The 72,089-nt window shown below is 37.3% G+C and overlaps 1 long non-coding RNA gene and 1 pseudogene across 1 annotated transcript; one reads left to right on the plus strand and one right to left on the minus strand.

Annotated features, from left to right (window-relative positions):
* Positions 1-768: 768 nt before the first annotated feature.
* On the minus strand, positions 769-922 carry LOC122214720 (annotated as a pseudogene).
* A 6,188-nt stretch (positions 923-7,110) lies between these two features.
* On the plus strand, positions 7,111-56,948 carry LOC122210191. Its single transcript, XR_006197959.1, has 3 exons — positions 7,111-7,527; positions 43,447-43,666; positions 56,693-56,948. It is a non-coding gene; the product is annotated as an uncharacterized LOC122210191 (long non-coding RNA).
* Positions 56,949-72,089: the final 15,141 nt, after the last annotated feature.

Genomic DNA, 72,089 nt, shown 5'->3' on the forward strand with positions numbered 1-72,089 from the left:
GTGCCATAACGCAAGAGGGAAATTCAGTCTGGTTATGCTGGATCAAAAATTGGCAAGGATATATCTTCCAAGGTATTCTCTTTTGAGACCCTTTGCCAAAGAGTTCAATGTCAAACCATGCCTTCCTTAAGGGTACTGCAAGTGAATTGGGAAAAATGGATCCTTCTCAGAGAAGGAAATTAGGGTAGGAAGCATTAAAGCAGATGAATCACATTCTATGCAAAAATCAGTGCCTAATAATAAGATGAAGGTGGCTTGACTTCCAGAGATGGTTAACGAATGTTCCAAGGTGATCCCAGAGGCACTTGGCAGGAAAGGCAGTGTTATTCCCTTAAGAACAAACAGTTGAACGAATGTACTTGAACCAGTTTAGCTTGGAATATCTCCTTCATTTCACTGATCATATTGAAGAACTCCAGAAACTACTTTCAAGGAATTCTCCAACTACTCAACCATATCCAATAGGTATAAAGCCTAAGGCAAACCTTGGCAACCACAAGGATACCATAAAGTGTACCCTGAAAGATCATCTCCATCTAGGGCCTGCAATAAGTAAGCTCCTTGCTATTCCAAAGGAAAATTTGTTTAAGTAAGTCTAAATTTACCAATGCCAATTTCAGCGTTACCACTGAAAAAACTAAAACAATTGTCATTCAGGTGGCACTCTGATTTGTCATCAATTCAGAATTTACTAAATCTTAAATTTTCCTAATTATATAATACTGCTTTCAAAGAATCCAGGGACAGGACTGCATTTTGAAGATGTATTGATGATGTGCTCAAAAAGCCTTGTGGAAATAACCATTGACTACCTCACTTGATGAAATTAGTTACAAGAATGAGGAAAAAATTTTTCATATAAAATCAGAAATGTTAATGTCTCCTTCTACACTTGATCTTAGCCAAAAGGCCGAGAAGCAATTTTAATGTCTCCTTCTAAAGTTACCTATGTTACTAGCATTCACCCCACCTAAGACAATATGAATGTAATTACAGTTACCCTTCTAAAAAGGCCAGGCATGAATTTTAAGCTACTTAATAGCTCTTGAATTTCTACCAGGTTTTCAGTTATGAGGCCAATCACTGTTTCAGCTATACAAGTACTGTTTCCCATGGCCCTGACCGCAGTAAGAGTTAAGTCTGACATCTGGAAAGCACAGCAGCCCCTGGTGTCTGGGCCATGTCCCCAGTTAGTGAAATCAGAATCTCTGGTGGTGGCAAGGGGGAGGATTCGATACTGAAATGCTCCTAAAAGTTTCCCAGGTGATTCTGTTGTGTAGCCAGGGTTGTGAATCACTGTGGCGGATAAACAGCATTGTGCTGAACACAGTGATGGACATAAGCAACATGTAATTTATTCCTTGCCCTTAAGGACTTTGCCTCGGGGAAATAATTCTGCAATTATTCTGCAAATAATGAATATCTTTTGGAGCACTTCACTACTTGTTTTCCCCTTCCCTGAAACTTTTCCACCTACAGGCTGCCACTGGAGTGGGCTTAGGCAGCTTTCTGTATCAAAAATCCCTGCCCCTGCCAACCACGCTGATCAAACGGAGGACTGGATATGCAGCACAAGATGAAATGATCGAATCTCTTGAAGTTTGGAAGTAAGATCCTAAAAGTCAAATTCAGTTATTTGAGGGCAGTTGAGCTGAAAGAAAACTGAAATGATAACATGGAAATTGGGGAGAGACAAAGGGAAGAATGTGAAAGCAAATATTCCTGGGAAAGCATCAGAGGAGTAGTGTATGATCTTGAGAGTTAGGAAGAGAGTCGCCTAGCTTTCTGATATGTTCCAGTTCATATCCTGCAAGGCCCATTTCTTGGACTCTGTGGGTCCACAATACACTGTCCTTATTTTGAGCTACTTGAGTGAGTCCCTACACCTTGCAATAAAAAATACTCCTGTCTGCTCTTCATATTCTGGGTCCCAGTTCGATACCAATCTGATCTGTGAGCCCTCCATATCCTTACCTAGTTTCATGAAAACAGTAAAAGCAGTAAGAGTTCAGATAAATGGGAAACCCAAGGGCACTAGAGAGTGGTCTCTGGGGCTTCAAAGATCAGATGGGAACTGAACTAGGATCTAGAAGGAGAGAGAATGGAGCTCACTCCAGGTAAGAGAAAGAGCAAGTCACAGATGCAGGAATGTACCAAAGGAGCTTGGAACCTACATGGAAAGATGGGAGACACTGGAAAATTCATTTTATTTGGTGGAGATGAACCAGATTGAAGGCCAGCAATACTAACTCAATGTTTTTCTACTCCTTGGTTTCTCCTGCAGGTTAAAAGTCCTGGTGCTCCATACTCTTAAATAAATACTTTCTAAAGTCTTAAATACCTCCCATTCTGCCTAACTATTCTAGGTGAAAATGCAGTAATAATAACAAATTAAAAGTAATAAAAGAAAAGCATTGATAGAAACAAACAGACAATTGCTTGCCAGTGTCTACCCAAAATAGTACACACCAGTGGAAGCTTATGGCCTGTTTTATTCCCTGCATCCTCTGGCAGAAATTGGTTACTGAGAATGTTTTACTCCTACTGTCAAAGTAATTATGTATCTTTAAAGTTTTTTTTTTAACTTACTTGCATTTTTTTTTAATTTTTTTTAACGTTTATTTATTTTTTGAGACAGAGAGAGACAGCGCATGAACGGGGGAGGGGCAGAGAGAGGGGGAGACACAGAATCGGAAGCAGGCTCCAGGCTCCGAGCCATCAGCCCAGAGCCTGATGCGGGGCTCGAACTCACGGAGCGTGAGATCGTGACCTGAGCTGAAGTCGTGACCTGAGCTGAAGTCGGACGCTTAACCGACTGAGCCACCCAGGCGCCCCAACTTACTTGCATTTTTACATGCATGGCTAGCATATTGGTCATAGTCCATGACCATTGTTGGTGACAGGAAAGAGTATATTTCAGTATTAACTATAATTAAAATGCATTTTTGGATAATATTCTATAAATATTGAATTTATCTGTGAAGTTTGCAATAGTATTAACCATCAACAGGAATAATGAGAACAAGGTTCTAAGTATTAGGAAAACTTTCAGTTCAAGCACTTTTCCATCAGTGATATAGACATAGAGTCAAGGTGTGCAGCCAGGGGCAATGCAGGCAATCAGCCTGCATCAGTGTATCAGTCCTAGACTGACATTTGCCGAGGGCCCTCAGAGTGACTCTCACCAGCTCACTTCCAGTAACCTTCTTGCTAGAGTATCTACATTCAGTATCTTCTATCTCAATTAAACCACGTCCTTTAAATTAGAGATTGCCCATGCTGGATGGGCTCTTAGAGATTATCTGACATTTTGCCAATGAGGAAACTAAGGTGGATAATTGTTGGGATTAAGGGAAATGCTGAATTTACTTTTTTTAAAAAATATATTTTTTCTTCCATCTAATATCTCCATCATTTAACTGGAATAACTTTTTAAAGTCTCTCATTCTCTTTCCTTAGAATGCAGGCAGGAGCAGCTTGTGCAAAACCAGCCTACTCCATACGTCAAGCAGTGTTTGTATATATTTCAGCGTATCCAAGCAAGGCCTTTTTAACTTTCCATCCTACGAACGGAGCTGTACTTTCCTGAATGGCAGCCAGGAAAAAACTTGGAGATTTGGCAGGAAGACTGTGGGAAGCCTGGTGCAACACCAGGCTGAGATCTGGAGCAGAGGCTTTCTACAAAGGCAGAGGAGTGCAACACCTCCCTTTGTTTAGTGCTACATACGAGTACAAATGGAGCCCCCAGATTGCAATCAGGCCTATTGTATAAACTTGGGGTTTCCATGCCATACAGCATTTTTGGCACAAGTACCTTATTATTTTTCAGCTGGAAAACCAATTAGCATTCTTTTTATATCTGGGTGTTAATACTTGGGACTTAGAGCGATATTTTGGCCACCAGCCCACATGGCTGTAGTCTCTTGGGCAATGCCTGACAAATTAAGATAAAACCGTTACTTCATGTTTTCCTACAAAGAGAAAACAAAAACTGTTTCCTGCTCTTATTAATTGGATGAAGTCAATTTCCACATATAACAAATAAAAAGGTAGGCATAATCAGGGTGTCAACCCAGAGCTCTTATCTCTCCCCAAGCTGGTTCCTCTGTAGGAATGTGAGGGAGCAAGAACTGTCAGGTTCTGACTAAGCTTTCCTTCTCTTAGAAAATCTCCTCACAGTCAACAGAGGATGGGCTTCAAGCACCACGAGGTCACCCTTTGGCCTCTGGCGTTTTTGCTTCCCAAGTTCGAGCAGTGTGATCTACCTGTTAGCAGATTCCAGTCTTGACAAGTGCATTAGTCATAACAGTCAAGAGGGCACTGCCCAGTTTGAAAGAAATAAAGAGAGCCAAATATTTCTCTGTCTTAAGAGCAGAGCAAAGTAAAGTTCACACTCTAGGAATGCGGTTTGTGATTTGAGAAAGCCATATCTGGGCTGCTGTCTCAGAATCTGAGCATATGAAGTGGAGGAAAGGAGGTTGAAATTGTTTTCAGAGGTGCCCATCTTGTGAAATACTCCCTTATGATAAACAAGCCTTGCCATGGTGACACAACTTAATGCCATAATCAGAGGAATGTGGCCCTCCAGCAAGCAGACCACAACTTGGGAAAATCTCCAGGATGATGAAAAATATTTAGAAGGCAAGTGGTAAAACAAACAGAAAGGAAACAGCAAACCAATTGCAGTCTGAAGACGAAAATATGTTGGACACAAGAAATAGTTTGGGTGTAGTTACAACAACGTTTCTGTGTTGTTGGTACTGAATGTACATTTCTTTGCTAGAAGTGGCCTGAGGGGCCTGCTTCTCCCCTTCAAGACTTTCTTTGTAAATAGTGGGTGTGGCATCCTAAAAAAAAAAAAACAAAACACAAACATTTGAAAGGCTTCTTTAAAGGATTTTTACAGAACATATTCTTTGCAACAAAATCTATTCTGGAGCTATATAATTTAACAAGGGGGCTGTATTCTGAGTCATACGGAAATTTATTATCCTTTTTTTTTTTTCTTATTGCTGTGTTTGCTATCAAACACAGAAAATGATTGCCTGTAATAACCTCGAGGAGTGACTAGAAAATGTCCAGTCTTGCACAGGAAAAGAAGCATGAAAATTGATGTCTTAGGCACCCATTCCCCTACGTACAAGGTGACCACAATCCCGATTTGCCAGCAGTCACAGTTTACTCCAGTTGTCCAGGTCTCATTACTAATAGTGCCCCTTTCACTCACAAAAACGGTTTGGGTAATAAATAATTTAATGACCCTACTCCTGCACAGAGACGAACAGTCAACTGTCTATTCCTACGTCCTCAGAGGACACCAGTGTGATGCTTGCCAAGCTCAGAACCTGAAAGCAATAGAAAAAAGGGAGGGGGAAGGGAGCTGCTGTCATCTTGCCCAGAAGAATCTTCAACAGTTTGACTAAAAGAAGCATAGAAAAACCATGCTTCCGCTTCTGCTGGGGAAAGGAGAGAAACTGTCCAATTGCAGAGATCCCCTGAGGCAGCCTTCAGGAGTACCTGGGTGCTTCCCACGAGATTCTGAAGTGAGGTCTACACAAGTGTTTCTTTGTCAGCTCCTGAAAGGCAGGAGTCATTTCAAAAGCAGATATGCATGTTTTTTGTGCCTCGCAGTTTCAAATGTACAGATAGCCCCCACACCAATGATTTGACTTGTGACTTTTTGACTTTACCATGATGCACAAGTAATACACGTTCAGTAGAAATCATACTTCAAATTTTCTATTTTGATCTTTTCCAGGGCTAGCAATATGTGCTATGGTCCTTTCTTGGAATGCTGGGCAGTGACAGTGAGCCACAGCTCCCAGTCAGCTGCATGACTATGGGGGTAAACAACCCATCCACTTACAACCATTATGTTCCCAGGGGCACCTGGGTGGCTCAGTCAGTTAAGCATCCAACTTCTGCTCAGGTTATGATCTCGTTTTGTGACTTCGAGCCCTGCATTGAGCTCTGTGCTGATAGCTCTGAGCTTGGAGCCTGCTTCGGATTCTGTGTCTCCCTCTCTCTCTGCCCCTCCCCCCTCGCGTTCTGTCTGTCTGTCTCTCTCTCAAAAATAAACATTTTTTTTAAAAATTAAGAAAGCAACCATTCTGTTCCCATACAACCATTCTGGTTTTCACTTTAAGTGAAATTACATGATCTATTCAACACGTTATTATAAAATAGGCTCTGTGTTACGTGATTTTGCACAACTGTAGGCTAAAGTAAGTGTTCTGAGCATGTTTAAGGCAGGCTAGGCTAAGCTATGATGTCCAGTAGGTTAAGTGTATTAAATGCACTTTCAACTTCTGATATTTTCAACTTATTATGGGGAATAGGGATGTAACCCAGTCATAAATCGAGGAAGATCTATCTATACTGCTTAGATGTTCCAAAGCAGAAAGTATTTAGCCATTTCATATTGCCACCAGCACACTGCTGGGCTGAAGCTATTTGGATCAAAATGGAAATTCTTTGATCTCTTTTACATCTAAGTTTAACTGTGGCCTGGGCCCAAAAGGTGGACTAATTTTGGCAACTTCCCTTGTACACTTTTATCTAAAGATAAAAGGAACACTTGGAAGCATAAACAGAAGGTGCATTTCTGTGAGTCCAGTAGCCATCACATCAAACAAACAAGAATATAGAAGCTTCTGCTGAACAGTAGCTCTAATTTCTTCAGCTCTGTTTTCCTCCCTCATTCACTGGCAGCTAGTAGGATTATTTCCTTCCATTGTAAACATATAAAGATAAAAGAACATTAAATAATTTAAAAAGCAAAGAACATTTCCAGTACAGTGGCTTTCAGTTTTACATGAAATTTTAAAAAATTAAAACACCATATTTTTTAAGTTATGAAATTATTACACTGGCCTTGGGTCCAGGAGTTCAAGCATGCTCTGAAAATGTGTGGATGATGGGAGATGTTAGAAGAGTCACTCTCCTAACCTCCTCTGTCTCAAGGGTCTGAGCTTTAATTGGAATTTACAGTATGGGAAGCTTGGCTCAGTTAGAATGGAACATAGGCCCCCATAGGAAGTCAGCCTAGAGCTCCAGGAAGGAATCATGACTTCACAATTTGTGAATTCTTCAGTCAAGGACCAAATGAAAGCAACTCAAGAGTCCAGTGGAATTTATTGTAGCCTATTTGATCTCATAGAGCTACAGTCCATGCCAACATAAGCCAAGGGATAAAAAAGTGGAGAGGTGGTCTCTTTATAGGGACATACATCTGAGAACACAGTTTAGCTGAATGAAAATCAGATAAGCTCTGAGCAAAGGTACTGGGCACATTATTGCCAAAGCAGTGCACTCAATAAGGACAAAAATTACCAAACTGGAAGGAGAGGTTTCTGGCCTTTGCTTGCCAATCTTTAAAGAGACAAGTTGAGTTTCTTGAAAGACTCTTAGGATACACAGGACCTGGCTAAAAGAGTATGACATGGCTTAAACATACCAACTTTGCTGACTACCTCCATACCAACCAGATAAACGAACCAGACCAGTGCTGGGAAGAGCTGATAGAAGGTAATACAGCAGAATTTATGGATTAAAAGTTCCTAATATAGAGAATTGAAATAACACCGAAAGACACTTTTTGTGGGTCATCAAAGGGCATCACAGCATTAATTTATCTGCTGAAATGTACTTTTTGATTTTTATCCCTTTGAATGAAATTGCTTTTTTTGGTCTTGTTACATTGTTGGCTTAACATTAGAGGAATAGAACCACCTTTATTGAGTTTTCAGTGGTAAACTTTTCCCAGGTTTCTGGATAAGGGGATGTGACTCAAGCATGAGAAATATGAAATTCCCATTAATGTTTCCTGGCCATCTCAAAAATCAGAATTCCTCATAAAGCTTGGGAGTTGCATTAGATCATATCTAAAACCCCTTCCAACAATGCAACTTTTGCATAACAAGAATCTCAACAGTCTTAAAGAACTTCCTTTTTGTCCATTTCAACACCCCCAAGAAAAGAAAAATTGGCAGCACAGCCAGAGGTCAAGAGAAAATGTAAGTAGAGAGAGGCTCAAACCACGTTATTGACAGACATGTGATTCCCACACCCTCCTTGAAGCAGTTCTGTGTCATGAGAGGAGGAGCCTGAGCCACCATGGCTGACCTTCTCTGAATACTCCTCTCTTTGATTAAAAAAAAAAAAAAAAAAAAAAAAAAAAAAAAATATATATATATATATATATATATATACACACACACACATATATATATATACACACACATATATATATGTATATGTATTTGCTTAAACAAAAAACACACGCATATGTTCTCACAGTCAATCCACACAAAAGTATGTGTAATGAAAAATATATAGATACAATGTATTTATACATATGTGGGTCATATATATTTACATATGATTCTATTATGCTATAGCAACTTCTTTTCATGTGGGGCTTAAAGAACTTTCTAATTTAATTTTAATAGATATAGATCTGGCTCTTTCTGTATAATAATTGAATGGTCTGAATTATATTTATTCTCTCTTTTGTTAATAGTATTCATTTTGTTTCTACTACTTGCTATTGTAAAAGAGAATACCCTTTTAAATATATTTTACTGACTATGAGTGAATATTTCTGTGAGGCAGATTCCTAGAAGTAGATTGTAAGGCCACAGATTAAGCTTACTTTAAATTTTGGTAAATATTGCCTAATTTATATATGCTTTGGTCATATGTATTTCTTCTGTAAATGATCCTTTGTTTCTTTTTTCCACCTTCTATTTGGTTCTTTGTGTTTTGCATATTCATACGTAGTCACTCTTTGCATATTGCAAATCTTTTATGTATGTTGTAAATATTTACCCAGTCTGCAGCTTATCATTTAACTTTTCGTATCGTTGTCTCACAGAAGGATTTTTGTTTTTATGTGGTTGAAGTTAGAAATACATTCTTATATGATTTATGATTTTTGTGTATTATTTAGGAAAGCTTTCCCAGTACCAAGAGTTATATAAAATTTGTCTACATTTTCTTCAAATACTTTTATAATTTGTTTTTAACATTCATTCTCAATAATCTCCCCAGAATTTATTTTTGCTTATGATGTGAGCTATGAGTTCAATTTTTAGCCCAAAAGGATAGCCAACTGTTATAACACAATTCAGTGAGAAGTCTTGAATATTTTTACTGATAAGAGATGACATTTTTACTATAAATTATATTCCTGTATATTCCTGGGTTCCCATTCTATTTTTTTCTATTAATGTGTTTGTCTATTCCTGTGCCAAAATACACTGTTTAAATTGCCTTATACTGGGATGCCTGGTTGGCTCAATCATTGAGCAACTTGATTCCAGCTCAGGTCATGATTCCAGGGTTGTGGGATCGAGCCCTGCCATGTCAGGCTCCACACTGAGCATGGAGTTTGCTTAAGATTCTCTTTCTCTCTCTCTCTCTCTCTCTCTCTCTCTCTCTCTCTTTTCCTCCCCCTTTGCCCCTGTCACCCGTTCACACACTCTTGCTCTCAAATAAAAAATAAAATAAAATTTTAAAAATTGCCTTATACTATGTTCTGCTTATTAGTAGGTCAAATTCCACTATTTTCTTTTTTAAAAATTTAACATACTAAGCATTGCTGGTCTTTCTTGCTTATATATGTGAGAGACACCTGTCAGCATCTTTACATTGTTGAGGCTTCCCACTGAGAAATATGGACTTGCACTTTATATTTATAGATTTTTAAGTACTCTGTTCATAAAAGTATGGCATATTTCTTAGTTATTCTAAATATAAAAAGAGTTTCATTGCTATTATGAATGAAATTCTGTTTATCATTATGTTTTCAAACTGGTTATTGCTAACATCAAGAAAGCCAATGATTTTTGTATATTGACTTTTATATCTGATCACCTAACTATATTCTGAAAGTACCCTCTTAAATTCTAAATTTTCTCATCAGCCTCTGATTTTCTTAGTAGAAAACCTTATATATTTCTCAAGTTACTTATTGGGATTTTATAAAAACTTAAAACTCAAGATTTTTAAGATCAACCAATCAACAGTTATGCTTTGAGAATGTTATAGACTGAATGTCTATATTTCCCCAAAATTCATATGTTGAATCCCTAATCAGCAGTGAGACGGTTTTTGGGGATGGGGTCTTAGGAAGGTAATTAGGGTTAAATGAGGTGGTGAGAGTGGGGCTCTCATAATAGGATTAGTGGTTTTATAAGAAGAGGAAGAAAGACAGATCTCCTGCTTTTTCCTAGTTCACATACCAAGGAATGGCCACGTGAGAACACAGCAAGATAGTAGCTATATGCAAGCTGGGAAAAGAGCTGTCATTAGAACCCAACAACACTGACACCCTGGTTCCAGACTTCCAGCCTTCAGAACTATGAGAAAACAGACTTCTGTTATTTAAGCCACTGACTCCATGGTATTTTTTTATGGCAGCCCACACTGACCAAGAGAGCTTACATTGTTTCAGGCATGGTGGGGATATTCTTGGGATCCCAATGAAACAACATTTTAACTCTTGTTTGCGAAACTTACAGGTTCAATACTTTGACATTATGGTTTGCTTGTTTTGGATTTTTTGGTATAGATCAAGTACCATATTCTTTTCCTAGTAGGTTTATCCTACTCCTCCCACACATACACAAAAACAGTCTCAGATTTAATAGCTGCTTTCAATGTCTAATGCTTGTCAGTAGGCTACCAGTGAAACTTAAAAATCAAGAATATATAAACTACAAAGGGAAGTCATCCCTAAAACTGAATAAATAAGGACAAGAGGAAATCATTTTCAGCTTCACTAGCACACAGGCTATTTCTATTCTTAGCTAACCAGGGTCTTCCACAGAAGAACACCCTCTGGGGTCAGGGTTTGCCTACAAATGGAAACACTGCAGCAGATTTCCTCTGAGTAGCCCAGCCCCTCAGTTTGCAAGGCCACATTTCCTGCAGGAAGGAATTCCTGCGGCCAGAATCCTTGCTAACTTCCCTTCCCAAAACAGATGCTTCATATAAGGACACACTTTCTCTGGTTCTGTAGGTCCAAAAGAATATGGAAAAATTAAGATAAATAACTTCTGTGTGATCTTATCCCTCCATCTTCTTTCTTACAAGCTATGAGCTTATTTCCTTCAACTTACTTTGTATGTAGTAGATCCATTTGGTTTATAGATACAGATAGGGGAGACTCATGGATGAGAAGATGTCATGTTCTAACTTTATTTATCTGGCTTTGCTCCCTGAGCCATCCCTGACTGACTGGTTTTCCAGAGCACTGTTTTGAGGAAAGGCCTCAGGCTGCCTCTGGCCATGACCAATGAATACCATTGGTCTGCCATTAGCATGGGAGAAAAAGTAGTGGGATGTCTGCCAAGCACTTCCCATCTTTTAACATAATTGGTTTTTTGTTTCTGAGCGTAGGTTATATAACCTTGGAAGTTATATTCATTTGTAGCTATTGTACACATAAAAGGAAAAATATTGGGTTTTTTCTATCTTAAATCAACAAAAAGTCTTAAACAGTTAAGTGCTCTTAAATCTAAGAAGGCTTAATGCTAAACATTGAGTCTATTGATGTATAACCAAAGCAAGGCTTAAGTCAAAATAGTACATTGCACAAACATGATTACTTAGTTGTGATTTTCCTTATTACAATTAGTAGTAGTAGTATAGTAGTATTACTAAAAACTTTCAAAATCCAACTTGGTATAATATTGCGTGGCATATAAGATTATCAATAAAGTATCAGCCAGATATTTTCAGATAAAAAGAGAGTACTTAATTTTCACAACTGAAACATGTCATGAGGCTAAGGCTAAGGAAAGAATATGAATATGGTTGGTTTTTACCAAAGATGAGCTTTATGTTTTGTGCAATTGAGTAGCACATCCCCCAAAATTAGACTTTGTAAAATATTTGAGAAACATTCAAGAAAATAGTGATGCATTGTTCTAGGCATTGGAGGTTCACAAATCTGTTCTTTAAGGTGGGATTATCTGTAAAGTCTGATAGTGACAACACTTTATAAAAAAAGAAAAAAAGATTTAGCTATGCTTTGGGATATTATATCATAAGAACTCAAATCATTATTTTCCCACATCTACATATTTTAAGATTTTATTTTTTTTTACACACAAGAAGTAATTCTTTCTAACCACCCACTACTGTGACTCAACTTGTCTATTACATTGGAAACACTGTATAAGCAAAGAGAAAAGGGGGAATCCACTTGGAAAATTAGCTAACAATCATCATATGAATCCATTTCCACAAACCATTATGACACATCTTAAGATATGCCCCACAGATTCACACAGAAATTTGGGCTACAAAACAAATATTTATATTGATACCATATTTTTTACTAATCTTCCAGTGTTTTAAACTATTTTAAACAGCCATCTGTAATGTGTTTCCATGAAATTTAATGGTACTTCCTTCTAGTGATGATATGCCTATCACTGTTTCCCACTAAATACTTAACAACATGTCCTTTGTCAACAAGCTTGGGTAAGAAATGAGTTTTTAGACTATGTGCTTACCGTTAGCCAATAACTAGTTGATGTTCACACCTCTAAGGACCTAACCCATTGGCCCTTAAGGGAGATTTCTCTTCAAAATAACAAATGGATTTTTTAAATTATGAAAAGTCATTTTCCCCACAATCTAGTTAAACAACATTTATAAAAGGTTGAAAGCTTTGTCATATCTCATTAGAATGGTAAGATGCTTAGTCATACCTACTTTTTTTACTATGTCCCTGAAATGTAACAATATTCAGAAATGTTAAAAAAAATGTGTTCCAGTTCCTGTAGTGATAGGATACTATGAATGTACAATTTTGGTATTTATCCGTTGAAAACGATGTCTTTGGAGTGACCAGAAGACCAGTGCTTCTTTTAACTCATGCGGCATTTGATCCCTAACACTAACAAACCACATCATAACACTTAAACACTTTAGATGTAAAGAAATTCCTTGTTTCTATTTTGTTACAAATTTTATTTTAAAAACTCCCACTCCAAAATAATCTGCTGCAAAAGACAGGCTCTGTATAGGAAAGCTATGACACTTCTATATTTATAGATGAGACCTAAAACCAAACAGACATATATCCGAGCAGCTCTTCATCACTGTGGTCTAGCATGCTGTTGTTTATGGCATTTCCCTGCAGGCACTAGCCTTGAATCCCAGCTTGACAACTTTCTAACAGTGTGACCCAGTACATGTTACTTAAACACCTGTGTTCTGAGTTTCCCCATACATAAAATGAATGCCCATTCAGAAGGTGGTGCAATCATTAAATTAATAAACACACGTAAATACATGTAAAACACTTAAAATTGTTTTAAGCACAAAATAAGTATAATTTAAGAATTAAAAAATGATGTCAGAAGTTTTCAGGAAAAGGCAGTTGTATTGAGGAGCAAGAATTAACAATAAAGCAATAGAATGTATTTTCTAAAACTGGAAAAGATATAATCAGGGTATAGTGATGACAATACCCAGTCTGGTTCACCTGGTCTTTGTGTAGTAAGGTCTTACATGTGTGTCAGACTCTGTCACAGGTTTCAATGCCTCTTCATTTTTCACAGGATTGATCTCATGAGAGTTTACTAAGGGGCATAGGCAGAATGACAAATGGACTGTTAACTAAAGTTCATTGTCTTTGTTTTGTTTTGTTTTGTCTTGTTTTGTTTCACAACCATAATGTTTCCTAAATGAAGTATAAAATGTATGGGCTTCACAATTTTTTATCAGATGAATGGTTTTGTTTCATAGTCAAAGTATTCTGTAATTATCTTTAGGTAATACAGTGAGTCTGGCATAAAGCTAGGTACTCACTCTGCAAAAATTGTGAACAATTGGGAAGTTAACTAAATTAAATGGCATCATTTATTAAAGCTTAGCTATTATTACTTTATTAACATTTGTATAAAGAATGAAGCCATGAGGCAAAATGATCTAGCTTAAAAGCAAAGTATCAACACTATTAGATCCCTACATGATCACAACCTACAATACAAGATAGTATCACAAAATTTAAAGTGGAAAGAGATATAATCTAACCTCCTATATTTTACATTTGAGTACACTGGAATTCCCAGTAATGAGTATACATTAACTATGGGAATTATGAAGTTATAGAATCCCAACAAGAAACCAGGCCCCTAAACACTTGGTTTGTTTTTTTTTTTCTTTTAATCTATTCCAAACCACCTCCTTGTTGCAAGGTTCAACTTTTTTTTTTCTCTGAATTAACATTGTTTGGTGATTAAACTGAATACGTTTCATTTTATAGATAGGAGGTGAAATATACTAGGTTCCCTCTGATTAAATGCTAAATATATTTCTTGGCTCATTGCCTGTATGTAGTTTATAAATGATTTATTGTACAGAGATTCTCAATGATTTGTGTCAGCCACAATGCAAGGTGAAAAGGGGCTCAATTTCAAAATTAGGGAAACCATTAATAACAGCGTTAAAATTTTCAACCATAATAATTTAGGAAAATAGAAATGGAATTGGGGGATTTTTAAAATTTATTTTATTAGAGTTTTGCCTGTAACCTTTTCCTTTAACATCATTGCTTCAGCCACATTGTCATCTTTCTCCCTTGAAAGAGACCAACAGATCAAACCTTTGCTTTTGGCACTTATTGAAGTTGAGCATTTGAGAATAACTAGGTTGAACTTCAGCACTGTCAATTCTAACCTGAGTTTTAAATATCACATCAATTCAGGCAAATGGCATACAGTTATGAGGAAGAAAGTGGTTCCTATATTTATCTTACTAACGTGATTTTTTTGGATGAGTAAATGTACTCAATGTCTCGCAGTCATTCTGTCCAAGGAACAGCCTGGTGGGACAGGCATATTTGGTGTTGGACTGAGGGTGGCTCCTTGAAAATAATACAAACTGCATTGACATTTTATTGAATCCTGCAAATAGCATCATATTCTGCTTCAAAGCAGAGACATATCAGAAGCCAGGATGCTTTTCTCTAGGAATTTCTATTGATGCTGAAAAGTTTAAAAATGTCTTTCACTGTGACAGAGCAATACTAATGAGAAGAGTTTGAGCATTGGCAAGATTATAGTATGTCAAGTTATTCAAGGGATTACATTAATATTTCCCTTTTGTTTTGAGATCAGTAGCACTGGTATTGAGTAGCCTTTTCCCATTTCATTACCTGGTGAACTGCCTTTCCTTCCTTGCCCTCTCAAAAATCCCCTCTTCCTTACAGTCTTCCCAAACTCCCTCAGACAGTTAGTAGCTCCCTTCCCTCTGAACCAAAAGCACACTGAACACCACTTTAACAGCATTTTTTGCACTGTGCCACTATTATTTATTTCACATCGGGCCTGACTGGAGTATAGTAACTGGGTCTAGTCATCTTTGTATCTGCAGTACCCCCCACATGGGGCAGTATCAAGATCTGTCTTAAACTGTTGGTCCAGTAACTTTACTATATTTCTTCAGGTTAATTAAGAAAACTTAATGCAGGAGTCATGATAATGAATACAATTATGTGTTAAATAAAGGAGGAGTAACAGTCTGTGCTCATACAACTGATACGTGTAAGCACTATGAACACACGTACACACTGAATTAGGTCCACAATCCCTCACCTGAAACTCTTGGGGATAGCTGTATTTCAAAATTCAGAGCTTTTAAATGAATTATAGAATACGACAGTCTATAAAAGGCATATTATTTAATATTTCCATCATAGTCTGGGTCAGGATCCCCCCCATACCACATTAATATTTCTGTAGCATAAGTATGAATATTCGCCTTTAGAAGAATAAAGACACAAGTGACCTCATCCAGTCAGGTTAGGTTTTGCCACCAACGAGTTTGACACATACTTATGAACACCTTTTTGGATTTTGGAATTGTGAATAAGGGATTATGAACATGCATAACAAAATTGATTTGGTGCTTCATCCAGGCTGCCTCTTTGAATGAACTCCAAACTGAATTTGGAACAAGATATTATTCTTTCCTACAAAAACACAGTAACAGAATAAAATACTCTTCATGTATATCATTTGAATTTTAGTATGTTTCCAAAATCTTTATTATCCTATAAAAGTGTAAATCAATCTGCATTGGTTTATCTCATCAGTAAATTATATCATTGGAAGGATAAAAACAGGCAAAACAATCAAATTATTGAAAAACTGGTATTTAATGTTCTTATTAAATGAAATGAAATAATAAGAGGGTTTTCTCACTGTAATCACTTAGAAAACTTCAATTCACTCATAAGGCAAAAATATAAATTACCAGATGTTACATATATATTATACATTATATGATTATTGTTTCTCTTTTAATAATTATACTTAAAAAACTTTTTATGGTGTATCTATTTTTAAAATGTAGGTTTTATTATTATTCAGGTAATTCAGGCTATCAGATCAGGAGACAATTGTCACTGAAAAGAAAGACAGTTTGCTATACTCACAGTTCCCAAGAGGAGGAGGCAGGCCACACCATGTGTGGCCATACAGAGAAGCATCAGGCTCAGTCAGGCAGAGGCAGTGAAGAGGAAACATGGACAAGAGGCTTTATTTTGGTTTCTGGGGGAAAGAAAAGGCAAGGCAGGATAAGTGGGCTTGAGATTGGCTACTTTGAATAATGTCAGCAGGCTCAGGGACATAGGGGCTATCCCTAGTTGTCTGGAATCTGATCCTGAGGTGATTAGAGCTGGTGGATAGTGATCCAGAGTGTGAGAGGCCAACAAAGGAGGTGGTTGGTATATGGGCTCTGGATTGGTTGGTTTGCATACGAAAGGTACACTCTAACATGAGTTAGATTGCTATATGGAGGAATTAGTTAGCTCTGGGAGGGACAGTCCCTCCACCACCAGCAAGGTCCTAAGATGGCAATGTATCAAATACAGAAACTAAAAAATGTGGTTATATAATCTATAAATACATACAATTATACACATTTAAACCAATAATGAATTCTAAGAAGTGTTTCTTTACTCTATCAGTTTTGTTTTATTATAGTCTTTTCTTATTTCATTGCAAGAACAAATATTCTAATTACTACTTTTTAACCTTTTTTCATCTTTAGTTTAAAGCTGAATCATGTTTAGTGATGGGTTTTGGTATATAGTATATCCTCCATGAATGTTAATCCTCTCGTCTTAACACATTTCCTCTCCCTTTCTCTTTCTTCATTAAGTTACTAAATAAGCATTGAGAACCCACTGTGTACAATGCTAGACACCAAGATTGTACCTTTTAGACTTCACAGAGGAGACTATCTAATAGGGGCTGCAGATATTAAATACATAATCACACACAGAATTAACTATTTGGCATCCTAAGATATTAGTAGATACTGCAAGGAGGCATTATGCCCTCATTAGTTTGAATTCAAGAGCACATCATGTAAATAGCTTTTAATATCTTTTAATATAATTGAAATATTTATTTTTAAGTATTTTGCAAAGTTTGTGCTTAAAATCTTCTGAAGTTGGCAAGGAACAGAAATTTCTTTAAAAATTTTTCCGGGTCATAAGAAAAATATACCATATGAAGCAATTTATGAACAAGTTGTAGATTTCTGACTTATGGTTTTTCATTATTCCCTTAAACCCGTTCCACACTGCTGTATTTATTGGGTATCTACTATATGCCCAGAAATCTTTACTGAAAAGTTCTAGGTAACACAAAACTATAAAGTGTGACCAGTTTGATGATTTTGTACTTTTTTGAGAAATTTGGTTTTTTAAAGCTTTCATTCAATAAAACATTAGTTGATATTTTGAACAGATTCAACTATTTCTGAATGTGATCATTTCAAAACCTAATACTGAATGAGGTATTATAAAACTATGTGCCAAACATTGCTATCCCGGGCTTATGAATGCATGGTTAACAATTATCAGCCGTCTTCAGGCAGAAAATAGGTGTAGCAGAAACACATTTTTGATTCTGTGTCAGAAAGGTCACAGCTATCTTCAGCCTTGTGATGACCGGTGGAGGAAAACTTCCTTTGTCCTCGACTTAAGCCTCATTCTCTGTGTGTGATAACCCATGACCAAGATAGGAAGCAAATGACAGTAGTGCCTCCAGTGTCTCCCCCTTCCCTCCCCCCTCTCTCTGCCTCACTTCTTTCCTTCTTTAGCATAATGTGCTCTTACCATGTTATCTCTGTTCCAGAGTAGTAAAAATAATTATTTTCAAATATCATAAAATTCTAGGTCTAGGAGAAAGCTTAAAAGAGTATCTAACTTATCCTTTTGTTTACATATCTGTTTAATAAAAGTTATATACAAGTGCATATAGTTCAAAAAAGCAACTTATGTAATAAGGCTTTTATAACAACAATAACAGTGTTAGTTCTATAGAAGTTACTAATTCATCATAAGTGCCTCCATAGACTTGTGGTAAAGACTGGCCAAATAAAGACTTTCTATGAAACACTATCCCAGCTATGTTAGGGACTACTTTCTAACCAACATTTCTTTATTTATCTTTTGTAGATAACCTTTTACTTTTCTTTTTAAAATTAATTTTATGAATAGACACTCATAGTATTTTGCTTTTTGATATCATGGTCTCTATAAATGACTTATTGTATACCATTGGAGCAATAAAATTTAATAAAAAAACAAGGTTTTTGTAATATTAGTTCTTTCTCTGAAATATTTTGATATGTATCTTTCAAATATGACAAAATTTTCAATAAAGATATATCTTTTTAATTATCCAAAGTTCCTCACTAGACTGAGATGGGAAGATACACCTTCATGTTCTTAGCTTTCCTTTCTAATAACATTTTCTTTCAGTTTCTTACTAAAGCTGTTGAATGTGCTTGTTCCTTTGTTTATCCTAGATGGCTCCTCAAGGTCAGAACAATGAACTAATCACATTTATATTTTTGCATTACCTAGAACTTCCCAGCAAAGATTTCTGGGCATATAGTATGTACCCAATAAATACAACAGAATAGAATGGCTTTAACGGAATAATGAAAACCCATAATTTGGAAATCTACTTGATGCCTTGTTCATAAATTGCTTCATATGATATGTTTTTCATATGTTCCATAAAAATTTTAAAAGAAATATACATAGATTTTATACACACACACACACACACACACACACACACACACAGGCCTCATTGGTTCTGTTTCTCTGGAGAACCAGCATCTTTTCATGCTATTATTCTGAAGTAGATGCTTTCCCATGGTACGGGCCTGATTCCCACAGAAGCTGATCTTGCCACAGTTACTAACAACTAGAATGTGGCCAGGTCCCATAGTCTCTCTCGAGTCCCTCACTTACTTGACCTCCCTGTTGAAAGCTCCTTCCTGAAACAACCCTCTTGGCTCTGTGACTCCCCGTCCACCATGCTCATCTCACCTCTGACTATTGCTGCTCGGCAATCTCTTCCTTCTCTGCCCATCCCTCAGTATTGTGGTCTTTGGTGTCTAGCTGAAGTCCTTTCTTCATGTCTCCTTCCAATTCTCCCTAGGACTATTCCTGTACCTTAGCTCTGAATACCTCTCCATGCTGACAATTCCTGAATTTTTGCCTCAAACCCAGACCTCTCTTCTGAGCTTCTGACACGTCAAACTGCCTCTTAAATAACTCACTCTGTATGTACCACCAGCAAATCAGCTTTGACATGCAGTATTGAATTTGTTGCTTTCTTCACTAAGTCTGCAGATCTTTCTATGCTCTGCACATGAATGGGACAACTTTCTACTTATTGCCAAAATTGGAAATCTGGCAGTTTCCCTAGATTCCTCCGCCTCCCTCATATGTCAATCTAGCTAATCACTAAGGCCTATAGATTCCAACTCCTAAATAGACCTCAAATCTATCCATATCGTTTCTCCCCAGAGCCATTATCCTAACTCAGGTCAGCAGCATCTTTTGCTTGGACTATTGCAGAGGCTCATAACTTGTTTTCCTTTCTTTCTCTTCAATATGGTACCTTCTATTCAGCCCCTATATAACATGTCACTCTTCAAGTGCTCACCACTGACTCCGGATAAAATCAAGACTCTTTAATGTAGTTTCTGAAGTGGTATCTGACATAGTTACCTCCCCAGGGATATCGTTCCCCACTTTGCTCTCACATCTGTGCTCCAGATACTCTTGCGTCTTTGCATTTCTCCAATACTCCATGTTTTCCCTTAGCATTAAGCCTTTACACATGCTATTACTCTGGCTGAAAGATCAAGGAGTCCCATTTTGTATGCCATAGAAATGATTCTATTTCTCCAACTAGGCTGTAAAAACATAAAAATAAAACATTACTGTGTTACCCATCCCATCTGTTATACAGCTATTAATCTACCAGCATTATTGGAAGTCTATGGGAGTATAGATCCTTGTATTAGGTAGGAGAGACATAGCATAGAAATAAAAGATCATCATCTCTATCCTCAAAAAGGTCAGACATTTGAGAAAGAATATGCATTGAGAAAGAATATAATACACCAAGGGGGGAGGGGAGAAAACCATAAATACTTGTGTAAAACCATTGAACTACTAGAAAATAAAACTAAATGAAATTTAGAATATCATAATGTGCAATTATGAAGTACAGAAGGAAAAAGACTGAGTCAACAGAATGGTTCAGGGAATTGACTTTAGCCAGATCATAAAGGCAGGAAGGGACATAAATGGGGACCTATAATGGGGAGATGGGGAAGAAGAGTTCTAATAAAGGAAATAATGCATCAGAAGAATAAACATTAGAAATGGGTAATTTACACACATGTTCAATAATTTCTAGTGTGGCCAGAGATGTGTATAATGATTTCATATTTCAAATGTTATTCAGTTAAATGTATATTATAAATTATAACCAGGACATTAACTTCATAATTGTGCAAATATTATCAGACAAAGGCTACAAGAGGCAGTGAGCTTATTCAAATTAGAAATAGGTCACAGTAGCTGGTCAGTTGATTTAAATTAACTCATTAAGTAAATAATAATAATAAAGGAGGAATACAGAAAAAGCGACAATCATGAAGGCCCTATGCAAATGACTGAAGACTAGGGCTCACTGAACTACAGCATTAGGCCTTGTCTAAAGGAGTATGGATGATAAAACCAGTAAGAAGGAGGAAATTACAGGACATATACATCTATGTCATTTGGTTTTGATTTTCTTAGTTCTGAGCAGATAAAAATAAAATGTATTTTTGTGTTATATAATTCTTGCAGCAAGGTGTGTGTGTGTGCATATATATATGATATAAATTTTATAAATATATAAAAATTATATATGGTATAAATTTTATAAATATATAAAAATTATATATAATATAAATTTTATAAATATAAAAAATTATACATATATATATATATATATATATATATATATATATATAATCAGTCAATGAGAGAGAAGCTGGGTAAAGGAGAGATCCATGAATTTGCTGGAAGCATGAAGAACATTCTCCTGCACATAAACAGAAAGGAGAAAACTGGATATGGTGGATGAATCACACAAGACTTACAAATCAGGGTAGTGGCTGAGGGTTCAGCATCATGGTGCTTTTCCTCAAAGCAGCCAGGAAATTAGGGAAGGGAGACAGTAAAGAGAATGCTATTATGTCAATAAAAGAGAGGGGGCGCATGGGTGGCTCAGTGGGTTAAGCATCTGACTTCAGCTCAGGTCATGATCTCATGGTTGGTGAGTTTGAGCCTGTTAGGCTTTGCACCTACAGCACAGAGCTTGCTTTGGAACTTCTGTCTCCCTCTCTCTCTACCTCTTTCACTCTCCCTCACTCTCTTTCTCAAAAATAAACATTTAGAAAATTAAAAATAAGGGGTGTCTGGGTGACTCAGTCAGTTAAGTGTCCAACTCTTGATTTCTGCTCAGGTCATGATCTCAAGGTTCAAGAGTTCCAGCCCTACCCCATGCCCAGCTCCGCACAGACACCATGGAGCCTGTTTGGGATTCTCTCTCTCTCTCTCTCTCTCTCTCTCTCTCTCTCTGCCCCTACACCATTTGCTCTCTCTTTCTCTCTCTCTCTCAAAATAAATAAGCTTTAAAAAATAAAAATAAATAAATAACATAGAGATCTTCAATCAAGTTATTCACAGTACTCCTCTGTCAACCACTGGAGAAAAGCACATGAGGAGACTTAGAGATCAGGAGACATATGTTTAAAGGGAAAATAATCAGGAAAGAAGGGGACACTTTTAAAATATTTATTCATTTATTTTGAGGGGGGCGGTGAGAGAGAGAGAGAAAGCGAGGGGGAAGGGCAGAGGGGAGAGAGAGAACTCCAAGCTGGCTCCATGCTATCAGCACAGAGTCCAACATGGGGCTCAATCTCACGGAACCATGAAATCATGACCTGAGGCAAAATCAAGAGCCAGATGCTTAACTAACTGAGTCACTCAGGCGCCCCAAGAAGGGAAGACAATGCAGGAAGGCATGGATAAAAGTGGCATTTCTCACTGGTTAGGAAAAAAGTGTGTAGAATCCTATTGCGTTGGTGGGGAATTATTGATTATAAATGGGTTTAAAAAATAACCAGTGGACATATTTGATTAAATGAATTGATTGTGCAGCAAAGTCAATAAAGTACATTCTTATAATCACACATAACATTTCCAAACCCTAAGAAAAGTAAAGTGTAAATGCCTTATACTACAGACAACAATAAATCTTCCCTTCACTCTCAGGTCAGGTTAAATTAGTTGAGTTCTGTCATTCCCTTGATACTCTAATAACTAGTCCTAACATGGGGTGAAAGAGAGAAATGAGTCATGAAGCCTAGAAGAGCAAACAATCTGCAATTAGAGATAGTCTTCACATTATACAAACTGAATTTTTACTTTTAATTTCTATTTTCTATTACAGAAAAATCTGTAATGCATTTCATTCCCTTCAATGCAATAAAATAGAATTCATGGGATTTTGAAATCTGTTACTAACATTTTAAAAATGTATCCTAAGCCCTGGCATACTTATAAATAGGTACTTTGAGACAGCTCAGGGAATACAACCATTTCAGATTTATTTAATTGGCTTGCAGACTTTCCCTTCTAAATAAGCCAGCATGCAATTAGTCAATGGCAAGTTTTCACAATAGTTTAACTGGCAACATTAAGGCATCGGCTTAAAACTCATTACACCACGAGCTACAGCTGTCTGCTTTTCTGACTTGTTATTCATCATCATACCTACCATAGGCTCTTTTAAGTCACACTTCCTTTTGCATTTACTAACTTAATGAGCCCAAGAAAATGAAAAAGAAATGAAGTTCTCTGAGATGCAGAATTACATTTCATAGAGCCAGGACTCTGAGTAATCTAAAATAACAGCTGGCAACGGAGGCTTGCCAGCTGTTACAAATTTACCAGCCCAGCTACATTTTTCCCCCCTCTGGGCCCAAGAGTTATAAAGGGCCACTCTTAACCTTATTTGGATTAAAATTTATGCCATTCACACAACAGGATTTCTTTTTAAATTCTGCTCGTTCATTTTGTGTATTCAGTACTTATATTGAAACTAGATATCTCTGATGTCCTGTCATATCTTAGGGACTATGAAACGCTACTATTGTAACACTGGGGAAAAAATATAAAGTTTGACCTATTTGTTTGTCAGAATGAAGAGATAAAATTTAATCAATCTTTGTGATGAAGAACCTATAAACCAGGAGTTATGACATATTTGCTCTTTTCTATTTTATTTTTTGCTCTTTTCTATTTTTGTTTCTTTAAAAAAAAATTGTAAAATATTGCAAAGGTGTGGGTATTAGGATTTCTTTTCCCTGGACCATTCTGTGTTTGGAGATTCTCTAAAAGCAGTCACAGGATTCAGCATATTAAAATAGCAATGTAGTAAGTAAGTAAGTAAGTAAGTAAGTAATACAGCCCATCATAAAATAAAGATACACAGGCAGAATCTGGAGGAATCCATGTGCAGACTTCCTTACACTCACTCCTCCCATGAAAGATCACACAGAGCATGCTCTTCCCCAACAGAAAATATAGCAACATGCATGTGCTGCCTGTACCCAGGAGAACCCACTAGAGACAGCATCCAAGGTTTTTATGGGGGTTGGTCATGTAGACATTCTCTGCTTGGTATGTACCAAAATTCCAGACCCCCATAAAGAAAGGTTTTCAGCACAAACTACATTGTGCTGCAGTCTGGGCAGAGTAAATCATCCTTACCAGTTAGGGAATGGTGGGTAAACCCCTGAAATTCTCAGGCATCTTGCAAGGGCAAACCTTGCAAGCAGGACTTGCTAAAGATAGAAGTCTCATATCTGCTATAGTGACCCTTTCTTCACAAAAGGGCATTTGCAACTATTCTAATTTACAAAAAAAAAAAAAAATTGTTTAAATTTAGAGAGTAAAGAAAATATCTCTAAATAGGTTTTTTAAACAGTTAAAGCATTTGAGGAAAAACTGAATCATGTGCATTTCACCTTCAAATATAAAGAGAAAATTCTACCACAAAGGAATCTTTTTTGTCTTATTGAAAAACACTTTGAAAAACTTATTAGCTCTGGCAGATAACTAAGTAAATTCAGTGGCATTTTCTAAATTTTCTTCTAAAATTTCTTCTAGAGTTGATTGATGCCTTCCCCCACTGCTCATAGATCATTTATAAATGAAATGTCTCATTATTTGAGGGTATCCATTAACTCAAACTTAAAAGCAGAGACTGAAAAATTCTACTTACCCTATTGTGCTTCACATTTAAGTATCCTAAGCAATGCCAAAAATCAGCAAAATGGTGCTGTGAGAATTGGCTTGACATTTTCTCATAGGGCACAAAATATGTAAATGGTTTTCTTTGTTATTCCAAAGGCAATTTGGGTATCAAGCAAAAGTATTTAGGGTTAACAATGTGTTTAAAATAATGATATATGTGAACTTGAATATACATAAATGATCTTAAGGCCATAGCCAGTGTTATTAATTTAAAATAGACCATAGGATTTTATAATTGCTGTGACATTTTAGGGCCTTATAAATGAATAAACAGCCACAATCTGAAATCTCAGGTCAGGTCAATGTACTAACATTTTTCAAAGTCCTTGTGAACATGTGACTTTATAAATTAACTGCACCCAGCATCCTCCTTATTTTGATCATTTGGAAATTAGATTTGTTATCTCAGGTGACAGTGCATGGACCAAAGACCCTTTCCTTCATGGCATAAAGACACATAGGCTTCTCCTTGGAATAAAATGCCACTACATGAAAGAAAAATGGATAAATCCTGAAAGATGAGGAATTTACCAAAAAAGAGACTGCATTGACCCTATGTATGATTATTTTAAAATAGAAAAACTAAGATCGTGTTAATGGGCAAGTTTAAATTCCCTGTTTTACTTCCAGCCAATTAGCCAGAGGGTTGAGACATGGAAAACATTACCTTAGTTACAGAAGATTAGAATTTATTATTCCTTTCACATGTCTGACTTTAATGCATGTGTAGTTAACCCTATGGCACCACCACTGAGTAAATACATCCATACTATTACATGCAAGAGATAACTTGGGTATAAATCAAGCTCTGCACTGTGGAGACTGTATTTGTATGACTTTTGATTTAGGGTCATTCTTCACGTTTCTACATATGTTTGGTATGTTTTTCTCAATTGGGGATCAGAGCTTCCTGGATGGGGAACTGAACTTTCCTAGATCTCCTCCCAAGACCCCTTATGGAGCTCGTGTATTAGGTCAAACTGTCTAAAGCACAAGCTCCAAATTTGAGACAATCCATCTAGCCAAATTTCTTGATGTGGTAGCATGCAACGTGTACTTGTACGTATACAAAGCGTTTCTTCAATGTCATGCAGCACAACGCCTGGTTATCAGAAAAGCTTGATAAATATTTGTGGAAGGAAATTCTTGAAGAAATTATAAAATTTAACATACATGAATAAATGGTATTACATTAAGTATGGTATTATATAATGTTCGTTTTATTTTTTTTTAATTTTTTTTAACATTTATTTATTTTTGAGACAGAGAGAGACAGAGCATGAACGGGGGAGGGGCAGAGAGAGAGGGAGACACAGAATCGGAAGCAGGCTCCAGGCTCTGAGCCATCAGCCCAGAGCCCGAGGCGGGGCTCGAACTCACGGACCGCGAGATCGTGACCTGAGCTGAAGTCGGACGCTTAACCGACTGAGCCACCCAGGCGCCCCTATAATGTTCGTTTTAAAACAGACTGATCTACATTCAGATTCATGCTCGCTTACTTAAGAGCTTTATAACTAGGATAAAGTAATAGCAGTAGTAGTCGAAGTATAGTAGTATAAAAACCTTTCTATAGCATTTGCTAAGTGTCAGACACTTTTCTAATTATTATATATACATTAGCACATTAATTCTCATAACCCTAAGAGTATGTATTATCATTTTCCCCATTTACAGTTAAGAAAGCCAGGGCACAGAGAGGTTAAGCAAATTGTCCAATGACACACAGAGAAGGCTTGCTACTTCTCTAAGGATATGTTGCTTAACTTTCCTGAGCCTCCATTTCTGTACTGTGGGATATTATGATAGTAGCCTCACATGGTTTTTGTAAAAAAAAAAATAACCTAATAACAGAAGCAAAATGCTTGAAAGTATTGGCACAGAATAGGGACTCAATGCATAAGACTTCCTTTTCTCCTTTTTTGGTGGCTCCACCACCAGACAGCTTGGTGAACATTTAGAAACACCAATCAACAACTCCCAGAGACTAATTCCCTCTAGGCTAAACGGCCTTTGGTCCTCTAAAAATTCGTCATAAAAAGAGTCAAAGGAAAGCTTTCTCAAAGATTAATAAACATTTCAATTTCGTATATTGCATAAGTGTGTTAAGGGATAAGAATTTAAGGTACCTTGGCATCACCACCCTGTTTCATCAACAGCATCACCATCCTGACCCTCCTCCCACCCCAACACACACTCTTTTGGGACCACTGCCCTATGACATGAGTGCCACACATTGGCTTGAGGCATGACTAACACAGCTGCATGCAGAATCAGAGGCAAGTTCTTGGCTTTACCTCCAAGTAAGTTCTTGTAACTCATAGCAGGAGTCATTATGAAAGCCAAGGATTCTAATTCAGATCGGGGTATTTTGAAACACAAAAGACTAATCTCTAGAGAAGAACAAATCTAACAAAAAATTTATATCACTCAATCAATAGACTGAAAAGAAAAAAAATATGAAGAGCTGCATAACCTTACCCCTGCAAACAAGATAAAGTTGGTCTGGGATTGGAGGGAGCTCTGTGGAGGATGAAAGATAGCTCAGAAATCTCCAAAGTCCTGAGAGGGGCCTGATACCCTGCACCCTTAGGCTGCATATGACAGATTGGGGGTGGAAGACAACTTTGGATAATCCAGTCAGCCATGTTGGAGGCTACCTGAGGGGACAGGTGAAGTCCAAGGAGATAACAAACACTTTCCAGTTGCCATCTGCCCTAGTGTGCACAGCAGCCATTGGTTAGGAATGACCTGTGAACCTCTGACAGTTTTCTGAAATCCCTCGGGTTAGCTAGAAGGGGTTGAGAGTGAACTAATGATACCAGATGGGTCTGGTATACAGAGGGGAAAGGCAGAGCGAGGAAGATTTATAAACCTGATGGTAGGGCCCACAGGACTGCAACAACTCAGTGAATTCAGGGGAAGTATATCCACATACACACAAGATGATTTCCATCTCAGCCCATGCCAGCACCTGTCAGGGTACAGCTGAAGCCCAAAGGCACCCTCCCTATAGAAGCCTAGATGTCATGTGTGTACCTGAATCCCCAGAGTAGGATGCTGGGTTCTTCTTTGACTAAGTTAAATTCCTGACATGAAAGAAGTCACTACACGGATCAAATTTACTTGAAGATAACTAAAGTTTTCTACCATCAGGTTGAAAGGAGACTTACACTAGAAAGATACCCCATTTACAGAAAAATTAATTTTGTAGAAATAAACTATGACCTGTGAAAATATCATACACAGTGCATATGTCTTCTGATATAAAGGTGACAGAGGTGGCAAATGCATTTGTGAAAAGTAGCTACAATTGATTAGCACACAATGATATTGGGAAAGAATTTCTTCTGTCTTCTATCTTCATTCCCTGATACCATCAGCTTATTAATTCTTAGTGACTGTAAACTGCTGCCTCTGGGATCACAAATAACTTCCAAACACTCACACTCACTGCCTACAGGCATCTGCTTCTGCTCTCTGTGGCACTCAGCCCTCTTGACCAGCTCCTTCTCCACTCTTCACTTGTCTCCCATGATGTTCTGCTGACCACTGGCGTCCCCTTAACCACTCCCAGATGGCATCTCATCCTCCTCCCACTGGCTCAGTGGAGCTGAGGACTTCAGTCCTCAAGGAACTGAATTCTGCCAACAATCAATGAGCTTAGAAGAGGACCCCAAGCCCCAGATGAAATTCCAGCTCTAGCCAATGCCTTCATTGTGCCCATGTGCAACACTGCGAAGACCCAGCCAAGCCATGCTTGGACTCCGAGGCCATGGAAACTGTGAGATAATAATCTCCTGTTGCTTTAAGGTGATGAGTTTGTGATAATTTGTTATATAGCATTAGGAAACTAATACATGTCTTAACACACTATTCTTTTGTATAAATTATGTGCCTTGGTTCAGTTTCTATATAAATGTTTTACTTTTTACTTGACCTTTAGTAGGTAGCCTAGGTCACCACCTTTGCTAAATGAAAATTTCATATTTTACCGTGCCAGCAAGAACAAATAAAATGGCTTCAACTTCCTGGAAAATTGAACTATTTATCTGTCTCTTGATGCAATCTCTAAAGTCATTTCCTAATCCCAAATATAAACTGACTTAAATGATGCCAAATTGTCTTCCCTTAAAAACTTAAGTGTTAATTCTATTATTTTTACTCGTGGGGAAAAAAACTCAGACATTCCAAAGGGCTTTCTTTGAAAAAAAAAAATTCTCTCCTGAAGCCACAGTGATTTCAAACTAAATTTCTGAGAATTAACACCACCCATTTTACCAAAAAGAAAAGCTATGCCTTAGGCCAGGCTGCAGTCATTCATTCTTCTACAGAATTCTGAGGTTGACAAGGCTTCTTTATTTTTATTTTTTTAATATATTCAAAAAAATTTTTTAATGTTTATTTTTGAGAGACAGAGAGAGAGAGAGAGAGAGAGAGAGAATGAGAGAGAGTTGGGGGGAGGGGCAGACAGAGAGAGGGAGACACAGAATTCTAAGCAGGATCCAGGCTCCAAGTTGTCAGCACAGAGCACCCCCCCCCCCACCCCCCAGGGCTCAAACTCAGGAAATGTAAGATCATGACCTTTGAGCCGAAGTCGGAGGCTTAACCAACTGAGCCACCCAGGTGTCCCAACAAAGCTTTTTTAAAATGTGGGTTACAGTGCTCTAATTTTTATAAGATTTTCTCACATTTCTTATAACATCCTAAATAAAAAGTTTAGGTCAATTCTTTCATTAAAGCAGAAAGAGAGAGGCCATGCTTAGAACCACAAGGCTGTACAGAATCATAGACTTGACTCAAGAAATACCATGATCCTGGGGCACCTGAGTGGCTCAGTTGGATGAGCAACCGACTTCAGCTCAGGTCATGATCTCACAGTCTGTGAGTTTGAGCCCCGCGTCGGGCTCTGTGCTGACAGCTCAGAGCCTAGAGCCTACCTCAGATTCTGTGTCTCCCTCTCCCTCTGCCCCTCCCCTGCTCACACTCTATGTCTCTCTGTCTCTCAATAATAAATAAATGTTAAAGAAAAAAAAAAAAAGAAATACCACGATCCTAAGGATTTCATCTCTGAAGCATCTGTTCAAATGTTCCTGTTGGCAGAGAATTCACTGCTCTCTGTCAGGCAATCTCTTCTGGCTTTAGACAGCAAATATGAATGTTACTTAAAATTATTCTTTTAAAACTGCTCAGTCTTTCTAATTAAAAACAGTCCCATATTTAGTGAGTACGCATAATGATGGCAAAAATAAGGCATAGAAACTCATTGTCTTATCTATTTCCACAGAAAAAGAGAGTGAAATGTTCAGACTTTTCAAACGCCGCTCCCATCTCCGTTTTCCTACTTAGCATGATGCTCAGACCTTGTGTTGGCCAGTCCCATTCCCACAATGGGAAAATCTAGGAATAGAGTAAACTAATAAGTCATCTAGTAATGTAGCAGACTACTAGTCCAATAGTGGGGTAATTAAGGTCTTTCCCAAGAATCAGTCCAATGGAAGATACATCAAGTGCAGGTGTTAACTAATATTTCTAAATTCTGTGATGAAAGCCCTACACAGAATGAAAACATGGGTCACTGAAGGCTACTTTCCACATACCAGCCAACCTAATTTTTTAAAAGATGGTCTAAAACAAGAGGCAAGAGTATTTCTGCCACAATCTCTTGATATGACAATCACTCAAGCAAAAAACACCTATCGAAAATCTATTGTGCTCAGGGGAATATGCTTGGCATCTTACAGAATGTAAGCACTTACAGGCTACATGGGGAGACAGAGGGTGATTACAGAAAATGTTTTATGAAGGCAAAATTGATTTACCAATCAGCACAAGACAGCATTATGGAAAAGGTCACTGTGAGTACATGATTATTTCATTCATTCCACTAATGTTTATTGGGTGCCCACTGTGTCATGCTGACTCCCTCTCTGAGGGGGTTTAAAGATGTCCAAGGCAGTTCAGGTAACATGGTGCAACTCCTGTCATCAGCATTCAGTGGTGCATGTTCCTTCCAGGTAACTCCTTAGCAATGTCTACATGTTATTTTGTATGGCATTCATTTGAGTATGTATCACCTCTCACCTCTCACAATAAAACTGCCCCTACTTTTCTTTTTGGCAGTTTCATTTCTACTATTTGTGAGAGCAAAGGCACTTCTGATTAGCTGGTTTTATTATCATAAACTGAGCTATATATCCCCATTATGTTCAAATTAAGCACATAGCTACTATTTATTGAGTGCCGAACACTTGACACTTATAATATTTATTTCTTACAACAACTCTGAGAGGTGAATATTATGATTCCCATTTTACAGATGCAGAAATAGAAGTTCAGAAAGAGAAATTACCTACCCAAGCATAGGAAAAAGCACTGAATTTGGAACCAGATCCTCTGAGTGAAAGCTGAGCAACTGTGAACAAATGACTTACCTTATCTTTATCTCAATGTCCTCTTACTCGAAAAGGAGATTAAAAGTAGCTATTTAGTTGGGTTGTTATCTGGATGAAATGACACATAGACATGTAATTCTAAAGCATCAATCCAAATGTATGTATGGCTGCTGTAACTTCTAGCACATTCGATTTTTAAATCTATATGATGTATGTTATTTTAAATAACAAGGTTAAAACTATCTCAGTAGCACTTGCAGTGGGCTTAGTACAATGTATAGAGATGTTGAATCATGATGTTGTACACTTGAAACTAATGTAACATTGTGTGTCAACTATATTCAAATAGTTTTTTTAAGGGGTGAAAATCTAAAACTTGCTATAACATGGATGAACCTTAAAAACACTGTGCTAATTTAAGTAAGTCAGATAAAAAAGATAACTATTGTATGATGTCACTTATATAAGATACCTAAATAGGCAAATTCACATAGAGACAGAAAATAGAATACAGGTTACCAGGGGATAGGAGCAGGGAGAGAAATGGTAGCTACTGTTTAATGGGTACAAACTTTTTGTTTAGAAAAATGAAAATAAAAATTGAAAATGAATAATGGTGTTGGTTGTACAACATTGTGAATGTACTTAATGCCACTTAATTGCACACTTAAAAATGGTCAAAATGATAAATTTTAATGCTATGTATATTTTACCACAATAAAAAATTAAATTTAAAAAAAATCAGTACCAACACAGCATTATCCTGTTGAAATTTTAATATATATTTAACCTAATGCTTTAGCTCAATTTACATCTGTGGCTCAAAAAGATAAAAATGGAACAACCTTGTCATAATATTCTATTAGCTGCAAAACAAAAGGAATTGACGTGTTCCTAGAAACAAACAAAAACAACTGACATCTAAATCCAGAATCTTTTGTTTGTATATCTCCTTGCTCTACCTCAAAGATATAATGGAACTAAGATATATGCAAAAAAGAATATTAAACTTCCACAAACACACATTCAGTGTTTACTATATACAAACACTGAGATAAATAAGGGAGAGTCCCTGACCTTAAGTAGTTTCTAGCTAGAAATAGCCTGCTATCTGAAAGAATGAATATCTGACTGATAAGTCTCAATATACAGTAAGAATAAGAAAATAAGAACATTGGCATTCTGGCTTCTACGCCCACAAGATGATTGTATTATGAGTCGACTTTATGCAATGAATCTTAATTTATAGAATTTATTTCTCTGGTTGGCTATACTTTTTGAAAGATAAACATCACAATAAAAGATGTTAGGCAACTCATAAATAATAAATGAGAATTGGCCCAATAACAGAAAGTAAAACATGTTAGCATAAATCATTTAGCCTTTGAGTGTATTTAGTCATGGAATTTATTCAGGCTCTTCTCCAGGCCCCAGTTCTATTGTCAGTGACAGAACATTGTCCTGGCCAAACTAAAAGAATAGTGATTCTTTTGACTGTATATTAAGTCATCTTTAAAAAAAATGTATATTATCTTTAATCATGAGAGATATTAAAGCGGTTAGATAAAATATTCCTTATCATTCCAAAATTAAAGAGAAGTAGAAAAAGATCCAAAAGTCTTTCTGTATTAAATAGCTTTCCAAAAATATGTCACAAAATAACAGGGCAATAAAGAAGTCATATGGTAAGTGGTATAATTGCCTCTACCTAACACCTGGAGGTACAGGTAGTGTTGAACAAGCTGGGGGTAGAAGGTAAAGGTTAACGGTGGTATATCCTACAAAACAAAAACAGATTTGTTAAGAATTTGCAGAGTGTCTGGGTGGCTCAGTTGGTTAAGCGTCCGACTTTGGCTCAGGTCATGATCTCATGGTTCATGGGTTCAAGCCCCACATTGGGCTCTGTGCTGACAGCTCAGAGCCTAGGGCCTGCTTTGGGCCCCCTCTCTCTCTACCTCTCCCTGCTTGCACTCTGTTTCTCTCTCTCTCAAAAATAAATAAACATTGAATTTTTTTTTAAAAAAAGAAGAGAGTATTTGCATCATGAACTTGCACTTGTAAGCTGCTATCTCTTTGAATGTTACTTTGGCCAATTCTTGGACAGGGCTAGATACTTCCTATGATCAACAGTTTGAACCACTACAATTCCAGGGGGCACCATTTATATACATAGATTCTTATATAAATGTCACCCTCTAGAGTTGCATAACCTAGTAGCCCGATTCTACATGTAAGGGAGTGGGGAAGGGATGAGACGGGGAAGGATTAGGGAGGAAGTCCAGGTGGTGTATGAGGGGAGGAAGGCCAGTAGACACACATGATCCACCACCCCTGACCTGAGCAACTAATCTGGAAATAAACCAGGTGTTTACATATATTCTCTACTAGGGATTCGGAAGTACATGTAAATACCTGGTACAATTTTCAAACATATACTCTCAAATGCCATACTATCATTTTATGTCATTTTCCATTACATTGCATTAGCATCATTTTAAAACCATTTAAAACTGAAGGCTTTGATCTTAACATTTCGATTTCTTAGATTCAAATGAATTTGAAAATGTATTTTTCTATATTTTCTATGAAATGTAGAACATATTCAGAAAGTTCTCCAGATGCAGACTGAAAATTCTGTGTTACATGCTGTTCTACTTAGCTTCTGTAACAAATTTTAGGTAGGTTTTTGGCTTTAAAGAAATCTGTCATGCTGGTAATCACACTACATTTATTATATTAGATCATATATGTGTATTTGTGGAAATTCCAAGTATTAAATCAAACACACCTTACTTAAACGAGTCAACAATACCAGTTCCATCTTGACAAGGACATGTATCTGTTGGTTTACTCGCAACACACACATGCATACACACACACACGAGTCTTTTCTTTTTTAATAATTTTTTCAATGTTTATTTTTGAGAGACAGAGTATGAGCAGAGGAGGAGCAGAGAGAGATGAAGACAGAATCTGAAGCAGGCTCCAGGCTCTGAGCTGTCAGCACAGAGTCTGACGCAGGGCTCAAACTCATGAACTGTAAGATCATGACCTGCGCTGAGGTCAGACACTTAACCCACTGAGCCAAACAAGTGCCCCCAATGCGAGTCTTAAATTCTATAAAGTAATATGCTATTCTATACAAATAGAATTTGTACAAATTCAAATGAAGAATGCTCAGTTAACAACAGAAGTAAATTATATCATGTATCTATCACATATTTATATGGCTTTTCAATAACAGAAGTGTTCCTTTGTAAATACATGCACATAATCAGCATGAATGGCACCTAGTATATTCATTCAGAACATGACATTCAGTGGTGAAAAAATTAAATTGGTAGCATTATAAATAGAGGTAAAAGTACTCACTGAAAAAAGAATATTTAAATTAATAATGATAGCAAAAATTAAATTAATTATGAATAATTACAATAGCTACTATTTTTAGGCACCTACAACTACTGCTGTGCTTGGCACTTTATCATGCATTATTGCTCATTTATATTTTGACACTGTAAAAATAACGTCAGCTCAGAATGATTAAACAAAATTTCAAGATATTATATCTTGGAGTCAAACCCAAATTATCTAAATCCAAAGCTCTCAAATCTGTACTTTACTGTTTATGGAAAGAACAAAAACTATTTTCTTTTAAAATGTAGTGGTTATAAGACATAAAACCACTTTTGTTTTTTTTTTTGTTTTGTTTTGTTTACTTTTCTACATTACATTTGCCTGAAAAATAGTTTTCAGTGCCAGTTCACCTGGATTTAGGAGCCCATTCTAGTCAATATTTAATTTTAAATGGAATTTTATGATAGGAAGCATTTTAGATGGAACTTCACAAGATGCCAGGTTCAATATAAATGCGTTTGTACACTGGAGCCTTGCTACTGTCAACCTCTGGATAAGGAAGACACAAAAAAATCATCTTTTAGTTGCTTCAATTTTCCTCTTAGCTTATCACTAAATTAATATTCCTTACAAAGAAAGTTATTTAAATTACAGAAGTCTTTTCCTATTTTAGTATCATAGGTCACTGGGAACAATAGCCAAAGTCAGACACCATTATTAATGTACTTGTTATCTACAAACGAATTCACTCCCCAGATCCCTGATTCACCATCACCACCACCCCCCCCATACACACAATCATTTAACCTCTGTGGGGTTTAGTTTTATCATCTGGAAAATGGGAATAATGATTTTGGTTTAGGATATTAAAAGTAATTCTTTCAGGGGCACCTGGGTGGCTCAGTCAATTAAGCATCCAACTCTTGATTTGGGCTCAGGTCATGATCTTGCAGTTCGTGAGCTTGAGCCCTGCATCAGGCTCTGTACTGACAGCATGGAGCTTGCTTCGGATTCTCTCTCTCCCTCTCTGTCTGCCCTTTGCCTGCTCATGGTCTCTCTCTGTCTCTCAAAATAAATAATCTTAATGTGGTTTTTTTAATGTTTTATTCATTTTTGAGAGAGACAGACAGAGAATGAGTGGGGGAGGGGCAGAGAGAGAGAGGGAGACACAGAATCCGAAACAGGCTCCAAGCTCTGAGCTGTCAGCACAGAGCTGGAAGCGGGTCTCGAACTCGTGAACCGCGAGATCATGACCTGAGCCAAAGTCAGACGCTTAACCAGCTGAGCCACCCAGGCGCCCCTAAACAGATAAACTTAAAAAAAAAAGTAAATCCTACAATAACCTATAATAACTGAGAAAATATCATACTTATGTCAAGTTTTAGGTAATGGAAAGAGAAACTGATGATATGTCTTTATTGTATGAAGCATTTATTCAACAAATATTTTAAAAGCATTTTTTAGATGTAAGGCTCCTTAAAGAGAACAAGAATGAGATGGAAAGAGTGAGAATATATAAAAGTGAAACAAAGAGACCTGTAGCATAGTCTCTTTAAGTAGAAGATGTTAAACTCATGAATTACGCCAAATAAAAGAATAAAAAAATATCAAATATAACCTAGAACACGTTTTAATGTCCAATTTTAAATTACAAATTAAGAGAGTCTATTAATTGCTTTTTTTGTAATTGATGTCATAATGTAATTTTATATTCACTTTGCAAAGCAACAAGAGCCAAAAAAGCCTTGGCAAGATAAACATTCTGACTGTTTAAAAGAGTCGTTTTATTCAGTGTGTTTTAGATTCTTTCGGTTGCTGGGATATGAGAAGCCAAGGAAAGAGTGTTTCCAATGCTATTTGTAACCGCCCCTTCTTTCCTCTTCTCCCTAACAAGGTTAGTCAGATTCGTGCAGACCCGTAGGTTGAAAAAGGTCCTTATCACTGCTTGATGATCACTGTTCCAGCTGGGACAATGAGGGTTCATCCAAAAGCACTGCTTCCTCTCTTCTATTGACAGGAAACCCTGCCTGTGACGAGCTGCACAAGCCTTGCTCAGTGCCTGGCTGGGCAGCAGCTGGAGGCTTGGGAAGAAAAACAATTTCTAAACCTGATGCTTGTGAAATAAAGTATCAGGTGGTGGTGAGATGGGAAGGCTATTTGGGGATTTTGTTAAATACTCATATCATTGTAGTCCCCTCAGAAAGAATTGTGATAGTCAAAAAAAATTTTTTAAGTACAAAATAAAATAAATTTCAGTGTAAGACATCTTGTGAAGAGATGTGGTGAGGCTCCACAATATAATGATAAATGTATTAAATGAAGTAGCTCTTCTAAAGGACTTCCTAGAAATGGGTATTAAACACTTGAATTCTTATGTTCAGTTTTTTAAAAAGTATGATGGATCCCATTCTGAAAAATTGTTCTTAAAAATTTGTACTAAATACCTTGTTTTCATGTATCAATTTTCATCTATATTGCCTGAAAGAAATGCACTAATTATGAGAATTTGTTTAGACATCTAATTGGAGACATGAAAGGAAGAAATTGAGCCACATTTTCGATGTACTAAAATTGAGAAACTGATGGGAGGACGTGGGTAAAAATGTCTATCAGGTAGTTGGGGACTTGAATCTAGAGCTCAAGCAGAAGGTTGGAGCTATTGAAACATGGAAAATTGCCAAAGGAGAGAAAGAAAAATAGAAAACAAATCCTCAAAAAAATGCCCATATTTGGAGAACAAAGAGAGAAGAAAACAAATAATTTTACTGAATGTATATCTAGATAAAAAGAAAAACAAAAAAAAGAATATAATAAACCTAGAGGTTGAAAGATGACCAGGACTCAGATAATGCAGAGAGATAAGAAGGGGGAGAGGGAGGAGGGAAGGGAATGGGGAGGAGGAGAGAGAGGGAGTGGGAGGAGAAGGAGATGGAGAAGAAGAGAAGGAGGAGGCATCGAGCAGGTCATCAAAATTGGCAAATTGGCAAAGTTTTGACCATGAGAAAACAATTCAGTGGATGATACGAGCAGAAGCCAGATTGCCAGAAGAACGAGGTTTTGAGTAGTAAGGCTGTGTAGAAAACATGGAGAGATAATTCTTTTTTAAAAACACCAGTGGGAAAAGGAATAGACAGAACCTTTGAAAGGGGAGAAAGCTGGTGAAAAAGGAAAGCTCAGGTGGTGGGAGTAGGAACAGATAAGAAGGATGGAGATCCTTTATCCTCAACAAAACAAAAGTCTGTTAAAAAAAATTAAAGTTCCAAAGAACTAAAACTTAAGATTCCTACTGCTATTTAGCTCACTCACGTAGGCCACCCCAGTCAGCATTTAGGAATTCCCTGTTCTGAAACATCCGTGAGCTTAAGCCCATGATTCAGGCAGTTGGCTGTTTGTTTGCTTTCCTTTGGTTAGAGGATCTGAACATCCTGTGGTAAACCAGAGGCATCCCTGCCCTCTCCTACCCTCTCTTCCCTCCAGTACCCCACACCCTCACTCCACCTCTCCTCCCTTTTTTTCTCAAGCTGAGTTTGTCTTGGAAATTCTAACCTAGAAAATTAAGATTATTAAAACAAGGTAGGCAAATATGTCTGGCAATCAGGGAGGAATTCATTCCACTGGAAACAGCAGCCAAATTTTTAAGAAGAAAGAAGAAAAGCTACAGAGGGAATGGAGATAAAACTTGATTACTGAGAGCCTGCCAGGTGGTCCAGTTTCCTGGGTCAACAAGTTGGCCCAAACTTGCAGAGCTGGCTGAGGAATAGAAAGAAGCAGAGGCATTTAGTTAAATCACTGGAGGAGAGAATTCTTCCCAGCTTTACACCAAAGCCTCAAGTGTCATTCACGCCCCTTACTCAAAAATGGAACCCAAACATGGCATGAAATGGGGTCTGAAGAGTGAGGGCAACAATGTTCTTTCTTAGAAGTAACACACACGTTGGGACCTCTGTGCCACGTGCATTCTTCTGTCTTAACTTCAATACTTTTCCCTGCCCTCCCTTCTTGCTGAAAATTTCCTCAACCTTAAAATTCAATAACTACCTCCTCCATCAAATTTTGCAAAATTCACAAACTGGAAACCTTTCCTTAAGTAACAGGAACTTACATCTATTTGGTCAGGACTCAGTGTCAGAAATTGTGCAATGATGCTGGGGGTACTCTTGTTCAGCACTCCCCTTTCTGCCCCAGTCATTGTCTGACTATACCTTGCTTTTTATTTTTAAACTGGATAATGTTTTTCATTTACTGATATTATATTTACCCATTTACTTGTTTACCATATGTCTCTTCCTACAACATAAGATCTGTGAACACTGTAACTTTATTTCATTCACAAATATATCTCCAGAACTTTGAATAGTGTCCAACACATAGTAAGCACTAGGTATATATTTGTTGAGTTAACTGATAAACCAACTAATCCATACTTTCATTTAACCCTCACAGCAATCTGTGAAGTATAACTTAATATGCACATATTTTCAGATAAAAAAAATAATATGAGGAGGGGTTGAGCATCCAACTCTTGATTTTGGCTCAGGTCCCAGGGTCATGGGATTAAGGCCCATGTGCTCCACGCTGAGTATGCAGTTTAAGATTCTCTCTCTCTCCCTGTGCCCCTCCCCTCCTCATGCTCTCACTCTCTCTCTCTCTCTAAAATAAATAAAATGAAAAAAAAATTTAAATAACATGAGGAAATCAAGATAACAGAAAACTAATAAATGATACAAATAATTCAAATCCTTCTGATGGCAAAGCCCTATTCTCTCCATTTTATATTACCCACAGCCTTTATCATACACTTCCTTATGTCCTTACCCAGAGGCTGGCTTCATTCTGCATATTTCCTCTCATACAATTCTTATGACTTGAAGATAGTGATGGTTCACTAAATATTTGATTTGAAATTAAGCTTTCTCATCTCAATGCTAGGCAGTAACTAAATTTGGGACTCAATGCCTGTAGTCTTTGCTCACGGAAGGGGTATGTAGTTTTCCATAGCTAAACAAAGATAGGTGATTTTTCTCTTAGGTAAATGACTATAATGCAGGACAAAGAGACAATGGTGTATTTACAAAACAACCTGCTGGCTGGAAAAGAATCTGAACAGAATAACAAAAGGTCATTCCAGGAGGCAGGGACAGTAAGAGAATCAGCATACAGGCAGGAAGGCATTACCGCAAAGTTAGTGGCTTAAAACAATACAAATGCACTTTCTTACAGTTCTGGAGATCAGAAGTCCAAAATAGGTTTTTATAGGGGTTAAAATTAAGGAATCAAGAGGGCCATTTTCCTTTTGTTGGTTCTAAGAGAAAATCCTATTTTTATCCTTGACAGCCTCTAGAGGCCAACTGCATTTGTGTCTAGTGGCTCCCTTGCATCTTAAAGTTCCCTTCTACCTTTAAGCAAGCAATTACATCACTCCAGTCTCTGCTTCCGTCCTCACATCTCTTTCTGTCTCTGATTCTCCTACCTCCCTCTTTCCTTTATAAGGATCCTTCTGACCACATTGGGATTTCCCAAGTAATGCAGGATAATCACTCCATCTCAAGACCTTTAACATCCATTTGCATTCATTTAAATCATATCTGCAGTCAAATGTTCTACCCCTGAATATACCTTCACACTTGTTAAGATGTATATTATCAAAAAGACAAAAGTCTGGAGAGGATGTGGAGAAAAGGGAACCCTAGCACACTGTCGGTAGAAATGTAAACTGGTCTACATACTATGAAAAACAGTATGGCGGTTTCTCAAGAAATTAGAAATAGAACTACTGTATGATCCAGCAATCTGGGTACGTTACCAAAGGAAACAAAATCACTGTCTCAAAGAGATATATGCACTCCCATGTTCACTGCAGCATTATTGATAAGGTATGGAAACAATCTAACTTTCCATCAATGGATGAATAAAAGAAATGTGGTGTATGTGTATGTGTGTGTGTCTACATATATATCCCTATATCTCTCTATATTTATATATCTATATCTGTATATATTCAGTCTTAAATGGAATATTATTTAGCATTAAAAAAGAAGGAAACCCTGCCATTTTGCAACAACATGGATAAATCTGAAGGTCATTAAGCTAAGTGAAATATCAGACAAAGAAAGACAAATAGTGTATGGTATCACTTATATGTGAAATCTAAAAATATTCTAAAAGTCAAACTTACAGAAACAGAGAGTAGAACGGTGGTTGCCAGGAGCTGAGATGAGATGGGGAGGGGTGGCAATGGAGAATAGGGAGAAGCTGGCAAAAGGGTATGTACAAACTTTCACTTATAAGATGAATAAGGTCTGTAATGTAATGGTGACTATCGTTGATAATACTGTATTGTATAATTCAAATTTTCTAAGAAAGTAGACTTTAAGTGTTCTCACCAAAACAAACTAAATATGTTCAGTGATAGGTGTTTTAATTAACTCAAAGGTGGGAATTCTTTCACAACGTGTACATATATGAAATCATCACATTGTATACTTTAAATATATTATAGTGGTAATTGTGGTAATACATGTGTAAATTGTGTAAATACAGTGGTAATATTGTCAGTGGTACATTAATAATGCTGAAAAATAAAATAAATCATTTCCACAGAGTCTCTTCTACTGTTTAGGTTAACATATTTATAGATTCTGGATAAAGACATGGACATCTTTGGGGGAGGGCATTATTCTACCTCCCTTACTTATCAGCTCCCATTTGACCAATTATTCATCTTAAATAATATTGCATCTAGCTCTGTGGACTAACCTCCTGCTTACACCTTCTCACCAAAAAGAAAGGAGGGCCTGAAAGATACATCTTAAAAAATAATGACACTGTATTTCTAGAAAGTAAACCTTAAATTAATAAGTATGATGCTATATTTTTATATTTTCCCTTTGCCCCAAATGCATGATTTCTATGATACAGAATGACAAAGGTCCTGAAAATTTTGGGACTCAACTAGTTTGACAAAAACTTTATGGGGGCTTCATGTCTTTATATCTTTATATTTATATGTGATGTTTAGAGAGGTATGTAAATAGAATTAAATATAATAGGTCTCAAAGAGGAATAAAGCTGGAGGAATGAGGCTTCCTGATTTCAAACTACATTACAAAGATACAGTAATCAAAACAGTATGATATTGGTACAAAAACAGACACGGCATAAAAACATAAATCAATAAAATAAAAAGTCCAGAAATAAACACACACATATATGGTCAATTAATTTATGACAAAGCAGCCAAGAACATACAATGGGGTAAAGGACAGGCTTATAGTAAATAGTGGTGGGAAAACTGGACAGTCACATGCAAAAGAAGGAAACTGGACCACTATCTTATGCCATACACAAAAATTAACTCAGAATGGATTAAAAACCTGAACATAAACCTAAAAGCAAAAAAAAGGGTAAAAATGAACAACAAAAACAAAACTAAAACCATAAAACTCTTACAGAAAAGAAGCTGTAAGCTCCTTGACTTTGGTCTTGGTGATGTTTTTTTTAGGTTTGACTCCCACTGCAAAGGAAACAAGAGTGAAAATAAACAAGTGGGACCATGTCAAACTAAAAACCTTCTTCACAGCAAAGAAAATTGTTAGCAAAACAAAAAGGTAACCTACCGAATGGAAGAAAAGATTTGCAAATCACATATCTCATAAAGGGCTAATATCAAAAATATATAAAGAACTCATGTGATTCAATAGCAAAAAAGACTATCAGATTAAAAATGGACAGAGCATTTGAATGGACAATTTTCCAAAGAAGACATACAGATGGCCAACAGATACATCAAAATATACTCAATATCAATAATCATCAGAGAAATGCAAATCAAAACCACAATGAGATGCCATCTCATAGCTGGTAGAAGGGCTATTAAAAAGACAAGAAATAACAAGTGTTGAAGAGGATGTAGAGAAAAGGGAACCCTAATACACTGTTGGTGGAAATGTAAATTGGTGCAGCCACTCTGGAAAACAATATGGAGGTTCTCAAAAAACTAAAAACAGAACTAACATATGGTATCTGTTAACTGGTTTCCAGTTATGGTATCTGGAAAAAATGAAAACACTTATTCACAAAGATATAAGCACCCCATGTTCATTGCAGCATTACTTGCAATTGCCAAGACATGGAAACAACCTAAATGTCCATAGATAGATCAATGAAGAAAATGTGGTAGATAAACATATATATGTATTCAGCCATTAAAAAGAATAAAATCTTGGCATCTGTGACAATGTGGATAAACCTTGAGGGCATTATGCTAAGTGAAATAAGTCAAACAGAGAAAGACAAATACTGGATGATCTCACTTATATAAAGAATCTAAAAACAAAACAAAATAAGCTCACAGATACAGAGAACAGATTGGTGGATTTGTGGTTGCCAGAGGTGGGTGGTGAGGGGCAGACAAACTGGTGAAGGGATCACAAAGTACAAATTTCCAAATTGTTCATGGGAATGTAATGTACAACACGGTGACTACAGTTAATAATACTGTATTTCATATTTGAAAGTTGCTGAGAGAGTAAATTCTTAAAAGTTCTTATCACAAGAAAAAAAATGTATAACTATGTACCATGACAGATGTTAAATAGACATATTGTGGAGATCATTTCACAATATATAAAAATATCAAGTCATTACCTTGTACACCTGAAATGAGTAGCAAAGCAAACCAAAAAAATGCCACATCTTGGACAAACTACTTAGAAATAGATCTAATGACTAATGTAAGGAAAATGCTATAGCCCAAATAACAGAATTTCAGCAGTTCTGGATACTATATAATTTCACTTTTATCCTTGGGGGAATTATTTGAACACTACTGAGAGTGAAAGAAAATCATTTTTAATACAATATAATGTTGTGTTTGGAGAAAGACTTTCGCTGCAGGTAATGATTTTAACTGATAAGGAGTCAGGAAGTTTTCTCTCCTTAAATGGTGATGCTAATTTTCCCCCATCTTTTCAAATTTCTCAGTAAAAAGTGGAAAATCTCTGATCCACACCATCTGTTTGTCTCATCCAGTGGTGCATTCCAATCTCTGCACCAGAAGGCGCATGACAACCTGCCAATAAAATTCCTGAGATTGTCAAGACACGGAGTACTTGTGAAAAAGATTAAGATAAGATTTTTCATGGTTAAATTCCTCCTACACACCCTGTCTCAGACCACCGCTGACTTGGGTAACAGATTTCAGGTAAACCTGGAAAATGCCACACAGAGAGAGCTTTCAATGATTTATTCCATAAACAGGCAATTTGCTGGGTTGGAATCCCTGACTCACTCAGCTGTGGGGTAAAAGTCTGGGCTTCTATTTGCATTCATTTAAATGGCAATTAGCTGGTGCCATGTCACATCCAACTCACTACATTCCATAAAGAGTGGAGATTCAGGCCTGCTAGAGAACACTGTTCATGTTGAATACATAGTGATCATCCTTTGCGTTGAACTCAAACAGGGTCACAGGAAAAAATGTCTACAATCCTTTGAGTTCTGCAATTGTCATCAGTGTTGAAAAGCTGCTTTCTAAAACAAGAGACCTTATGTAGTAAGGTTTTCTGAGTAGTACTAAAGTGCCAGAGTCTACACTAAGAACTTTAAATACATCATCACAATTAATGCTACAACTACCCTATTACTACATAGGGATTACTACATAGGATTATTACATTATTACATAGGATTACTGCATCTTACTATCTGACTACTTCTCAAATGGAGAAATTAAGGCTGAGAGGTTAAGTAATTTGCCCAGAGTAGAGAGACCCTGGAGCTTAGTGAGCCTGGAGCCAGGATATAGATTCAGATAGCTTGTCTGGAAAGTCCATATGCTCAACCACTGGGCTTTGCAACATTTATACCAAAAGTCTGCTACTCCTTTATGAAGATACTACTCTTGACATATTGGGTATGAGTGGATTTTCCAGGGGGTGGTGAGAATGGATTTGCACTGATCCATCTATCCAAACTCAACCAGTCTCAAGGAACAATTTTGCAAGATGGCTGGCTAAATTTGGGTGGAGTTGTTGGTTCCAAGCCAGAGTAAATTTATTGGCTAACTTGGGGATAAATCTGAAACTTGAGCTCATTAACATGATGCTTTAATGAAAAAAGTTAGTAAGCGATAGACATTGCTACAAATAATTTATTTGATTGCTTGAAGCCACATTCTGCAAAGGAAATGAATAGTTAATTAAAAACAGAAATGTTCTTTTCTGTATGGTATACAAGATCAAACCTCTTAGTTATATTTTCCAAGGTTTTTTTTCCTGGAGCCATCAAATTTCCAATGTTGCTAAATATACCAAGTTCCCCAAATTCACATTATATTGCCTCCAAATGGCTCTAATTCCTTCGAAATGCCTGATAAATAGATCCATGGCTTGCTCTGAGATCAGTCCTGAAGATCAGGAGGAAGTTCGCGAAGTTGCCACAAATGTTGATCTCCTAGAGAAATTTCCTAGAGAATTTCCTAGAGAAAGCTCACAGACAGTTCACCCAAATCGATGAGTTCATTCTCCAAATCAAAGCATTTGATTAAAGATAATAACATACTGCTTTTAAAAAATGCTGATGTATGGTTTCACTCTTATGTGGATCCTGAGAAACTTAACAGAAACCCATGGGGGAGGGGAAGGAAAAAAAAAAAAAGAGAGGTTAGAGTGGAAGAGAGCCAAAGCATAAGAGACTCTTAAAAACTGAGAACAAACTGAGGGTTGATGGGGGGTGGGAGGGAAGGGGGGTGGGTGATGGGTATTGAGGAGGGCACCTTTTGGGATGAGCACTGGGTGTTGTATGGAAACCAATTTGACAATAAACTTCATATATTGAATAAATAAATAAATAAATAAATGCTGATGGCTTCCCATAGATAAGAAAAATCAAAAGGATTAGTGGTTGTCACATAACAAAACTTTTTCTTTTTCTTATTAAAGCATGGAGCAATGGCTCCCCAATGTAACTATTTCTTTCAAAAAACTTTTGTCAATCATTTTTCAAGGTTTACCTTACATTTGGGAAGATTCAAACAAAGGAGTTTACACTGAAGAGCATGGAACCCTATTGTCCTTTTCAAAGATGTGTGTAACACCGTATTTGTGAGAATAGACCACTCTGAAGAAAATGGCAGTCACCTGAAGCCTATGGGTTTCACAATTCCTGAATGTAGAGACTATCTCTTCTTGCAATTCTGATATCTGGAGAACCTTTGCATTTGACTTTGTGGAAGTAGACCATTCATTTACATGAAATAGAAACCAAATAAGTCAAAGGTTTGATTGCTGTGAAAGATCATTTTTGGAGCAAGGGAAATTGAAAAAATATCATTTGCCAAATATAATAGAGATATCATCCAAATGATACAGCCATACTTATAGGATTACAGATAGAAGTGAGAAGAACTGAATCCATTTTTTTTTTTGTGGTTGTTGTTTCTGTTTAGTATCAGTGAGCCATACAACTAATAAGAGGTTTTGTGTTTTTTTTCTCATCATAAAAGCAACATTGGTTCAGTGTACAAAAATGGAAAATATAGACATTTATAAAGGACAAAATAATGCATAATTATACCATCATAAGACTTCTAATCACACATGATTATGCAAATAATATTTCTGTGTATTCTCTTTTTTTCTTTTTCTATGTATTTTTTACATGAATTTAATTGCAGTGTATATTTGCTTTGTAAGCAAATATGTGGTGAGCATTTGTGGTGAGATTTGTTGATGCCATTAGTCTATTATGAAATCATGTTATTGGATGTACAGTAGTCTAACTAGATATGATATCATTTACTACAGTAGTTCCAGGATTGCTGTGTTGCACATACCCAAGGGAAATCTGCCTTGCATTCTTGCATTTGCATTGCATTTTGCATTGTATTTTTAATTTGCATTTACATTGTATTCTGCACATGAAGCACCATTATATGGTCAAACAATTGTGCATGAGGAAACCCAACTATAACCTATCCCTTATTACTGAACTTCTAAGTTGTGTACAATTTTTTCTATTTTAATTATTCCATAACAATCATTCTTTTATGTATACAATAGTTTAATCTTAAGAGTTTTCATTTTTTCCAGAATTTTTATCCTATACCCACAAACCTGCTAATAATAGAGAATTTATGCCATTTCTACTTTCCATCTTTGTTGTTGTTGTCTTTTTCAATTTGGTCTCTTACAAGTGATCTCTTTCCTTATTCCATCTCTTAAAATACCAATGTTTATGATTTCATTGCCTTCTCAGGTACATGTATTAGCCAGTATTTTTAGCAACAATTAAAAAAGGACCCAACTCATAATGTCAACAACATAACGACTTATTATTTCACAACACAAGAACTCCTGAGATACAAACATTTCAGTTGACTCTTTTAGCAGTTCAGTGATAACATCAAAGACCTAAGTTCCTTGCCATCTTCATAATGTTAACTTTAAGTTCGTTTTCTTGTGGTTGCAACATGGTTGCAGCAGCTTCCAGTATCATACCTTCACACAGTATCTAAAGGTCAGGTGAGAGAAAACATTTTCCTTGTATGCTTTGTGTCCCAGATGATCTCTGGAGTAACTACTGAACTCAGCCACGGTAGCAGGAAAGCATCTATAAATCATACCGAATAACTGGGTGTGGTGTCATCTGCAGGTGACAAGATACCAGATTACTATCCCCTGACAGATTAATCAAGATTCATAATCCTGAGGTAGGTAAAAGGTCAGAAGCAATTGACATCCTGACCTGTGAGGAAAACTGAGACTCCAATAATAAGGAAGAAAAAGAGTGGCAGAGCAGAGATAAGAGAGTAGTCTGATATTGGGTAGGCAAACAACAAAGACAGACACGATCGTTAAAAAAAAAAAAAATTACCGCATCGCATTTCTCTTCCAAAAGCCTGTACCATTCCGCTACTCAATGAAGTACCTGAATAGACATTTCAAAATCTTCTGTGCACTTTGCTTAGATTATAAGCAAACATACATTCTCTATCCTTTGTTATTTTCTTTGCTCTTCTATATATCTAGCCTCTAGAACTCACTAACAACCCTTTTTATTATCATTAGCCTGAAAACTTTCACTTGATTAACCATCCAATGTCTATTAGCTCATATTTGCCTGCTCTGACATTCTCTAACAAATGTCTTCAGTTTCTGTTGTTCTCTAGTTATTTTAATAATTAGGAAGAACATAATATTAAATCTTTAGGAAAGTACAGGGAATTATCCTACAGATGAAAGCTCGCATTATACTCAAAGCCAGTCTGTTATGGTTTGGCTGTAATGAAGGCTGCTTCTCCCAATGCAAATAACCAAGAACTTGCTCTTTTCTTCCGACTTGTTCCTACACTCCATGGGAAGACCAGATACTGTGAAATTAAATCATTTCTTAGCCATAGATGGCTATCATCACTTGGGAACTGACACTATTGTGGTAAGGTTAAATTCCAAAGAGCAGTGTTTTGTTCAGTACAAGGGCAGTCTCTGGGTTCCAGGCATATTCAGTTTAGTCAAGTGGAAAGAATAACCTCAGCGTTTTGTTTTGTTAATATATATTATTGTGAAAAAAATGCAGATGTGCAATTCAGAGTTAGAAATTCAATCATCCAAAAGGCAAATTTAGTAATATGAAGCAATTCCTTTGTACATCAGTTTACCAGTTCTCCTTGAGTAGAATATCAGCATATCACTAATATTTTGGGGCTTATTTTTTCAAAGCCATCAAGAAAAATTATGAAAAATAATTCTTTATTGAGTAAAACTCTCCCATTGACCTCTAGAGGGATTTCTCAATCACTGTGCCTGCCCTTTATAATCACTCCCTACATCACATCAAATGTAGAAAAGACTTGACCCAGGGTTTTTCCAACACAAGTTTAGTGTTGACTTTTAAGATATAGGATGTATGTATAGATTGTGTGCCAGCCATCTAGACACAGCTAGAGGAATAACAGTGGACAGAAAAACACAAAGTATTCTCAATTTGCAAATGCTCTCTTCTCCTACAAATAGAGGTATGTGAAGTGTCATAACCTTAACTCTGTTTCATAAATTGCTTGTGAAATTGCTGGCTTCTAGTTTTCTCCTACCCTGCAAAGCCTTTGCTGTCAGCATACTTTTATTAGTGAAATACAACCCATAAAGAGCAAATTCCCCCAGGAAACAATAGCAGATAAGATTTAAGATTGTCTGAATCTGAAGCCAGCCAGAGAGCACTCTACTGCTATAAAATAAAACAGCAACAGCCAAGTGCAAGGCCTTCAAGACTCAATTTCTGAAAACAGATATTGCAAAGGAGCCAACACAGGGGAAGTGATCAACCATGAGCAAGCAACTCATGAAAGGAATACAAGTTGAAATGAATTTTCAAACATATTCAGCTACATTAGTAAAAGGTTCTATTTTCTTTCAAATCCCTGTCTTTGTATTACATATAATCATGAGCTCCATTTGTTATTTTTTCTTATTAATTGAGGAAAAAACTCGAATAATACCTAGGAAAGCTAAATTTACTAAAAATGAAAAGCCAATATGTCATTGTTTCTCTTTCAAGGGAGCTGTTTTATTTCAAGTATATAGTTTGTCTTTTTTTTATATTTCAAATACCAAAAATAGATGAAGTTTCTAAAACTAAAGATAAAAATACTATTACCAAATATTTATTCATCCATTGTCATCCATATTCTTCTGGTGGTGAGTGCTTTTGCAAAGAAAAGAGAAACAGTAAAACATAATAAATTTTAAAGTAATTATGACATTATAAATGCAAGAATTTTAAAATGCTTCCTAAAAAAAATAAAATGCTTCCAAGAAGTGATTTCTCCCCAAAATAGAGTCTTAGTGGGCTCCAGATGGCTGACAAATAATCTACACTTGCACACAATGAAGGCAGCACTAATTCTGGAATCAGACAACTTGGATTCTTACACTAAATTATTCAATTTTGTACAGGTTGCATCATGCATTTAAGGCTCTTCTGCAGAGAGATTCACCATGCACACACCTTGTCAATAAAAACAAGCTCTGAAAATGAGCCAGCATCCAGTGTTTATCTAAGGACTCTAATGAGCCCCTTGTTTATCTCATGATACCCGACTACATATTTTGGTAGAGTCCAGGATGCAAATGCTACAATGCACATGTTTAGTATGAGTAACCTTACTTGAATTAGCAAACACTTTTTATTCAGCGCATCATAAATACTAATGGTGGGAGTGTGCAGACATGCATGCACTCTGGACCAGGAAAAGTGGCCTTTCGAGATGAAGCACCTTGCAGGCAGGTAGAGGTGAGTGGGTGAATAAAGGGACAGTGCTTCAGAATGAACACACCCATGTGCAAACATCACACTCTACATGACTTTGCCGTGGATCAGTTCTATTCAGAGAATCGTGGGGGGTTCCGGAAGATGGCGGCGTAGGAGGACGCGGGGCTCACAGCGCGTCCTGCCGATCACTTAGATTCCACCTACACCTGCCTAAAGAACCCAGAAAACCGCCAGAGGATTAGCAGAAGGGAGTCTCCGGAGTCAAGCGCAGACCAGAGGCCCACGGAAGAGGGTAGGAAGGGCAGCGAGGCGGTGCGCGCTCCACGGACTGGCGGGAGGGAGCCGGGGCGGAGGGGCAGCTCGCCGGCCAAGCAGAGCCCCCGAGTCTGGCTGGCAAAAGCGGAGGGGCCGGACGGACTGTGTTCCGACAGCAAGCGCGACTTAGCGTCTGGGAGGTCATAAGTTAACAGCTCTGCTCGGAAAGCGGGAAGGCTGGAGGACAAAGGGAGGGAGAGCTGCTGAGCCCCCGGACGGCAGAGCTCAGCTTGGCGGGGAACAAAGGCGCTCGCCAGCGCCATCTCCCCCGCCCATCCCCCAGCCAAAATCCCAAAGGGAACCAGTTCCTGCCAGGGAACTTGCTCGCTCCGCGCAAACACCCAACTCTGTGCTTCTGCGGAGCCAAACCTCCGGCAGCGGATCTGACTCCCTCCCGCTGCCACAGGGCTCCTCCTGAAGTGGATCACCTAAGGAGAAGCGAGCTAAGCCTGCCCCTCCAGCCCCCGTGCACCTTGCCTACCCACCCCAGCTAATACGCCAGATCCCCAGCAACACAAGCCTGGCAGTGTGCAAGTAGCCCAGACGGGACACGCCACCCCACAGTGAATCCCGCCCCTAGGAGAGGGGAAGAGAAGGCACACACCAGTCTGACTGTGGCCCCAGCAGTGGGCTGGGGGCAGACATCGGGTCGGACTGCGGCCCCGCCCACTAACTCCAGTTATACACCACAGCACAGGGGAAGTGCCCTGCAGGTCCTCACCACGCCAGGGACTCTCCAAAATGACCAAACGGAAGAATTCCCCTCAGAAGAATCTCCAGGAAATAACAACAGCTAATGAACTGATCAAAAAGGATTTAAATAATATAACAGAAAGTGAATTTAGAATAATAGTCATAAAATTAATCGCTGGGCTTGAAAACAGTATACAGGACAGCAGAGAATCTCTTGCCACAAAGATCGAGGGACTAAGGAACAGTCACGAGGAGCTGAAAAACGCTTTAAACGAAATGCAAAACAAAATGGAATCCACGATGGCTCGGCTTGAAGAGGCAGAGGAGAGAATAGGTGAATTAGAAGATAAACTTATGGAGAAAGAGGAAGCTGAAAGAAAGAGAGATAAAAAAATCCAGGAGTATGAGGGGAAAATTAGAGAACTAAGTGATACACTAAAAAAAAATAACATACGCATAATTGGTATCCCAGAGGAGGAAGAGAGAGGGAAAGGTGCTGAAGGGGTACTTGAACAAATTATAGCTGAGAACTTCCCTGAACTGGGGAAGGAAAAAGGCATTGAAATCCAAGAGGCACAGAGAACTCCCTTCAGACGTAACTTGAATCGATCTTCTGCACGACATATCATAGTGAAACTGGCAAAATACAAGGATAAAGAGAAAATTCTGAAAGCAGCAAGGGATAAACGTGCCCTCACATATAAAGGGAGACCTATAAGACTCGTGACTGATCTCTCCTTTGAAACTTGGCAGGCCAGAAAGGCTTGGCACGATATCTACAGTGTGCTAAACAGAAAAAATATGCAGCCGAGAATCCTTTATCCAGCAAGTCTGTCATTTAGAATAGAAGGAAAGATAAAGGTCTTCCCAAACAAACAAAAACTGAAGGAATTTGTCACCACGAAACCAGCCCTACAAGAGATCCTAAGGGGGATCCTGTGAGACAAAGTACCAGAGACATCACTACAAGCATAAAACATACAGACATCACAATGACTCTAAACCCATATCTTTCTATAATAACACTGAATGTAAATGGATTAAATGCGCCAACTAAAAGACATAGGGTATCAGAATGGATAAAAAAACAAGACCCATCTATTTGCTGTCTACAAGAGACTCATTTTAGATCTGAGGACACCTTTAGATTGAGAGTGAGGGGATGGAGAACTATTTATCATGCTCCTGGAAGCCAAAAGAAAGCTGGAGTAGCCATACTTATATCAGACAAACTAGACTTTAAATTAAAGGCTGTAACAAGAGATGAAGAAGGGCATTATATAATAATCACAGGGTCTATCCACCAGGAAGAGCTAACTATTATAAATGTCTATGCGCCAAATACCCGAGCCCCCAGATATATAAAACAATTACTCACAAACATAAGCAACCTTATTGATAAGAATGTGGTCATTGCAGGGGACTTTAACACCCCACTTACAGAAATGGATAGATCATCTAGACACACAGTCAATAAAGAAACAAGGGCCCTGAATGATACATTGGATCAGATGGACTTGACAGATATATTTAGAACTCTGAATCCCAAAGCAACAGAATATACTTTCTTCTCGAGTGCACATGGAACATTCTCCAAGATAGATCATATACTGGGTCACAAAACAGCCCTTCATAAGTTTACAAGAATTGAAATTATACCATGCATACTTTCAGACCACAATGCTATGAAGCTTGAAATCAACCACAGGAAAAAGTCTGGAAAACCTCCAAAAGCATGGAGGTTAAAGAACACCCTACTAACGAATGAGTGGGTCAACCAGGCAATTAGAGAAGAAATTAAAATATATATGGAAACAAACGAAAATGAAAATACAACAATCCAAACGCTTTGGGATGCAGCGAAGGCAGTCCTGAGAGGAAAATACATTGCAATCCAGGCCTATCTCAAGAAACAAGAAAAATCCCAAATACAAAATCTAACAACACACCTAAAGGAAATAGAAGCAGAACAGCAAAGGCAGCCTAAACCCAGCAGAAGAAGAGAAATAATAAAGATCAGAGCAGAAATAAACAATATAGAATCTAAAAAAACTGTAGAGCAGATCAACGAAACCAAGAGTTGGTTTTTTGAAAAAATAAACAAAATTGACAAACCTCTAGCCAGTCTTCTCAAAAAGAAAAGGGAGATGACCCAAATAGATAAAATCATGAATGAAAATGGAATGATTACAACCAATCCCTCAGAGATACAAACAATTATCAGGGAATACTATGAAAAATTATATGCCAGCAAATTGGACAACCTGGAAGAAATGGACAAATTTCTAAACACCCACACTCTTCCAAAACTCAATCAGGAGGAAATAGAAAGCTTGAACAGACCCATAACCAGTGAAGAAATTGAATCGGTTATCAAAAATCTCCCAACAAATAAGAGTCCAGGACCAGATGGCTTCCCAGGGGAGTTCTACCAGACATTTAAAGCAGAGATAATACCTATCCTTCTCAAGCTATTCCAAGAAATAGAAAGGGAAGGAAAACTTCCAGACTCATTCTATGAAGCCAGTATTACTTTGATTCCTAAACCAGACAGAGACCCAGTAAAAAAAGAGAACTACAGGCCAATATCCCTGATGAATATGGATGCAAAAATTCTTAATAAGATACTAGCAAATCGAATTCAACAGCATATAAAAAGAATTATTCACCATGATCAAGTGGGATTCATTCCTGGGATGCAGGGCTGGTTCAACATTCGCAAATCGATCAACGTGATACATCACATTAACAAAAAAAAAGAGAAGAACCATATGATCCTGTCAATCGATGCAGAAAAGGCCTTTGACAAAATCCAGCACCCTTTCTTAATAAAAACCCTTGAGAAAGTCGGGATAGAAGGAACATACTTAAAGATCATAAAGGCCATTTATGAAAAGCCCACAGCTAACATCATCCTCAACGGGGAAAAACTGAGAGCTTTTTCCCTGAGATCAGGAACACGACAGGGATGCCCACTGTCACCGCTGCTATTTAATATAGTGCTGGAAGTTCTAGCATCAGCAATCAGACAACAAAAGGAAATCAAAGGCATCAAAATTGGCAAAGATGAAGTCAAGCTTTCGCTTTTTGCAGATGACATGATATTATACATGGAAAATCCGATAGACTCCACCAAAAGTCTGCTAGAACTGATACATGAATTCAGCAAAGTTGCAGGATACAAAATCAATGTGCAGAAATCAGTTGCATTCTTATACACTAACAATGAAGCAACAGAAAGACAAATGAAGAAACTGATCCCATTCACAATTGCACCAAGAAGCATAAAATACCTAGGAATAAATCTAACCAAAGATGTAAAAGATCTGTATGCTGAAAACTATCGAAAGCTTATGCAGGTAATTGAAGAAGATATAAAGAAATGGAAAGACATTCCCTGCTCATGGATTGGAAGAATAAATATTGTCAAAATGTCAATACTACCCAAAGCTATCTACACATTCAATGCAATCCCAATCAAAATTGCACCAGCATTCTTCTCGAAACTAGAACAAGCAATCCTAAAATTCATATGGAACCACAAAAGGCCCCGAATAGCCAAAGTAATTTTGAAGAAGAAGACCAAAGCAGGAGGCATCACAATCCCAGACTTTAGCCTCTACTACAAAGCTGTCATCATCAAGTCAGCATGGTATTGGCATAAAAACAGACACATAGACCAATGGAATAGAATAGAAACCCCAGAACTAGACCCACAAACGTATGGCCAACTCATCTTTGACAAAGCAGGAAAGAACATCCAATGGAAAAAAGACAGTCTCTTTAACAAATGGTGCTGGGAGAACTGGACAGCAACATGCAGAAGGTTGAAACTAGACCACTTTCTCACACCATTCACAAAAATAAACTCAAAATGGATAAAGGACCTGAATGTGAGACAGGAAACCATCAAAACCTTAGAGGAGAAAGCAGGAAAAGACCTCTCTGACCTCAGCCGTAGCAATCTCTTACTCGGCACATCCCCAAAGGCAAGGGAATTAAAAGCAAAAGTGAATTACTGGGACCTTATGAAGATAAAAAGCTTCTGCACAGCAAAGGAAACAACCAACAAAACTAAAAGGCAACCAACGGAATGGGAAAAGATATTTGCAAATGACACATCGGACAAAGGGCTAGTATCCAAAATCTATAAAGAGCTCATCAAACTCCACACCCGAAAAACAAATAACCCAGTGAAGAAATGGGCAGAAAACATGAATAGACACTTCTCTAAAGAAGACATCCGGATGGCCAACAGGCACATGAAAAGATGTTCAACGTCACTCCTTATCAGGGAAATACAAATCAAAACCACACTCAGATACCACCTCACGCCAGTCAGAGTGGCCAAAATGAAGAAATCAGGAGACTATAGATGCTGGAGAGGATGTGGAGAAACAGGAACCCTCTTGCACTGTTGGTGGGAATGCAAATTGGTGCAGCCGCTCTGGAAAGCAGTGTGGAGGTTCCTCAGAAAATTAAAAATAGACCTACCCTATGACCCAGCAATAGCACTGCTAGGAATTTATCCAAGGGATACAGGAGTACTGATGCATAGGGGCACCTGTACCCCAATGTTTATAGCGGCACTCTCAACAATAGCCAAATTATGGAAAGAGCCTAAATGTCCATCAACTGATGAATGGATAAAGAAATTGTGGTTTATATACACAATGGAATACTACGTGGCAATGAGAAAAAATGAAATATGGCCTTTTGTAGCAACATGGATGGAACTGGAGAGTGTGATGCTAAGTGAAATAAGCCATACAGAGAAAGACAGATACCATATGGTTTCACTCTTATGTGGATCCTGAGAAACATAACAGAAACCCATGGGGGAGGGGAAGGAAAAAAAAAAAAAAAAAAAAGAGGTTAGAGTGGGAGAGAGCCAAAGCATAAGAGACTGTTAAAAACTGAGAACAAACTGAGGGTTGATGGGGGGTGGGAGGGAGGGCAGGGTGGGTGATGGGTATTGAGGAGGGCACCTTTTGGGATGAGCACTGGGTGTTGTATGGAAACCAATTTGACAGTAAATTTCATATATTAAAAAATTAAAAAATAAATAAATAAATTAAAAAAAAAAAAAGAGAATCGTGTGACTGTCAATTAGTTGGTAAAAATAAAATATTCAGACTAAAATTTCTTAAAACAATATAAAAATTATTTTCTCATGTAAAAAGAAATCAGTAAGTAGATAGTTCAAGAGTTAGCCAATTCATAGATACAGTGAAGTTATCAAGAATTTCTTCGTATTTCCGTTCTTAATGCTACAGTGTTGCCAATGTTTCCCCTCATAAATCCAAATGACTTCAGCAATTCCACAAACTCTTAACTGTTTTTACCGATTTAGTAGATTTTATTGAATGAATTTTTTTCCATTTGCTCTTTGTTCTTAGGACAATTTTCAGAGACTATATTTTTTAAGTTTTTATTTAAATTTCCGTTAGTTAACATACAGTGTAATATTAGCTTCAGGTGTACAATATAGTGATCCAATAATCCCATACAACACCCAGTGCTCATCACAAGTGCACTCCTTACTCCCATCACCTATTTAACCCATCCCCCCACTCACCTCCCTTCTGATAACCATCATTTTGTTTTCTATAGTTATATATATAATTATATATGTATATATATATAGTTATATATTTAGTTATATATAGTTGTATATATATAGTTATAGAGTGTTTCTTGATTTGCTTCTCTCTCTCCCTTTTCCCCCTTTGCTTGTTTGTTTTGTTTCTTAAATCCCACATATGAGTGAAATCATGTGGGCAATTCTCAGAGACTTTAAATAATTATTTAGTTTTTCATTTTCACCAGTTAAATTGCTGCTTTGCTGGGGAAAGAGTCCACCAAGTTCCTTACTCTGCTACTCTGGATGTCTCACCTTTCAAGGTTTCTTGAGGCTAGGCTTCAATATTGTACCCCATTACTTCTGTTACAGTCTGTTGCTGAAACTGGGTCACAAGATTGGTCTAACTTCAAGAAGTGGGGAGACAGACTCTGCCTCTTCACACTGGAAATCGCAAAGTCATGCTGCAAAGGGTTTGGATACAAAGAAGTTTTGATAGCTGAGGCCACAGTCAATTCACCACCAGGAGAAATACCTGAGACCTCCAGGAGAGTTCTCCCTGGACTGCTAGACAGGACTGGACCACATGCCTATGCCTCAGCTGCAAGAATAACTGGGATTGCCAGAGTCTGACATTTTCAGGTTCGATACCGACAAGCAAACTGCTAGTGTGGAGGGGTGGGAAGCAAATGGCTGTTTGGTAAGCAACCCACAGTGTCTGTCAAATCGTACAACCTTTTACCTCAATGCGAGAAAGCTATTCTAGTTCTAAGGTCAAAGGGTATGCAACGTAACGGTTCTTTAAAATTTCCTTCCAGAAAGCTCATATATCATTTAAAACACCTACTAACAAGTCAATGGAGAATTTCCTCAATAATTCACTTACATTGCAGCAATTTTTTCTAACACAGGAAGGTAACTTTTGTGAGGAATTTGCTAGAATCTTCTATCAGCTCTTCTACTAATTATTGGTATATCTTAAACTAAATCTATATAACATACCTATCCTTCAGCTTATTTCAAGGATCAAATGTCTTGGAATAGTATATATTTAAAATGTTGTAAAACAAAAGATGATACAAATATAAATTAGATATGAATATAATTTCATATATGTGATATTAGCAATTGTAAATTGTACCAAATCTTACTCTGCCTTTAACATATCTTCCACTGAAATCTTGCTCTTATGATCTTTAATTAGATTTTCACTTTGCTGTACTATCATAGTAGCATTATTCACTTAACAATACAGGTGTTTCCTTCTTGTAGTTTTTATTGGCTCAAAATGAATGCAAGTGTTAGTTCAAACAAAGGTGAGAGTGAAATTTAAAGGGGAGGTGGTAGAATGTCCACTAGAAGACAGAAATTCTGATCAACACTGTTGGAAAATTTCTAGCTTCCAAGTGTCAATCCAGGAGAAGAGATGAAACACCTTACAGAAACAAACAAACAAACAAAAACCCCCAAACCACAGCCAGCTGATACTTCCCCGTCCCCTTGGGAATGGCAGCAAGCCAGGGCAGACCACAAAAACCAATGAAAATCCTTCATCCTATTTATACTAGATCACATTTCACCATTTCTGACAGATGGAAACTTTGGAGAAGAATATTAATGACCATTCGGAGATGAACTGGTCATTTACAGAAACAGTAATAAGCAAATGATATTTTACACAGAGACTCCCTAGATTTGTAAAATCTAGAAGCCAGAACCTGGGGCTTCAATAATTTTTTTAAGGTTAATAAAGAGTAATTCTGTAGAACTTCCAGATACAGTAAAATAGTCCACTGGTACCACACTATGGTATTTTTAAAAGTCTCTATTAATTCATTTTTTCTATAAATTCTAGAGTTATGTAACAGGTATTATCTGGATTATAAACATATGATCTGTTTTCACCAATCATAAGCCAAAGTTACTGGTATCTTACAAGGGATTGTGAAAGATGCCTGCTATCAAGAGGCAATGGGTGACATCTTTGAGGAGGCTTCCAAAGCAACCCCCACAGTTGGTAGCAGCCACTGTGCTAGCCAAAGTCCTAGAAGGCACCCCTTGGACAGAGGTAAAAGCACCCCTTATTCATCCTGGCTGGAAGGCCCATTCACCATATTGGTAGGCTAAGGAGAAGAGGGGTAACAAATATCTGCAAAGAAAATGAACTCTAAGCTTCCTAAAGTTAGTAAGATTATCCTAATCTTTTTTGCCTCTCCCAAATTTCATGGCTATCAACCTAAATGCTGAAGTACAAGACCAAGATTATTCTGACTGGAACAAAAAGATAAAAGATCATGCATAGCTACATATTTTATTCAAATAACCTTCACATAAATATGATTGCCAAATTCCTTTAAATGTGAATCATAATATCTCTTAATAAAACTGATGATCAAAGGGATTCCCTGGCTATTTTAGGAGCTTCACATTTTCTATGCTAAATTATCTAATATATCAAACTTGAGCTCTCTTAACAGAAACTAGACATTAGAGTAAACAGTCCAAATCTTCCTCCAACAGAGGTTTTTCTGGTAGCCAAGATTTGCAGTCATCTGTAAAGAAGAATAACAAGGACCCCTCAAAGAACTGCCTCAGGATTATCCCTGCACATGTCAAGAGGAAGCCCCAGAAATGATGTGCCTGCAATAGTATGAAATATACAAAACATGCTAAGGGCACAGGGTGTGTTTACTTTGTTGTTTTGGATACAGACAACACATACTACACAATGTTGAATGAACAATACAAACTTTCATCAGACAAAATGAGTTATTTTATTTAAAAAAAAATTTTTTTTAACGTTTATTTATTTTTGAGACAGAGATAGAGACAGAGTATGAACGGGGGAGGGTCAGAGAGAGAGGGAGACACAGAATCTGAAACAGGCTCCAGGCTCTGAGCTGTCAGCACAGAGCCCGACGCGGGCTCGAACTCACTGGCCGCAAGATCATGACCTGAGCCGAAGTCAGATGCTCAACCAACTGAGCCCCTCAGGCACCCCGCACCCCAAAATGAGTTATTTTAAAGCACGTAAAGCAAAGTGCTTGGGTTCAGGGGGAATCACAATGAAGGAAATTATTTATTTTTAATTTTAAAAAAATTTTTTAAATGTTTATTTATTTTTGAGAGAGAGAGTAAGTGAGGGAAGGAGCAGAGACAGAGGGAGACACAACATTTGAAGCAGGCTCCTGGCTCTGAGTTGTCATCACAGAGCCAGATGCAGGACTCAAACCCATGAACTCTAAGATCATGACCTGAGCCAAAGTCAGACACTTAACCAACTGAGCCACCCAAGTGCCCCGAAATTATTTATTTCTTTTAAGTTTTATTTATTTATTTTGAGAAAGAGAGAGCACTAGCAGGTGGAAGGGCAGAGAGAGAGGGAGAAACAAAATCTCAAGTAGGCTTCATGCTGTTAGCACAGAGCCCCATGAGGGGCTTGATCTCATGAACTGTGAGATCATGACCTGAGCCCAAATCAAGAGTCAGACACTTAACTGACTGAGAAAACCAGGTGCCCCAGAAGGAAATTATTTAAGAAGAAATGTTGATGAGACTTATTGCAAATCTATGGCTAAATACAATAGTGAATAGTTAATTATATGGAATTCTAGATTTTATTATTGTAGTATAATTACTGTAAAATTAGAACTGTCTAGATAATGCTGGTGACACTGATGCATTCGGTATCTGGTAAAGACAGGATCATATTTAAACAAATGTTCAATGAGCCTTAAAATGTTAGAGGTAGTAAGTTTGAGTGAAGATTAAGAAAATGTGGGGGCGCCTGGGTGGCTCAGTCGGTTAAGCATCCGACTTCAGCTCAGGTCATGATCTCACGGTCCGTGAGTTCGAGCCCCGCGTCGGGCTCTGGGCTGACGGCTCGGAGCCTGGAGCCTGCTTCACATTCTGTGTCTCCCTCTCTCTCTGGCCCTCCCCCATTCATGCTCTGTCTCTCTCTGTCTCAAAAATAAATAAACATTTAAAAAAATTAAAAAAAAAAAGAAACTGTGTAATTTCACAGAATGGCAACTTCACAAGAAATAGAAAAACAGCATAAATGCCTCTAAAATGAGGAATCACTTAAGGTGGCCCATGGAGGGATGTTAGCAAGGAACGGTGATTGGAAACTTTGAAAAGGAAAATAGAAAAATAAACACAAGAAAATTTCCTGACAGTCAACCCTTTTCAGTCTCCAGGGAGTCAATGGAAAATCCATCATTTAGGTCATATTAAACTGTATTATTCAGAATATTAATGAAACTTTGTATTTCCACTTCTCAACTTTGCACTCTGGGAAAATATGTGTGTTGCCCTCAACAGCAGAATTCTTCAGTTTTGGTTTATTTTCTTTTTAACTCCTCCTTCATCAACTGTCAGTGATAGCTGGAAATAAAGATAACACGGAGCAAACGTGGAAATGAGTAGTTCCCAATTCTATTTCCCAATGTAAGTGAATATATTAATCCACTTAATGTCTCAGAAAAGGATATTGATGGTTAATAAATGATTTGTAAATAATTCCCAAAATACTATCGAAATTACAGTTTCTATGACAGAGTCAAAATCCATATATGTAATCATTTCAATTGTCTAAAATGTATGGATTAGATTCAAATTTTCATAATTCATAGAGAAAATCTGATCTCCAACTCAGACCATAGGGACTCTTATTAATTTTTTAAAGTGAAGTGACATATCCTTGATATTAAGAAGGTTCACTTCAGGGGCACCTGAATGGCTCAGTTAGTTAAGCATCCAACTCTTGATTTCTACTCAGGTCATGATTTCATGGAGTTGTGAAATCAAGCTCCATGTCAGGATCCACACTGGCCATGGAGCCTGCTTAAGATTCTCTCTCTTCCTCTCTCCCTGCGCCTCACCCACACTCTCTCTCTCTCAAAATAAATAAATAAACTTAAAAAAAAATAAAGTTCACTTTAAGTGTGTTTGAAAGTTAAATGAAGTAAACTAGATGTTCTATATTAATATTTTTAGGTACCATTTTATTTTAGCACAAATAATATGTCAGATCATAATTTAATATTAATTGATACCTAAATAATTCTGTCTGTCCTATGGTAACAGTGGTCTCTGTTATATATTTCACAATTTTTACTGAGCAGCACTCAGAAGACTATGGAAAATGTTTTCTTACCCCTTTGAAGATGACATGTGGATATTGTGAAGGTCAGGTGTCTACAGCAAGTACTATTTTTCATTCAACATTATTCTTCCTTTTGCAGACTGAACTAGTAGTCCAGATATTGTCCATTAATATTTGCAAGGTCTCTTGCAGATTTGAAGATTCTACCAATTAAGTCTTCCATAGAATTAATCCATAAGTAGTTACATATCTATTGTGGCTCAGGTTTCACCTGTACATGTACATGACCAGTTACTTTCACCACTAATGTAATCTGAGTGACTAGGAAAGAAAATGATGCCAGAATAATCTTCCACACTTTCTTCTCTCTTTTTTTCTGAATATCTCCTATTTTCTCACCAAAAATAATTATTCCATATAAATTTTCTCAGCTATTTTTATGGATTACCCACTACATATAAGCCACTCTGTAGCTCATTTCCTTTACTATGCATGTTCACAACAAGCTTGGAGTCCCCTTTCTACTGTTGATCTCAAGTTGAGTGTCACTCCTTATAGTTGTAATGCTGAACTCCATTCCCACATTTCCTGCTTTACGTAGTGGGAGTGGAAGAAGCATAGAGGTGACTACAGAAACTCTCTCTCTCTCTCTTTCTCTCTCTCTCTCTCTCTCTCTCTCTCTCTCTCACACATACACACACACACACACACACACAGTAGAGTTCCTTACGCAGAGAAAACATGAGCTATTTGTCTTTCTGATTGTCCTGTGGATGAGGAAGGAAAAAAGATGCAGAAGAAGGAACATGCTGAATTCTGGGACCCTAGTCTGTTTCCGCTTAGGACAGAGAACTTATGTTTTTGAGGCCAGCCTTTTACCACACAGGATGCCAGAGTGATCTCCTCAAGCATGTGTTTCTGTCTGCAAAGATGCCCTGAGAGGGGATTCTATTTGTTCATGAAAGTAGGATAAGAGGCCTGAAGCAAAATATGTTTCACCTCACGGTGGAATCAGAGTGCATAATGTGGAAACACAGCATAGAATTTGCTTCTCTGGAAGGTGTATTAGGATGCATTTATCTACAAGAAAGCAAAAAACTGGTTAATAAGAGTTTAAACAAATGGGAAATTATTTTATTATAAGTTTAAAGGTAAATGGCTGGTGACATGGGTTTATTGGTTCTGTGATGTGATGGTTGTTATCTGATTCATTCACCTTTTCCCTCACGGTCATTAGATAATTGCCAGAACTGTAAGGAACATGTCCCCATTCGAGAAGAAAGAACAAGGGGATAAGGGAAGATCTCAGCAGATGTCTGCTTCATTAGCCACACAGCCATGCTCAGTTCTATGGGTGGCCGGAAAAGCAAGAGTTTTACTTTTTCAGCCTCTGTAATTGGGATTGGAAAGGAAGAAAAGTTAAAATTAAATGCTGAGCAAGCCAACCAACAGTGTCTGCCACAGAAGGGGTCCTGGGCTCAAATGTATCCATTTATTTTTATTTCTCTTGGAAATACCCAGGAAGCACATCACACCTATTGAGTAACACTCAAATTCTAATGTCATTGTGCACCTATAAGTTAGGGAGTTCTTCCTTGCTTCATTGAATTTGAGCATGTTGTGTGTTTTGGGGGTCTGCAATTTCTTTAATACCCTAACCACGCTGCTCGCTATGATCCAACTATTATCAAGGTAATAGACTCTATACTCTGGTTTTATACCCCATGCTCATATTTAAATGCTAAATTGCAGAGAAGAAGACTGAATAGAAAAAAATATGTTCCCTCTTAATCATCATGTTCATTCATTCATTCATATTTTGTTCAATACACACAATATGACTATCCTAATCACATCCCAGGCTCAATTGTTTTTTCCTTTTGCAATTTCAGATGGCGCCTGCAAGCCTGAATGTCTAGTTAAAAACTCTTATTTGTCCTTGGTTTTTTCCTCTTGCTTCAATTCTTCCTCTAATTCCGGCTCTACCCACCCAGTCTTTGATTTTTCTCACAGAACCCTTTGCTTTTCTAGTTATTAATCTCTCTTAAAGAAAGAGCTTCCTCCCTTGGATGCTATGTAATCTTTCTCAAGACCACACAATGTGCCTTTTTGTGTGATGATGGTGGACAGATGTGATTTTCCAATGGCTTCTATTTTACTTGCTTATTTATATATTCTTGAGACTTCAGTCATCAGTCTGGAACAAAATAAATCAGGATATTTATTTTTCCTATTTATATTGAGATGAATTTTCATTAATTTGGAATGATTTTGTGGCTTTTTATTAATTTGAAATGATTTGTTAATTATACAAAGTTCTTAAACCCCTTATTGAAAATCATAAACGATACTAGGCAAGGTTAAAAGGCACAAGTTTGTCTTTCAAAGGGGATTTTTAAAAGCAAGGCTTCTATTATTGAACAGTAGCTTATTTTCCACAGAACTGTTTTCACAATATTTATGCAAAATGAACAAGTAAGTGCTCCACAACACATGCATTAAAAGATTTACAATTATATTTCTTTTCTTTGAAATGAGTATTTCATGTTAACAGAAAATATTTGACCCAGAAGAGAGTTTATTCGTCACTTAGGATTAAATCTTGTTTTACAGATAAAGATATGTAAACAACAGAAGCTGAACAAAGCAACCAAGGGTTCATGGTTTGAGTGGCAAAGCCAGATTGTAAGCCAGGTTCCTGATGCCCAGTTCTGGGCTCTTTCAAGATTACCTATCTCTCAAGGGCTCACCCCTACAATAAGCAACTATGAATATCGTCCCTGCATCTGAAAGGTCATGTGGTAAAAGGCCCAGACAGTGGATATAGCTGTTTGGCAGGGCCATATTATGGCCATGTCAGGAACCAACTTTTGGGTGGTGGGCAAGGAAGGAAAAGAGGGAATGGAGATGAGACCATGACTGTGAACTTGCTACACCTGGCTTGGTGGGACTCTGGCACCTATCACCTATGTTCTCCACATTCACTGAGTCAGACTGGGACAAGAGTGGTAGGGAAAAGGCTACAGGGTCTAAAAGAGAGAGAAGGAATCATTTCCAAAGACAGATTTCTCTTGGATTCAGAAAATTAGATAAGCATCGCCTGGTAGAGGTTAGTTGTAGTTTCCTTCCTTCATTAGCTGGTTTAAAACATGTTGATCAACTGACTTTCAGGCAATTTTACTTAAGAAGTGTGGTGAGGTGGAATAGAGAAAAGGAAAACATCAATCCCCACAGCAACTTCAGCTGAACATTTTCAGAGGACTTGTACGAGCGGCATAACTACCAACCCTTTTAAAAGCACACTTTCTGAAAGAAAATCCTTTTTTTAACTCAGTCTACTCCTTAGTGTTTCTAATTTATACATCCATTCAGGCATCAAATTTAGAAACTACCTACTATAGCCAAACAACTTAATCATTGTCAATATTTACAATAAAAAGATGGCTTTTTTTTTTTCATGCAATGAAGGCTTGGAAAACACGAAATCCTTCTTTTTAAGGTGTTTGTGAACATTCATTCCACCAATTTGAAATAAGTTTTTGTGTTTGTGTTTGGAGCAAACAATTCCAATGTCCCATACTAGAAAAGCAATTCATCCTATTATCTTGAATGTTAAAACAACAAATAAAACACTCCTAATAGAATTGGCCAAGAAAGAATGGGGTGCATTCAGGGTATACCAGTTCAGAGGGTATGTCTTATTTAAACCATGTCATCATGTTATATAAAACTTGCTCCCAATCAAGAACAGTACTTAAATAAGTTGGAGAGTTAAAATGGTGGCATTAACTAATATATATTTTTAAACTTCAGAGCAATTTCCTCGCCATTGTGGACAAAGATATTTGATGTACATTAATTATGTATAAGGAGTTGATTTTCTCCCTGTCTCCCCAATCCCAATCCCATTCCTGGTCTTCAATAAAGTAGACTGAAGAGAAAGAAGTTTTGTTAGCATAATGCACACACAAAAGAACACATGAACCATAGTAAATATGTGTCTCCATGTGTACCAGCCATCCTCCTAGTAACACCAATGTCTGAATTACTCCACTCTGCTCTCCTCCTAGATCCCTTTCTCTATTTGGAGGAGTAGAATCATAATCTGCAGATCCCTCATATCCCTGGAAGGGAATTTAGAACCACATAATTTTCAGGGGGAAACATAGACAAGAAACAGATATTCCTCTTATAAATATTACTGCCTTGTAGCATAACTTGGAATTGCTATTTTATTTTACTGGTAAGTTTATATTCCATCCTACCAAATGATGGCATGTTGCAGTAGAGAAAAAGCCATGTCTTACTACATAGTTACATGTATAATTACCCTACACACAAATTTCCCAAACAATTAAATTGTATATGCAGTTCCGTATCCATTTAGCACATATTATTGTCATTGTTTTGCCTTCCATTGTGCCTTCAGTAAAGATTGTTAATATGTCTTAAGCCACAAGCCATGTGAAAGCAGAGAAAAATATGTTTTACACAGTCTTCAACAGATTCTATTGCCCAATCTGTTGCCCTCTCCATCTCTAAACCACTTCTACAGTCTAATACAAAGGATTGCCTGATTTATCATTCCTGGGGATTTAGGCAGAGTGCCACTAAAGAAACCATCAGCCCAGGAAACAAATACCATTAAAAAACAAAAAAACAAAAAACAGCTTCCTCCAGATCAGATGCTGCTGACAAGCTCATAGAAAAGACATCAGCAAAGAAAAAAATTCAAAAGATAATGTATTTCATCCAGCACCTGGCACATTATAACCACTCATGAAAAGAAAATAATCCCTGTGTTTAAATGAGAGGACTAACCTGAACAGTCCACATTTAACTTTGATACAATCAGTAAAGGAAAGTATCATCAGTGAACACTGTCACCCAAGTATTCTCCAAAGAGGGAGGGGTCAAGAAAGGTCTTGTGAAAATTACCAAAATAAGATCAAAATCAACTAAATCATTAAAAAATGTAATTGTGAAATGGGAAGGATTGAAAATTTTAATAATAAGATCCTATCATTAGGAAAGATTAGAATGATTGTCTAAACATATTTCACTTCATATTAGAAGGAAAGATGGTAGGCATTCTTTATACTTTTTCATTATCATCCCATTGCCCAGAAGTTAGCCATCTTTTGGCAGATTTGCCAAATTAGTCTAACCAATGATTATTAACATATGCTTTAATGTCCCAAACCTAAGAACTGATGCTATGCCAAAGAAAACAGGGTGGAAACAAAAGAAATGTAAGGAATTCAGCCTCACCTTTTCAAGTTTTTATGAGAAGCTATTTCATAAAAAATAAAAATACTTGTATTAATATAGAAAGTTTATTTTAACTTAAGAGTGTGTGGGTAGTAGATGAAACAATGGAAGGTAGCCGAGCCCAGGATACAGAGCGAAACATTAAGTGCAGAAGGAAGTACAAATTTGTCTGTGAATCTGGTTCCTCCATTTTCTGTTGGATTCTACGTAGGCTCCCACTGAGTGAGTGACTGAGTGTGGAACCAAAGACTAGACAAGAGTTAACCAACTTCCGAATTCTCTTCCTTCTCCACCTACCACATCTATTTTCAAAATACAACCTCCACCCACCCACCTCCAAAAAGTTTTCTTCAGTTTAAAGTAGCCCCTTAGATATGCAGATAATGGTGTTCCCAATGTCTTTTTCTTAGATAGTTTGTTTATTTGCACAGATGTTAGCTAGTCTCTTTATTATTTCTCACATCACGCCTTCCCTCCATGTTTACTTCTCCGGTTTTACACCAGCGGTGTGGTATTATTTCTCCAAATAAAGCAAATGTGCCAAAGTATCATCTTACAGTGGTTTCTGCTAACTTGCTTCTTTGCCCCCAACTATGTCACTTCTAGGTTTTTCTGCAGTCCATGGGAACTTCTCAAGGATTTTGAATAATAGCTGACATTTCGTGTGTTACACCTGGCATAATGCGCTGTTTTTCATGCATTATCTTATTTGGTCTCTAAAATACTCTATGGGACATGCACTACTATTATCCCCATTTTTAAGATGAGGAAACTGAAGCTTGGAAAGATTAACTCACTTGCCAAAGGTGAATCATAGAGCTGGGATCTGAGTTTGAAGAGGCTAACTCTAAAACCCACACTCTCAAGCAGTGTGATAAACCTGTGACCTCCTAAGAAAATATCAAATCTGTCTAAATTGCCTTCTGAAATACAAATAGAGAAAGAAAGAGAAAAGAAGAGCAGAAGACACATTCTCTCATCCCGTCACCCTTCCTCCCAAAACCCATGTGGAAAACACCCCTACTTAAAATTTTATTCAAAAATGACCATTGTGCCAGTGTCCATGCACTTTTCTTAAATTCATTATAATAACCGAGAGAATCTTTAGCTTTTCAAAAAAGAACTGTTATTGGGGATCCTGGGTGGCTCAGTTGGTTAAGCATCTGACTTTGACTCGGGTCACGATCTCATGGTTCATTAGTTGGTGCCCTGCATCAGGCTCTGTCCTGACAGCTCAGAGTCCGGAGCCTGCTTCAGATTCTGTGTCACCCTCTCTCTCTGCTCCACCCCCAACTCACACTCTGTCTCTCTCTCTCTCTCAAAAAAAATAATAAACATTTTTTTAAAAAAGGAAAAGTAGGCGATAAATATATCAAGAGCTCCTGAAATGAACCTCTTATAATACTGCACTAAGACAAAAAAAAAAAAAAAATTAGAATAAATTAAATAATTAATTGTTTTGGAGACCCTTGACCAAAACAGGGAAATGCCTCTTGAGAATGGCTCTCATCTTCTGAGGATGCATCTGCATATGAAGCAGGGCAAGGATGTATGACTCAGAAATTCCATTCACTGGAAGTCAAAGGCATTTTTTTTTCTATCTGGGCTTAAAGCCAATGTCACCATAGCCTCTACAGATCCAGTGTAGCTCTGAGTTATTTGACCTTAGAAGTATAATCATAAAGATAAATTTAAAACAGCATTCCAGGAGTTGACATTCTATTATAAAGTGAATAAATATGGCTGAGGCATAGAACTAAAAAAAAGGCATCACTATATACATGAAATTATTATTAAAAAGTTTGAAATCTTCACCAACATTTATCCCCTTATGACATACACACACAAAACTAAGTTATGTGATTCCTAGATCTGGCTTCCTGAAAAAGGAGACCATACAATTTAGGTTAAATTCAATTCGATTCAAGAAATAGTTACTGTACTTACTAAGAATAAGGTAATTAGCTAGGATACAATAGTGAACAAGATAAAGTCTGTCCCATGGTGTAGAATAGTATGTGAAGAATTAATTTAGAACAAAGGATGAAATGGAAAGCGATGTTAAATTAATGTATTTCTTAGATTATATTGTACCTAATATTAGCATTCCTACACTTCATTTTGTTAGTCATTGATACAAATTTTGATTCTAATATTTTTAATTTTTTAAAAACTTTTATTCTTGGAACTTCCTGTTCTTTTTCATTTTTTTTTCTATTGATGATTTTTATTTGATGTATCTTTTTACATTTTTCAAAATTTCTACAATAAAAATATTTTATAACTGGGAAAACCATTTTATTTAACAAGTTGTTTAAGCAACTTATTTAAGGAACAGTGCTTGGGAAGTAAGAAAATAGAAGTAGTGTCACCTATTCTTTTGGGGACCATGTCTGGGACAGGAGATGACAGGTGATGTGTCACTAGTAAAGAATGAAGAATTGCAGGATTTTTTTTTACATCCAAGTTAGTTAGCATATAGCACAACAATGATTTCAGGAGTAGATTCCAGTGATTCATCCCCTATGTATATCACCCAATGCTCATCCCAACAAGTGTCTTCCTTAATGCTCTTTACCCATTTAGCCCATCCCTCCTCCCACAACCCTCCAGCAACCCTCTGTTTGTTCTCTATATGTAAGAGTCTCTTATGTTTTGTCCCCCTCCCTGTTTTTATATTATTTTTGCTTCCCTTCCCTTATGTTTATCTGTTTTGTACCTTAAAGTCCTCATATGAGTGAAGTCATATGATATTTGTCTTTTTCTGACTAATTCCGCTTAGCATATACCCTCTAGTTCCATCCACGTAGTTGCAAATGGCAAGACTTCATTCTTTTTGACTGCTGAGTAATACTCCATTGTATGTACATACCGCCTCTTTATCCATTCATCTATCAATGGACATTTGGGCTCTTTTCATATTTTGCCTACTATAGATAGTGCTGCTATAAACATTGGGGTGCATGTGCTCCTTTGAAACAGCATATCTGTATCCCTTGGATAAATACCTTAGTAGTGCAATTGCTGGGTCATAGGGTAATTCTATTTTTAATTTTTTTAGGAATCTCCATACTGTTTTCCAGAGTGGCTGCACCAGTTTGCATTCCCACCAGCAGTGCAAAAGAGATCCTCTTTCTCCACATCTTCACCAACATCTGTTGTTGCCTGAGTTGTTAATTTTAGCCATTCTGACAGGTATGAGGTGGATCGCATTGTGGTTTTAATCTGTATTTCCCTGATGATGAGTGATATTGAGCATTTTTTCATGTGTCTGTTAGCCACCTGGATGTCTTCTTTGGAGAAGTGTCTATTCACTCTTTTTCCCATTTCTTCACTGGATTATTTGTTTTTTTGGGTGTCAAGTTTGACAAGTTCTTTATAGATTTTGGATACTAACCCTTTATCTGATATGTCGTTTGCAAATATGTTCTCCCATTCTGTCAATTGCCTTTTAGTTTTGCTGATTGTTCCCTTCATTGTGAAGCTTTTTATTTTGATGAGGTCCCAATAGTCATTTTTGCTTTTGTTGTCCTTGCCTCTGGAGACATGTTGAGTAAGAAGTTGCTGCGGCCGAGATCAAAGAGGTTTTTGCCTGCTTTCTCCTTTAGGATTTTGATGGCCTCCTGTCTTATGTTTAGGTCTTCCATCCATTTTGAGTTTATTTTTGTGTATGGTGTAACAAAGTGGTCCAGAGTCATTTTTCTGCATGTTGCTGTCCAGTTTTCCCAGCACCATTTGCTGAAGAGACTATCTTTATTCCACTGGACATTCTTTCCTGCTTTGTCAAAGATTAGTTGGCCATATGTTTGTGGGTCCATTTCTGGGTCCTCTATTCTGTTCCACTGATCCGAGTATCTGTTTTTGTGCCAGTACCATGCTGTCTTAATGATTACAGCTTTGTAATATGTCTTGAAATCTGGGATTGTGATGCCTCCAGCTTTGGTTTTCTTTTTCAGGATTGCTTTGGCTATTCAGGGTCTTTTCTGGTTCCACACAAATTTTAGGATTGCTTGTTCTAGCCTTTCTGTTCTTTTTAAAAAAATTGTTTTGCAACATTTCAGTTTTATGTTTATTTAAGAGAAAGGAAGCAAGTGCAAATGGAGGAGGGGCAAAGAGAGAGAATCCCAAGCAGGTTCCACACTGTCAACACAGAGCCCAATGCAGGACTCAACCCCCCGAACCCTGAAATCATGACTTGAGTGGAAATCAAGAGTCAGACTCTTAAGAGACTGAGCCACCCAGGTGCCTCAGAACTTCTTGTTCTTGTTTTGTTGATACACTATCTCTTGACTGTTTCTGAAGATATTAATGATTTTTTTAAGTTTTCTGTTTTCTCCATGAGTTACATTTCCTCAATTTTATTTTTCTCAGTTATTTGGTGATTCCTCATATGTTAGAATGCCTTTTTTGTTTCTCTGTGATTTCAGGCATTTTTCATAGAATTTTGGAATCAGTTATCATAGAAGAAGGGTGGCTTATGCTACCAGGCAGAGAGCAGAGTGCTAGCAGCATGTCTTCTGGATTTGGGGGCTTCCTGCTGCTCCTAGGACCTCTCTATTCCCCTCTGTCTCTGTCTTTCAATCTGCCTCTGTCTCATCAGAGCCAACACATATGCTCACTACCCTTCATTGCAAGGAAAAACATTGCTAAAAAACTCTCACATTTCAGTAGAAACATGGGAAAGGAAAAGAGATAACTGCTTCAGTTATGACAAATACAGTATTATAATCATGCACCTTAAGAATGTCCAGATTAATCCAATCCTAACAACATTCCTGAATGAATTTCACAAAACTCTTGCTTTCTACAGTCAGTTATTCTGGACACACACACACACACACACACGCACTCTACCATCTTGCTCCCTGCTGATTATTCTACCTGTGTACCGTACATTTTTCACACAATGGTCCACAAGTTTCTTAGTTTTGTGAAAATATAATTTTATTTCATGTAACAAATTTATTATCTATCATGAGCTCCTAATATGATGATATTAAAAATCTCAATTTATTCAAATTCCATTTCTCTTAGTCCAATTCAGTGATTCCTTTAAACCAATCCCAATTTTTTTCATTTACATTTAACATATATGTGTTCTTATTTTACCCCTAACCCATATTCCTTAGTCAAGGGGGTATGTAGTCATTAAGGAACTGCCACCCTACAGTGGTGGTGGGAACAAAAAGTCTTTTAGTCTCCCTTTTTCTTCATCCTGTGCTGAGATCCTTTTTAATGATATGACTTGACTCATGTAGAAGTGAGGAGCATGTGTGAAGTGTATTTTACACTCGGAGAATAATTGTCATTGGGTGAGTCACCTGGTACTTTAGCATTGCTAATCTCACCCATTGCTGGTATGGTCCACTCACATTTCTGCTTACTACTTTC

The sequence above is a fragment of the Panthera leo genome, chromosome A2 (assembly GCF_018350215.1).
Source record: "Panthera leo isolate Ple1 chromosome A2, P.leo_Ple1_pat1.1, whole genome shotgun sequence".
In the NCBI taxonomy this organism is placed as follows: Eukaryota; Metazoa; Chordata; class Mammalia; order Carnivora; family Felidae; genus Panthera; species Panthera leo.